This window comes from Diadema antillarum, unplaced genomic scaffold (genome assembly GCF_040938485.1).
Source record: "Diadema antillarum isolate AM-2024a unplaced genomic scaffold, OU_Dant_1.0 scf00000141, whole genome shotgun sequence".
NCBI classification, from domain to species: domain Eukaryota; kingdom Metazoa; phylum Echinodermata; class Echinoidea; order Diadematoida; family Diadematidae; genus Diadema; species Diadema antillarum.
The window spans coordinates 2,315,290-2,369,174 of NW_027271030.1; the positions used below are offsets into that span (position 1 = coordinate 2,315,290).

General features: G+C 38.5%; 2 protein-coding genes across 2 annotated transcripts; both read left to right on the forward strand.

Annotated features, from left to right (window-relative positions):
- The first annotated feature begins 2,172 nt into the window (after positions 1-2,172).
- Positions 2,173-34,541, forward strand: LOC139721285 (complement factor H-like). Its single transcript, XM_071632607.1, has 21 exons — positions 2,173-2,237; positions 4,204-4,386; positions 5,515-5,694; positions 7,375-7,554; positions 12,603-12,800; positions 13,523-13,729; positions 14,587-14,808; positions 16,302-16,493; positions 17,177-17,293; positions 19,472-19,564; positions 20,904-21,149; positions 21,606-21,881; positions 22,666-22,845; positions 23,636-23,821; positions 25,217-25,408; positions 26,100-26,318; positions 26,871-27,092; positions 28,871-29,022; positions 31,002-31,149; positions 31,784-31,981; positions 34,354-34,541. The coding sequence occupies exons 2-21, from the start codon at positions 4,239-4,241 to the stop codon at positions 34,539-34,541; spliced, it is 3,744 nt and encodes a 1,247-aa protein (XP_071488708.1). The 5' UTR covers positions 2,173-2,237; positions 4,204-4,238.
- A 3,782-nt stretch (positions 34,542-38,323) lies between these two features.
- On the forward strand, positions 38,324-41,002 carry LOC139721286 (putative serine protease 29). The gene is made up of 3 exons (XM_071632608.1): positions 38,324-38,345; positions 38,821-39,004; positions 40,750-41,002. The coding sequence occupies exons 1-3, from the start codon at positions 38,324-38,326 to the stop codon at positions 41,000-41,002; spliced, it is 459 nt and encodes a 152-aa protein (XP_071488709.1).
- The last annotated feature ends 12,883 nt before the right edge of the window (positions 41,003-53,885 follow it).

Here is a 53,885-nt window from a genome sequence, read left to right on the forward strand (position 1 = left end):
TTCGCAGACATCACATACGACCCACCGGCTGTAGCTGGGCACCCGGACACTTATCAGGAGGGAACTGTAGCGACGACACAGTGCGACGACATGTACGCCGTCTTCCCGAGCGCCTCGGCCGAGAGAACGTGTATGAATGGATCATGGAGCGGTCGATTGGGCTCTTGCCGACACATAGGTATAGCAAACAATACATAGTTATGTAGTTGTGTTTACGGATTGTTCCTCTGTTTGCAAGTCACGTATCATCGGGAAAATTGAACGTGAATATTTAACTTATCCCTGCAGTGAAAAGAAATATTCAAGACCAATGATATGTCACTATTGCAGCGTGTATGTGCCACATAATTAAAGTAACACCTAACATTGTTTACATTGTGTTCTTTTTACGAGCCGTCTTTTTTTAACGATCGACCTCTCTAGGCCATGAAACATTTCCAGTCAAACGCGTCACACCATACTGATGGCGCAGACGTTTTAAGCGGCGACTTTATGTGATTTGTGTTTTTCTCCTAAATTTGCTTTTGGGGTTCCTTCATATTTCACTTTTTATTGAAAATATGCGTTGATGTAGATACGCTTACACATTTTATAGTCTTGATCGACTTTATATTATATTTTCTACCTTGTTGTTAGCATTTTTTATTTCTTTATTCATTTTTTTTTTGCGAAATAGGCCTAAAATTTATAACACCAATGTCGAATGAGGTTATAGTTAGTGTGAAGAAAAACGCAATGGAAATGTTCACCTTGTCTCGAGTTTAAGAACGGTGCATTTTCAGTAATTCAATTTAAACAGTAGAGGACACTGAAACGAATTCTTCACTATAAAGCCATCTACTTAGCAGCCAATGTGAAAATCATCGAATTACAAACAACCAGATAGCGATCCTCCACTCTTATGTTTCTGTTACTACCGAAGAAGAGCCAAGATAACAGCAGAATTCCAACTGAAGAATCGGACGAGGAATAGGAAAGTTATGAAATCTTAACTTTCAGAGATTACTTGTATGTTTTCACTAATGGGTGACATTAGTCACGATCAAGTTGGACATCTATTGAGGTGAACCCTGCAGTATAGCCCCAGCCGTTTGCGACTGTCGTTCTCTTTTAAATCTGTACTTTGAATTGTAGTCAACTTTTAGACGAATCTGCTCACTTGATGTTGTTCTATTCTGATGATATAAGATCGCGATTACACCTCTTCAATAATGTACCGTCCGTTTTCTCCTCACTCCTACCCCTTTTCTTATATTTTCTCTTTTTTTACGTCTCCCGTATAGGCAGAAGGTGTCGAAGAGACGATTTTTTCGTTGGATACTTGGGACAGACCTGCACCACGGCGTGTACGAATAGACCTCGAGGGGCGTGTCCGCGGGGCAAAAGTTGCATATGCGATGGTGTTTGTGGATGGAGCTGCGTAGACATTGGTAAGAAGTAAGATGTAAGCCCCGTAGTGTGTAATCGAAAAACACTCAGAGAGGTGGAGAAGATTTGAAAGTCAATTTTTTCATCGAAAAGTTCATTCAAGCATGTAAGAAGACAAGACTTGTGTATCCATGGAAGTCACTTTTTTATTTTAGATATCATTCTTGAAAAGAAAATCCTTACCTTCATTTTTATTCTTGTCCTCTAGATGGTAATTGACATTTATTGTTACCACGGTTAAGTCACATCTTAGTGGATCAACAGCGAGAGCAGATTTTCTTTTCCAACAACGAATTGGAAATAATTCTCTTAAAAAACAAATGTCACCTTTAATCACAAATGAAGAGCTTGCTTCCAAAAGGCTCTAAATGCATTAAAAATAATGGATTTAGCGCCTTTTGGAAGCAAGCTCTTCAAATAAAGGCGAATTCTTAAAAGAAAGTTGATTATCTATAATTGAAAAAAGTAGTCCTCGGCCAAATGTAACTCATCATGGGGTGTTAGGAATTCTGCCTGAAAAGCATTACCGGCACATAGCCAAACACAATGTCGTGGTGGCTTTGCCAATATCATGAAACAGAGAGGTATAATCCGATTTTCCCCACATGCAGATGCCGACAACTTTTGCCCCGAGCTTGATGAGGCCAGTCTGAACATCGTGGTGACCTATAACCCACCCGGAAGACCATACAATGCCGTGGCAACGGTCTCGTGCGCAGAAGAGTACCGGCATCTCGATGGCAGTCTCACCCGCCGCTGTTTAGCTGGCCATACTTGGTCAGGTAGAGAGACCGTCTGCGCACCTCAGAGTAGGTTTCCTCTTTATCATCAATTTCGCATTCTTCTTCTTTCTCATACTTTTCCTTTTTATTTCTCATCATAACCGTTACTAATTTTGCATATATCATTGCTTGTCACCATTGTTATCATTCATACTTTCTTGTTTTGCTTTCTTTTTGTCTCTCATCCTACTCCTCTTCTCTTCTAACCATTACCACCACTAATCTTGTGCCTGTTATCATTCATTATGTACGTTCTTCTTTCTTTGCTTTCTCATTTCCAACTTCTTTTCTTCAACATAATCTTTACTACTCTGATGTTAACAGTTACTGTATGATGTCATTGTTATCATTCATATAATTTTTATCATTTTCCTCATTTAGACTGCTTTCAGCGTTTTGATTATCATCCTAATGACCGTAGTATTATTTATTTTTGTATCATCGATGTTATTTTTTATTATATTCTAGGCTAATGTTGACTGAGATACCGGCTTAATACTGCATTTATATGAATGGATGTTGTTGGGTTTTTTTCCTCAGGACATAGCAAAGTGCAAGTTTTACGTATCAGTGCATTAACTGTTGCTATGTCTGGATAGTTGCTTACGAGCTCTCTAGTTGTGGGAAACAACCTTTATCTTTTAAAGGCATAACCTACCATTTGCAGATGAAATAAAAACCCTATAGTGCTTTAAAATAGTTCTTAAATGTGAGTTTGGAATAGAAACAACCACTGCAAAAACATGAATCCGTATAATCAATGTAAAAGTATTGTTGATTAACAAAATATGAACAATGATTATAATAAAAATGTTTCCAGACTAAATCGTCTACAGTTATGGTTTAATGAGGAAAATACTGATACTATCTCCTTATATTTTAGGATTTATTGTAAAAATGTTACATCGAAGGGTGTTTTGTGATACTACAGACCTACTAGTATGCATCAAATGTGATATCTTGAACATTTTTTAATCACTGTTTCAAAAGGTAAACAGGACCTTGAAATGTATGTATGCATTTACGTTACCGAATTAGTCTTATATTGGTTCAATCAAACGACTGTTTCTTCTGTTCAAATTCACTCGTTGTTGTTTGAAGTTCCTTGTTTCTGTGTGCACGCTAATGATAAAGATTATAAATAAGTGTGTGGCGCGTGTGCGTGTGTGTTTCTATGTAAAGCTCACATCATGTGGAGCCATGTATTATAATATTGTATGTTTTGTTTCTTGTTTTTCGTTTATTTTCTCATTCCCGGAAGGAATATGTGATGAAAAAGCAGCAACATAACAGGCATCATTTCAGCGGCAAAATCAATATACATGTACAACTGTACGCATAAAACACATGCGTGCATCTACAATTACACTTTCAGACAAAATTAAAGATTCTCAATTCATGAATCCATAAAGCTAGCAAAAGCAAAGTGTATCAGACAACACTCACATGCCACAGTAGTAAGAAGGAAAGACTGTACGGAAACCATCAAATTAAAAATAAAGTTGTTATTGACTGATGATGGCTTCCCAGTATGATAGAAAAATTAGATAATATACTCTCTAAAAAAATCGAGTGAAAATATTCACTCTTAAGGGAAAGTCTACAAAAAAAAAGAGTGAATTAAGAGTGAAACTGGAGTGAATTTTGAGTGCTAATGTTCATTTTCACTCGTTTTAGAGTGACTCAGGGATCACTCCAAATCTTTGAGTGATCCTTGAGACCACTCCAAAATGAGTGAAAATGAACATTTTCACTACAAATTCACTCCAATTTCACTCTAAATTCACTCCTTTTGTATTCATTCCTTTAAGAGTGAATATTTTCACTCGATCTTTTTTAGAGAGTACAGTGAAACGATCATTTTCATTATCTGAATATTTCTGCAGTTCTGTGTGTTTAAAAAAGGTGAACTTCACATGACTTTTAAGTGAACTAGACTTCAACTTTCCTTTTGTCTGTCTGTCTGTCTGTCTGTCTGTATGTTTGTCTGCAGAAGTCTGCGGTGAGTTACCGCAGATTCCGCAAGGAATGCCTGCACGAACGAACCGGCTTTACTTTCTGCCAAATGACACGCGCACGTACACATGCAGGCCTGGCTACGTGATCCGGGGAAGTGTGTTCTCGGTGCAGTGCACTGAAAACTACACATGGACAGAACCGGAGTTCACGTGTTCACGTAAGTCATGAAATCATCACGTACATACTACATTTGTATGTCGTTTCTTTCCATCTCTCGGCTGTTGCATTTCATATTGTGCCAAGATTGTATGTTCAGTCTGTGTTAAAGTAGTTTAATTGAGAAACCAGGATGGGTTGGGATTCATTTACATAACTCGAAGTTACCTGTCGCCCATAGATCTATCCGACACCACGGGCCAGATGGAATTCTATACCCGAACGAATTAATTCATGTTTATCATTTTTCTTTCAAAGCAAACAAGAAAAAGCACATTATATGAAATTATGGAGATCAGCCGATATCTGATTCTTGTAACTTCAAATTGCTTAAATAGGGACAATATGTTTTGCCTGTTGCTATAAGAGGGGACGGCATGATTAAGCACAGTGGAACTCGACCTAAAATCTATATTTTTTTTTACAAAAGCCACCTCATCGCCCTTGCAAGTATAAAGGAGGTATATACTAACTCGCTTAGTAGGACCATACCTCCTTGCGCGTCGTACTACCATTATGCAGTCATACAACTTTAAAGAGAAGAACGAGGATAAGAAACCTATTCGTAATTACACACTCTCTCCAAAGACAAGAAAACAAACGACCCCTACCAACTTTACAGAAGAATAAAGCCCCTGCTCGTGAAAGTCACATCTTGAAGAGTAAAGGGAATGATTTTAGCCGATGTGGGACTATATAAGCGGGCATTTCATTTTTTTTTTCAAAACGTGTACTAAACTAAAGTCCAATGATGTCATGATGTGTTTCCATATCAGTGGTAGTGACGCGTCGTCTTCAACAGATGTGAAATGATATAACGGAAGTGAACAAATCATAGTCTAGAGATCAGAACTGATTCCGTCCACTTTCATCGATGATTTTTTTTAGAAAGCATGTAGAATTGGACGCTAATACCAAATAAGCGATTCGAAGAGAGGAAAATTAATGTCCATCCTCTTCTTTTTTTATCCAATTTATCCCTCATAAGGTGATTTCTTTATTAACTTCAATAAAAATGTTAAATTTAATTCATATTACCTACTGAACAGCGGAGATAGTTCATTTGTTTCTTTTTCTTTTCTTTTCTTATACCCAACGTTTTTATTCCTCCTGTGAATCTCATGGGCAGCCAGATCCTGTGGCTACCCGGGGCGTATTGCCGACATGCGCATGGTTGGCAGTGTGTTCTTGTACGGCTATAGAGTGACGTACGAATGTAACCCTGGTTACGAGAATCCACCCGACACCATCCCATATAGAGAATGTCAGACGAATGGCGAGTGGACCTCCAACACACCTACATGTCGACGTGAGTAAACATTTTAGTCATCAATAGTCACCATTGCCTCGAGAACCTGGATGTCAGTTTCAAAAGCTCGCCATAAAAAGGGGTTTGATTTTGTTGATTTTGTTTTTTCGCGTAACTAGCCTGACTTGAAAGGCATAGGATTTATTTTACTCTTTGAATCAATGTTCAAAGGGTATGCAAACCAAATCGTTTCAAGTGGAATGAAATCCAAACAAACATGTTGATTGAGTGAATGTAGCAATATTAGTAGAACGCATCAGTGAAAGTTTGAGAAAAATCTGACAATCCGTTCAAAAGTTATGAATTTTTGGCAGTTTGGTAACGAGACCGAAGACTACTACAAATCATGACATCGCATATGTACTGCGATATAAGGAAAACATAAAGACAAATTCCACAAAATTTCATTCATGTGAAAAGTTTATAATCATTTCCTGGACTTGTCACTGATATATTTCAAAGGTAGTATTATTCCCCCTGCTCTCTGAAAGGAGTAAATCTATTGCTCTTTCATGTTCAATTTGCTATACATTTTATATAGAAGACTGAAAATATGTTGAATTTTCTTTGTGTTGTTCTACATATCAGAGCACATTGGTATGTGATGTCTTGATCTGTAGTAGTCTTTTGCACCAGCGGTATCGTTACCAAAGCTTCAAAATTTCGTAACTTTTGAACGACTTGTTCGATTTTCCTCAAAATTTCACTTTCTACTAATATTGCTGCATTCACGAGCTCAATCAACATGTATTTCGGGGTTTTATTCCCCTTTAAATTTTATGGAGTATGACCTGACTTGGGTAAATTTACCGGCGAAAATTTTTCTCACACATTAGATTTGTAGCAAAATGACAAAAACAAGATAAACAACCAAAGCCTTAAGCAATTCCCCACAGTCAAACATCAGTAAAACCAATACTGTCGTTAACATCGTTTACTCGAAACAGAATTGCTGGAACACGAATTCCCGCGCAGTCATCAGTTTTTTTTAAATGGATATTTAATGACGTCATTGTCCAATGACAGTTATCATCACAGGTGATGACGTCATTACGACTCTACTTTGGGATAGTAACTTAGCAGCGAATTTCTCCATGAGGAATGTAATATCTACTAACTACTTGCTATTTCTACCCCTGTTGCTATTATCATCAAGTATAATTCAAGTGAGAAGTGTCACAGTTTTAAGAATAAAGTCATTCGACAGAATAATATAGATTTTGTTGTTACTCTAGGCAATTTTTTAGCTTAGAATGTTACTTTAAAAACAATTCAGACGTTTTGACAATAATTATTGTCATAGGTATATAGCGATATGATGTCTCGCCTCGGTGAACTTACAAATTCTTACTAAATTTTCGTCACGTTTGTGTTTTGTTTGTGTTTTTTGGGGGGGTTTTTTGAAAAAAAAAACATAAATAAATCTCCTATCTCTTCACACCGTAATATTGTGAAATTGCAACCACACAGTGGCAGTGACTTTCAGGGAGAAGGGAGCTGTATAATTGCTCAGTTTTTGACTAATAAAAAAGGGATGATTCATTAATAGTTTGCCAACCTTAAAAGTAACATCAACACACTTTTTATTGAAGGGGTTTGAAAATTCACTATTCAAGCTGCTGTATTTGCACTTGGCATGGAACTTCCCTGTATGAAACTGTCCATACGTATCCCAAAAAGGCATTTCGTGTCCGCCGATCAACAGTCTCGCCCACGGGACGGTAGTGACCTATAACTTCAACTACGAGTACGAGAGCAGGTTGCGATTCTCGTGCGACGCTGGCTACCGACTGCAGGGGAGCGCTATCCGAGAGTGCGAAGCGAACGGAGCGTGGAGTGGCGAGGAGGCAGTCTGTGTGGGTAAGACGTTCTCCGCTGTGTGACTCGAACCGTGGGCCCGTTTCATAAAACTTGTTATCAGTGACAAGTTGTCATAGATGTGACAAGCTACTGAAATCCTTGCATCTGATTGGTTGAGAGCAAATTTGTAATAGAAATGTGGCAGTTGTCAATGATGACAAGTTTTATGAAAAGGGCCCTGTGTTGTGATCGCTACTAATAATATACTCTCTAAGATTGACTTGTTAAGAACAAGAGTGCGTACAAAAATGTGCATTTGGGCGAGACAAATTTTGCTAGTTGCTCGACATTTTGATAATAGAGATCAGTCGGAGATCACGCATTATTTGGGGCAATCACGATTGCCCAAATAACGATAATAGAGATCATGGTCATGAAAAAAAAAATGGTAACAATAAAATTTATAACGATGTATTTTGAATATGTAACAGTATTCCAGTGAGATGATGAAATTGATGATGATGGTCAAGGGCGTACCGAGGGGGGGGGGGGGGGTGTTTTGGGTGTTCAAACACCCCCCTTTGCCAAAAGGGGGGTGTTTAAGGTGTTCAAACACCCCTCTTGGGCAAGAGGGAGGTGTTTGAGCTATTCAACACCCCTCTTCAGCAATGCTTAGATGTTGACAAATGAAACAAAAGCTGTCTTTACCGCTTTTATTTCCGTTTTGAATTCCGCATTTCCTTTCTTTTGCGTTCATTTTTTTTCTCTCTCTCTTCCTTGTTTTAATGTTTGTGTGGATGATGATACATTATGGAGTTACATAATATCATACGCACTAAAGAACTCGTGTACAGTACGTGTTAATACTACGTTACTGCACCGCGCGCGAAGCTGACGCGCAAACAGAAAACCAAATCAAACAAGATAAAAACAAAACATGAATTCCATGTTTTGTAACGCTGAAATATACAAATTTTCGGCTCGCTCGCTGCGCCCGCTCGCCAAAATTTATCCAAAAAAAAAAAGAAGAACAAAACGTAATGATGACGTGGAAATATAAAAATTTCGGGTCACTCACTCGTAGTAATTTAGAGTATTTTTCCAAGTCCTTAGTTTGTTGGCATAAATCGTTATCTATGAAGCCGTCACTATCCCATCTTGATTAGAATTGTAAGATTTAATAACCAAAAAATGACAAGAATTCCATGTTTTGTAAGGTGAAATACAAAAATTGTCGGCTCGCTCGCTGCGCTCGCTCGCCAAAATTTATCAAAATTTATCAGATTTTATATCACCCTAAAAAAAAAAACCTTTTAAGTGCTCGAAAAAGCACATCAAGTGGAAAAAAGTCCCTACCGGGATGGGATTGGGGTTGAACACTGTTGGTATAAATCGTTATCTATAAGACCGTCACTATATCTTGATTAGAATTGTCATTCGAAGATTTAATAACCAAAAATGACAAGAATTCCATGTTTTGTAAGCTGAAATACAAAAATTTTCGGCTCGCTCGCTGCACTCGCTCGCCAAAATTCTTCAATATCTATTACATTTAAAACACCCTCAAAAAGACCCCTTCTATAAGTACTTGAAAACGCACATCATGTGGACTTTTTTTAAGTCCCTACCGGGATGGGGTTGGACACTGTTGGAACAAATCGTTATCTATAAGGCCGTCACTATGATTAGAATTGTAATTTGAAGATTTAATAACCAAAAATGACAAGAATTCCATGTTATGTATAAAGCTGAAATATAAAAATTTTCGGCTCGCTTGCTGCGCTCGCTCGCCAAAATATATCAAAATTTAGGGTTGCCTATTTATACATTTAAATCACCCTCAAAAGACCCCTCTTAAATTTATCAGATTTTATATCACCCTCAAAAAAAAAAACCTTTTAAGTGCTCGAAAAAGCATATCAAGTGGACTTTCGCTCGCATTTAATCGTTATGCCATTCTCCTGATGTTACTGCCAGCAACTGCCAGCAGTTGCACCCGGTGCGCCCCCTCCCCTTAATTTCTAAAGCGAAAAAATATAGCTGCCAACAGCAGTTTGGGGACTTAAAATGTCAAAATTTTCAAGCTCGCTCGCTTCGCTCGCTCGCATTTAATCGTTATGCCATTCTCCTGATGTTACTGCAAGCAACTGCCAGCAGTTGCACCCGGTGCAACCCCCTTAATTTCCAAAGCAAATATGTATATATATATATATATATATATATATATATATATACATATATTATTATACATAGCTACAAACGGCAGTTTGGGGACTGTAAAATGTCAAAATTTTCAAGCTCGCTGGTCATACCTCCCCCAATCATGAACATAAACCGACACCCTTGACGACCAGTGGCGGATCCAGGGGGCGCACCGGGCGCCCCCTCCCTCCAATGCGAAAAAAAATATATATACATGTAGCCACAAACGACAGTTTTTGGACGGTAAAATGTCAAAATTTTAAAGCTCGCTCGCTTCCCTCGCTCGCATTTAACCGCTATATTCCATTCTCCTGATGTTACTGCCAGTAATTGCCAGCAGTTGCGCCCGGTGCGCCCCCGCCCCCCCCCCCCGAATTTCCAAAGCGAAAAAATATAGCTACAAACGGCAGTTTGGGGACTGTAAAAATGTCAAAATTTTCAAGCTCGCTCGCTTCGCTCGCTCGCATTTAATCGTTATGCAATTCTCCTGATGTTGTTATCAGTAATTGCCAGCAGTTGCGCCCGGTGCGCCCCCTCCCCTTAATTTCCAAAGCGAAAAAATATAGCTACAAACGGCAGTTTTGGGAATGTAAAATGTCAAAATTTTCAAGCTCGCTCGCTTTGCTCGCTCGCATTTTATCGTTATGCAATTCTCCTAATGTTGCTGTCAAATTGCCAGCAATTGCGCCCGGTGCTTCCCCTCCCCTTAATTTCTAAGGCGACAAAATATAGCTACAAACGGCAGTTTTGGGACTGTAAAATGTCAAAATTTTCAAGCTCGCTCGCTTCGCTCGCTCGCATTTAATCGTTATGCAATTCTCCTGATGTTGCTGTCAGTAATTACCAGCAGTTGCGCCCGGTGCGCCCCCTCCCCTTAATTTCTAAAGCGAAAAAATATAGCTGCCAACGGCAGTTTGGGGACTTAAAATGTCAAAATTTTCAAGCTCGCTCGCTTCGCTCGCTCGCATTTAATCGTTATGCCATTCTCCTGATGTTACTGCCAGCAACTGCCAGCAGTTGCACCCGGTGCAACCCATTTAATGTCCAAAGCAAATATATATATATATATATATATATATATATACATATATTATTATACATAGCTACAAACGGCAGTTTGGGGACTGTAAAATATCAAAATTTTCAAGCTCGCTTGCTTCGCTCGGTCGCATTTAATCGTTATGCAATTCTCCTGATGTTGCTGTCAGTAATTGCCAGCAGTTGCGCCCGGTGCGCCCCTCCCATTAATTTCTAAAGCGAAAAAATATAGCTACAAACGGCAGTTTGAGGACTGTAAAATGTCAAAATTTTCAAGCTCGCTCGCTTCGTTCGCTCGCATTTAATCGTTATGCAATTCTCCTGATGTTGCTGTCAGCAATTGCCAGCAGTTGCGCCCGGTGCGCCCCCTCCCCTTAATTTCCAAAGCGAAAAAATATAGCTACAAAGGGCAGTTTTTGGACTGTAAAATGTCAAAATTTTTAAGCTCGCTCGCTTCGCTCGTTCGCATTTTATCGTTATGCAATTCTCCTGATGTTGCTGTCAGTAATTGCCAGCAGTTGCGCCCGGTGCTTCCCCTCCCCTTAATTTCTAAGGCGAAAAGATATAGCTACAAACGGCAGTTTTGGGACTGTAAAATGTCAAAATTTTCAAGCTCGCTCGCTTCGCTCGCTCGCATATGCAATTCTCCTGATGTTGCTGTCAGTAATTACCAGCAGTTGCGCCCAGTGCGCCCCCTCCCCTTAATTTCTAAAGCAAAAAAATATAGCTGCCAACGGCAGTTTGGGGACTTAAAATGTCAAAATTTTCAAGCTCGCTCGCTTCGCTCGCTCGCATTTAATCGTTATGCCATTCTCCTGATGTTACTGCCAGCAACTGCCAGCAGTTGCACCCGGTGCAACCCCCTTAATTTCCAAAGCAAATATATATATATATATATATATATATATATATATACATATATTATTATACATAGCTACAAACGGCAGTTTGGGGACTGTAAAATATCAAAATTTTGATGTTGCTTCCGGCCATGAGGTGCGCCCCCCCCCCCCACCCAATGTCTTGACCCACGGTACGCCACTGAACACCCCCCTCTAAAAAATCCTGGGTACGCCTATGATGATGGTATTGATGATGATGGTAAGAAGAGTATCATTACTACTATTACCAAAGATCGTACACTCAATACGATCTTTGACGGACTTTGCTGTTACTATTACTATTGCCACTGATAGTGATAAGTGGTAGAGATAGTAGTAGTAGTAGTAGTAGTAGTAGTAAAAATAGTAATGCTACTGGTAATAAAGTTGATGATAATAATAACAACAACAATAATAATAACAAGAAGTCGTTTATCGGTTTGCATAAAATATTTGTCACTATATTCCCCTCTTGATAGATTTTGAAGAGAGGAAATTAGCCAAAGAAAAGAAAAGCTACGATATATGACAACTCATACACAAAGTGCCTGGTGGGAGATTTTTGAGGCACTGGTATCGCCGTAATGTCTTTCACGAGACTTCGACAGTGAACACCTTTTCATAAGTCATGTGGAATCTTCGATTTGTGAAGTGTTACATTAGTTAAATTTTCACTATCAACCTCAAATTAATCTTTGTATCTTTGTAATAATATCTGTATGTTATCATCTTCGAAACAGAAATTCGGGTTTATACATCAGGGAGGTGGCACCTCCTTCTTTTCATTTAAGCCGAGTTGTTGCCTGCCAGTGCCAAGTGCTGCTGATGGAGCTTGGTGGTTTCCTTTGACAACCATTTTCACTTTCCTCGTGTATTTTTCTTTGCGTTGCTGTAACGCCCCCCCCCCCCCCTTATCATCCTGAACACTACTGGAAATAAGTCAGCATTATTTCTCATTTCTCCGCAATTGTTTTTCTACCAAAAAAGAGGTTATATGCGATGATCTTGGTCCACCTGCGAACGGTAACATAAACGAGGCAAACAGAAGAGCAGTGTACAGAAGCGGGGATGTGGTTTATTATCTGTGCAACGTGGGCTTTACAATCAGGGGCAGTCGCCAATCCAACCAATGCACAGATAACGGACGCTGGGCCTACCTGCGACCCCGCTGCATCAGCATATACAGTAAGTAAGGCCATGATCAGCTGGTGATTGCCTTCATTGCTTTGAAAGTGCGATTCCACAGCCCGTTCAAGTCTGATTTTGAGGATTGTAGTTCCATTCGGTCCAGTTCAATTTGCTTCTGCATTCCATTTTTGGTACAATTATAACAGAACTTAACAAAATGTGCGTAAAATGTATGAGTTGTACCTACACGTCATCAATATATACATTATGGAGTACTTTCACATAAAGGGAACATATTATTTGTCATACAGAGGAAGAAATATTGAGCGATGTTAAATCAAAGGTACACTATTCGTTCTATCTATGACAGGGAATGCTCCGAATTAGGTTTTGAGAGAGAAAATGTATAATACGTATAAAAAGGAAAAGCAGGGGACCATCTTCATAAGCAGAGCTTTACTTCGAAGATGGTAAATGGTAACTGTCAATTTATGTGGGAAACATATAACTCATCGTTAAAAGTAATGAAAATGAATAATAAAAAAAAGAAAAATAGTGAAAGCACTCGAACATAATGAGAGATCTTTCATTCAAAGTCAGTCGTGAATTTTGATGCTCATTTTCCCGGGGGTTCAGCGACGCCACTACACTAACAGTTGCCAATGGTGTCCGGCGTCAAACACTGTCGACTTCATGAAGTCCGCTATACATGTATATAATTCATTTACATATATATTATAAACTATAATGGTAATGTTTGATATCTTTCCTATGCCTAGATGATTGCCCATGGCCAAATGTTAATGACATTCACCTCAATCTGGCCAGTTTCGACCCGCCAAACCCCAGCTCGACAGAAATCGCCCACGGTACCCGCGTGGAGTTTACGTGCCAACGCGGATACGAGTTTATTAATGGGGCGTCCGAGACTGTATGCCACGATGGACGGTACAACCCTCAGCTGGATTCCATAACATGTACACTAAGTACGTAGGTACAGAATTCACATGCCAATTGTATCTCTTATTCTCCATCCACACTTCTTCCTCATCCTCCATCCCCTCTTTCCATCTTCATTTCGCTATCCCTTTATTATATCTGTCTATCTTTGTTTGATGTATCTCTCTTCTTTCATCTGTCCTTGTTCATTTTCTTGTACAAGTAGATTTGTAAAAATCTAACTCAGAGATTAAAGTATCCTTTGCAAAAGTCTTCCCGCTGTAATGATAGCAATATTGCAAGCAAAGTGTCTTTACGCGAGACAAGTCAAGTTGCAAGAGAGAAAGAGAGCCAAGTCTCAGCGAGATGAGGCCTTGGTCAGAACAGGGAGGTGACCTGGTCAGAATGACCAACTAAATTAAATGGGTCGCGAAAGTACATGAGTGGAAAGTCCCCTGCTGCCTTGGAAAGGGGTGGAGGTTGGAGTGGGGTGGGGGACGATACGAGGTATGATGTTCACAAAGGACAAAGTAGAGGAAAGTTGCGTAAAGTTGAGAAGTGTTACGTACCTACTACGCCGAATCGGCCGCGTACTCACGGAAGTCTTATTGACGGAAGTAAGTGACAGCAAGTATGAGAAAAAGAGGTATTTTGGTAAATCCTTGGATCGAACCTCAAATGATTTTTCGTCGGACTGGCATAGAGTAGGTGCGTACCATTTGCGTAGGCGTTGGCGTGAAGTAGCATAGTATTGCGTACTATTGCGTACTTTCTACCAATCAAACTAAGTGGTTTGACGTAGGACCACAGACGTCTCGAGAAATCTAATGTTCTTCCTGTTATGCCATCTTGAAATGTCTCACATTACGATATCGTCTCCTTGAATACACCATTGTTATTACAGAAACATGTGTTCAAGACACACTCGCGAATGGGAGAAACCTGTACAGAAGTAGTGCAACTGGAATATTCCGACCCAATATCACCCCCACACATGGGTCTTTCAGACTTATCCAATGTGAAGAAGGCTACACTACCACTGACCCCGACCTAAGCCAATGCGACGACGGGATTTGGATACAGGAACTAACTGGCGCTAATTCCTCGGCGCCAAGATGCGATCCTGGTAGGATGTTATTGCCTTCCTCTTACTGCTCGGAATGCCGTGACTCTAGGTATATGATATCACACATTCCATGTGACTGGAAGCTGCTACATGATGCAGTTTGATGCCATCAACAGCATCATTTTCTCGAATTCTTTCCTTCATTCTCCTCATCTCTGGAAGAAAGTCACGTGTTATTGTTGTTCTTGTTATTTAATGAGGGGAAAAAAAGAACTCTGTTGGTGATGACTTGTCCCATCCAATGTTGATATCAAACAAAATATACCGAGCAACATCATCAATTAGCTAGGTCCATACCATATGCCATCAACGATTGATTGTCCCCGTATAGGAGCTAAGTGTCCTCCCCTATAGATCTAATAAGAATACATGTCTACGTAGACAATAGGGGATCTCATGGAACGGAATTCTGTCTGAAGCGCTTCGATATTCAAAGCACTTCATGCAGTGATTGACTTATTGCTGCATGTGAATAAAGTGCGTGGGAATTTTCGAAGATCGTATACAAGGAATGGGTTAGTAAGCTGTAGGTTGTTCTTCTGATTGTTTCATGAAGCACTGCGCCAGTACATAATGAGTTGTTATTGTACACACATGCACACACCTTCACACACACACACACACACACACACACACACACACACACACACACACTCACACACACAAACACACACACACACACACACACAACCAACCAACCAACTAACCCACCAAATTAATGCTGTATTCCTCACGATCACACATCACACGGAAAGTCCGTATTGCAAACTATTTGTTAATAATAAGGAAGCCACTGTGGCAAATCAAATGACATTTATCATTTTCCTTTTTCTACCATACACAGATTTCCAAAAACCTCTCTTTTTTTGGGGGGGGGGGGCAGCATTCCATTCTATTTTAATTTCGAAACTCAAAATCACTGTTAGAGCTAAAAGTGCAATTCTGCACAAAATGAACCGATGAGCAGCTATGGTAGAGGTTCATCAAAATCTGCCTTCATTAGAAGGCTGTGAAAATCTGAAAATTCCCCATGTTTTCACAAAGTAGGGATAATAATCACAAACTTCTCTTGCAAAAAGGGTGAAGTGACTTCCCCAGACTCTCTTAGACCCGTTATAGTTACAGATCCTCACAAGATTTCCTTTTCGACTTGACTTCAATTAGGATTCGTTGTATCCTTCACATCAAATTATTGCAGTCTTGGATTGCGGCAATTGTGAATCTTGGGGAGAGGGGGGGGGGGAACTGGGCATAGTTGGTTTATAGATGAAAGCAAAAATAGAGTGCATTAATATTCATAACACTGATGTTGGGTAGTCATTTTCGGTTACCCCAGAATCGCATGAGTCATTTTACGCTCGTCTCTGACTAGGGCAATATACTTCTGGTTTGGGAAATGCGTTAAAGTGACCAGTTCATTGCTATACTGCTTACGTTTATGTCTTTTTTTTTTTGCTGCTTTTCAATTTGATTCATTGTTCCCATCTTCCCAGATCCGTGCACGGCCATTCCAAACGAGAACATGACGGTCAGTTACGGACGAGATCCCCGCCAGGACGGGCTGTATAAGAACGGAACCACGGCCACAGCCCAATGCGACGATGGTTATCTTATGGCGATTACCAGTGAAACCTTCGTCTGTCGGGCATCACGGTGGATCCCCGCCACGCCCAAGTGCTTGTTGGGTAAGAGCAATAATGATAACACTTCCACTTGTACTGCTATGACAGTGACAACCATCAACACGTCATGGCCTAATAATATCGTTATCGCCATTTATCAAAATAGCCTATTATCATCATTTTGTCATAGTTTTCATCCATTACTGCCATTTACGTGTCATTTCACCGGAGTCTTGTCAGGGTATGCATAGTTCCCAACAGAAAGAATAATAGGAAACAATATTTCTTTATGATCAAGACATGGTACAGGTGAAAATATTACCTATAACAGACAAACATGAAAAAAAAAAACATTTTCATTATAAAATTAGGGAAAAGTGTTTAGTCATATAAGCCCCTAGAAAACCAAAACAACAAAATTATTTATAATCATAGTGTACTTCATAATGACAACTCTAACTTTCTTATAAATATCTTTTCAAACTCTTCTTAGAAGTATTTGTAGTTAAAGAATTTGTAACTGTATCTGGTAAAAAATAAGATGAATTATTATTGCGTTGCAATATTGTTACATTGGTGACTGATGCCTAGACATGCTGACGTCATATGAAATGAATACATGATTATGAACAAAGTGAGATCTGGGAAAATCATGTCATTTTGGTGGTCCCACGCAGAATGATGCAACTTAATGTCCATTTGTTTCTCGTTTGTCTGTTGTTTGTTTGTTTGTTTGTTTGGGTCAGATACCAACCTTGCGATCGGATCAACGCCTTCTCAGTCGGAACTGCAACCAACTGCCCATCTGGCCATTGACGGCCGTATCAATGGTCACTACAGTGGACACTCCTGTACTAGAATAGGTAATCGCGCACCGGAAATCGCTTTATCCTCTCAGACCAACCAAATCAATACACTCGCCACGTATATTGATACGCGCGCATGGCAGATTGTCGTTAGGGTGTGGGAGTGCGCTCTGCCAACATTCGCAGGGAAGGCGCGTTAATGACGATCTGCCACGCGCATGATGATATACGAGGGCTATCAGAGTATTCAAGGGAAAAGTAAGCCTATGTTCCCCCCCCCCCCTTACTTCCACCAAACACTATAGGCAAAATTTTGTAAATTTCATAAAAGGATAACACATACAAGTGAATACACATCTAAATTTAATCTCTGTAATCTATTGTCTACTTTTCGTATTAAGTGAAAGGAATCTGATTTGTTTTTGTTTTTTCGGGGGGGGGGGGGGGGTCATAATGGCTTGTCAATCTTTTCCTGGTCAACTTGGACCAAACAAGTTCGGATTCTTTTTCAGAGTTAATCTCACTTCTTCTATATACAACTCTCTTTAAAGTTTTTACTTTAAGTAGTCATTTTTATTGATGAATAATATCCTTTCATTTTCCCCTTTTTGTTAGGGGGTTGGATAGCTCACTTTTTTCTTTCACTTCTGGATATTTGGGCTATATCATCTATAATGTGTATTTTGATCCGTAATTTAAAAAAAAATATCATAAACGGAAATTCACTAAATAATTATTCAACCAATAATTAATTAGGACAAACTAGGATCGCACACACACACACACAAAAAAACCAAAAATCTTTTTCCAACGTTATATCGAGCCTATCTGGATGAATTCAACAAGTTTATTTCATACCTTATTTCAAACTTTAGAAAACTTACTTAAGGGTCACACTCCTTTTTGCTCTAATTTCATTACTGAGTGATTTTTAGTTATTTTCTTCTTTTATGCGACTCTTTCTTCCTAAATTCAAATTGTGTATTTGATTTCTGTGAAAAATGCAATGCATGATGTGATGTTTCAAAGACCGCCTTTCAAATAAAGCAAGCACGCGAAATGGCGTTTCGTCCATCTTTTAGGTAAAAGTTGTTCTAAGAATGATGTCATATTATATGCTCCAATTCTGCAATTATTTCATGTATATCATGGATTGCACTTGTGCAAAACCGTGTTTAAAAGAAAAACCACATGATGTTATTCTGTGTAAAACACAGAAATCAAATCACATCATACTATGTATAGTGGTTGAGGTAGACGGTTATAGTGCATTCTTTACTAGTCACGAGTGTTTCTCTGTCCCCATTGTCTGCTTATATCGTCACACACATAGTTCACCAATATGTATATGGGGCACTAAGTGTCACATGGTCTATTTCGTTACGAAATCAGTCATTTTGTCGACGAAATGTTCATTACGTTACATAATGACAGCATTTCTTTAGGAAATGTTCATTACGTTACGAAATAATAATTTTGTAGACGAAATATCCATTTCGTTACGTAATGACAGCATTTCTTTAGGAGATGTTCATTACGTTACGAAATATTAATTTTGTCGACGAAATATTCATTTCGTTACGGAATGACTATATTTCGTAACGAAATGTTTATATCGTTATTAGATAACACCATTTTCGCGACGAAATGATCGACGAAATGATAAGAACATTTCGTCGACGAAATGACTAATTTCCTAACGAAATAGACCTTGCAACACTTGGCGTCCCATTTATGAACACCCGTGTGTGCACAAAATGATATTTCGAAAGTAATGATCCGAAATGAGCGAGCTCATTTGATAGAAAGTCATTTCCAGATATTTATGCAGGTTTATTGACGGTTACATTCTTTCATCTCTGTGATCGGAATGATTTCCTACCATGACAGAGTCAAAGCTCGTTTTGAGGCATCCATATGTAATCGACAGAGATATACTTTGTTCCAAAGATTTACGAAACAGACTTTGGGTTAAGGGCGACGAAGATTATGGTAACGTTCAAACAGGCTCCTGTGGTAATCTTGAATGGCTGATTTGATTTTGTGATTCCTTTTTAATTGTGCGTTTGTATGTTTGTTTGTTTGTTTTGATGGGATGGGAGCAGGGGAGTAATATATGGAAGTTTCAGTAATGTCGTCATCATGGTTATTTGATGATGTGCCCCCCTCTGTGGCTTTAGTGAATGTATCTGTATTATTTCATCAGGAAGTATTTTGATGTTGTGGACTTTACAGGTCCGTCAAAAAATGCCTGGTGGAAAACAGACTTGGAAGCAACGCATATTGTTCAGGCAATACGGATTTTCAATGCGTTCGATACTGGTCAAGGTGAGAATAAACACGAATCTCATTCTTAAGAAATCTATGGTTCCAATAAAGAATACAAAATTATTGATTTGTACTGTTCAAATTTTGGACAATTAATGTACAAACTAATAAATCATTCCCTTCCTGTTCTGTTTTTGATTATTTTTCTGTTTATGTTTGTGTATGCTTTATCTCATTCTAAACGAATGACGTGCATTTAAATCTCATTTGAATAATATGTTTAAGTGACATCGACCTTTACTTTTTTATTTGTTAATGTCATACTTTCGTCGGAAATGAAATAGAAAGAAATGAAATGAAGTTTATGATATATATATATATATATATATATATATATATAATATATACATACATATATATATATATATATATATATAAGAAACAATCTTCTTAGTTTGCTATTTATTAATTTTTTTTTTTGCTTTGGCTTTACAAGCAGTTGATAAGAGAATAAAGTTGTCAAGAGTATCGATATTCGCTTTCATCCAAATTTGACGATGCAGTCATCGACTTTCATGTATCCAAGATTTTTTCGCCCTCTATATCATTTTTTTTTCTTCGTTGACTGCGTCCAATTTTTTTAAATCCTTTTTTTGAGTGGGGGTTATATCATTATCATTATTTTCCTTCCTTCTTCACCTTGTCACAAATTGCCTTGTAGACCATTTGACTCTTCGGAACTGTGAGTTTGTAAAGTTCTCTTTCCATTTACAAATTCAGGATGACGGCGGACCCCATTTTCTAATCCCATTCATCGATATCATAGCGTGTACACTATCACCTCTTTTTTTTTATTTATCCGCTTCTGCAGTGGACAAACTTTCGACATCTGTTGTTTAGGTCATCAAAAGATTTTAGACAACTTTGTTCCAAATTTGATACCCCTCTTGGTAATGTAAGAATCCGGTCAAACAGTAAGGGGATTCCAATTTCAGAAAGATTACTTGAGCAAATGTCATATGATAAGCAGTCAACCAATCAGGTGGCAAGAACATTTAAAAGTGTTTTATGAATAAAAGTGTCCGACTGTCACACTTGTTAATGTGTTCTTGCAAATCCCTGTCTGAGTTGCTTGTAGTGTCACAATGTAGTGTCAAAAAATGCTTGCGATTCCTGCAAGCTGCGGTTATTTTTACCGAAGCAACAAATTTCTAGCTTCTACCGTATGCAGTTGTTGCAAATTATTCTGTAAAATGACTGAAACCTGCTTACGAACAGACCCAGATCAAATGCGAGCTGTGTGATTGCATTTTGATTGTTTTTGATATATCGATGATGATTGATGATGATGTGGATAATGATAATGATTTCTTTTGTTTTGCCACTGCTTTTTTTTTAGAAGACCAACTTGCAGGTGCAGCTGTAAGGGTCGGCTCGCTGCAGAATTTTCGGGAAAATCCTCAGTGCGGGGGCAACATTACTCAGCAACAGATTTTACAAAGCACTCCAGACAACCATGGTATAAATATTATATGTGAGGACGAAATGACTGGGAAATACGTCAGTATCGACTTACCTCCTAGCAGCGCAGGGAGGAGTTTTCTTCTATGTGAAGTGAAAGTCTTTGGAACAGGACCTATAAAGGGTGAGTGATGTGTGTCATATTATTCTCCACTTATTTGGACATAATGTGAGGAGGAAGAGAATTCTGACTAATCGTAGCAAGAGTTTAGATGCAATAAACGATACAGCTATGTTCATCATATTGAAACGTGTGAGATGAAATCTGCTGAAAAGCAAAGAAAAATACTTAAAATACATGTGATAATTCAAATGACATCTGCGAATGTATTTCTTGTTATGTAACAAATGAAGTACTCTTGAAAAGATGCTTTTTTCTCTATTTGATAATGACCTCACTTTAAAGAATTAGAGAAATGACATTTCTTTGATTGGGCGTTCAAAGTCTTCAATTATAATTGTAAGACCCGTAAGTAGGTTGCGTTGGTTCCTTCTTACAATCTTTTTGTTAACTAAATTGTTCACAATGTCATGGGCTTTTACCATTAGTACACTTGTACGTCAATCATGTCCTGCTCAGTCCAAGGAGAACAGAGCCGGAGTCCCAGTGAACTCGAGGGGTGCACCATTCCGCAGGTAACCAACGCCAGGTTGGTGACTGATCACGCGCCCGGTCAAGTGATCCCAGCGAAACCAACAGGCGGAACTGAAGAGGAAAGAGGAAACGATCTGCGGGGAGTCGTCAAGTATCGATGCGACGATGGTCACGCCATTGCCGGTTCGACTGTGAAAAGCCACAAAATGACATGTCTTAACGTAACGGGCTGGGATTCGGACCCACCGATATGTGTTCCAGGTAAGCTTGAGTGCATTTTTGAGCTATGTGGAGAAAATATATAAACATAATAGGAACATAATAAATGAAGCCCAGATCAACTGACGTTTTAAATTAACTTGACGAAAAATGATAAGGTCATTACATGTATTCTGTACAGTTTCTTATCAGTGATGTTTCGTTCAGGAAACTTCACAAGACGTTTCTCGGTCTAGGAACCGTAATTTCAAATGGATTTGATTCATTTCTATCTTAACATTTTTAAGGACATACAGTGAGATATCAAAAGATATAATTCGTGATGTCGGTATCGATGACACCGAAAATATTAATCTAACCTAATTGCGTTCATTCTTATGATTCTAATGATTAAAATTATCAAAATAGAAATTTCATCCTACATTTCTTTTTTATGTGAATACATGTGGGATAAGGGGTAAAGTGCAGATATAGAAGACCACCGTTGTTAGAGGAGGTTGATTTTGATGGCAGTCTCAGGGAAGACAAGACAAGGAAGTGCTGACATACTATTGGAACCTTATTTTTTTAAAGGTTATTTCTGTCTTTGTTTTTCATCCCATGTTTTCCCGCTTATCACAACTTCATGTTTAACAATATAATATGTCCCTCATGAACAATTATTATGACACAGTTGAAGCAGACAAAGTGAGACGACCGCTCTATCGGAGGCTGGCTCTTTTCAAACCATGAACTTTCTACCGTCTGTTTTTTCTATCTCATTATAAGCATTAATAATCAGGAATTTAAGGTATATATGTATTATACGTATTTCCCTCATATTCAGTGAACTGCACGGCCCAGTCTATTGAAAATGGACGCCTGTTGCAATACGAAATTGGTGACATCATTCCTCATGACAGCGTTGTGCTGTATGCTTGCAATGACGGTTACGAGGGGGCTCCGTCAGACAGCGTAGAGTGTAGGCATGGCAACCTGTTTCCGGCAGTCCCCACTTGTTCGCCAGGTGAGACCGAATCCCCATCTCATCGAAAGCAGGCAAAGTAGATGGCCTCTTAATCAATTCGTTTGATTTTCTTTACATTCGGTGCTCAGTCATCAGTACATGAAAAGTGAGCTTATAACGGCTGCACAACAGTGTTATTGTTTGAGAATTTTATCTTTTTTTTCCCCTTCATCAAAGCATTTAGTGTGTATTTGATGTTGGCCACACGCAGCATACGATGTGATAATTTGTTATGCCTTGTGTAAAAAACAGAAAAAAAAGTGTCCCAATCTCACGCGGTTACAACTCACCGGATAACGTTATCTCTCTTATTAGCAACTTATTTTCTCCATATTCTCATATCTAAGTCTACCTCTATTTCTTTTTTCTCCCCCGAAGGACCCATTTTATACACGATTATCAGCTTTTCAGTAAGTTTCTCCCACTAAAATAAGTAAGACTTAAACAATTGTATTTAACCCAGGCTTTTTAGCTATGTTTCATTCCCCCAAGTTATTATGTCGTGTATTCAATCTATAAACATTTTATCTAACATAGGTTGTATTTACTTACTTCAAAACTAGTAATCTCATCATGTAACTATCTTTGTAATAAATGCTTAAATTATTGCCAGTTGTGCTGAACTTCAATGTGCTCATGTTGTATTATTTTTACTTTATAAGTGAAAGTTGAAATAAATATTATCTCCGACGAAATTCTTCCCTTCGACCATTTTCTGTTTTACCCGCTCTTTTTACGCACGGCACTTTTTGGTCCGTCCCGGTGGTGCCCCGTCCCTTTGTGGAAGCAGCATCCTGCGGGGTGGAAGGATTAAACACTTCAAATATGGTCGTCAAAGTGCGTTATAACCACGGCGAGCGCATGGAGCTCCAATGCAGACCTGGATATGAATTGTCGGAGCAGGTACCGAATCTACAGCAACCTCTTTGTGTGAACGGAGAGTGGAACCACACCCAACTTCCGGCCTGTCGAAGAGGTGATTTGCCTTAATTTGGAAGTAAAATGTCATTGTACGTGACGTTCTCCTTTGATAATACGTAATAAAACCATTCAAACAGACAGGTAGAAATTTTATTCAAAGCGCACTTTTGACAAACGTTCGACGAGAAACCAGTTGGTTTTTAAAAATCTATACGTGTTTTCATGAAACGGTGATATTGTTCACAATAACTCATGCAAATCAGATGGGGTACAGGCGTCCTGGTCTCTCATCCTTTCAGTCAATGTATCTGAAAACTTACCTGTAAATTTGATTGCTTGCTTTAAGCAATTTGGAACTGCACTCTCTCTCCTTCAAGTGTATGTAGGTCCACGTGATGTCGAGGTAAGTTTCAACAGGGCCTAAATATTTCCTGTTAGTAATACTGTTTCATGGAAACATGACGTATTCAAACATTAAAATTCCATTTTTGTTTCTGCGTTTCAGGTCCGGTCCGAATTATGCATCTGTCGTTCTTTGTTTCCGTAGTTTTGTTTTTGCTGAGGTTAATTTCAAAGTAGAATGACATTCTGGGTTGAAAAGGGCGTACTCTGGGTTATTACACTGAATTTTCAATATTTTGACGCAAAAAAAAACCCCACCTAGATTTTCAACATTTTCTAACTTTCTTCGTTTACCTCCGATTTTATTGAGACATTTATGTTTCTAGCCTACTATTGCACTTCCATTTCCAGATCAAATGTTATTTTATCATCAAAATTTGTCAGTAATTTCCTAAATAAACACTTGACCGAGTGTTTTTTTTTTCTAACACTGGGAAAACCATGAGTAAGTAAATTGGAAGTCAATTCGTTCTCAGATGTTCATTTTTTGTGTTTACATTTAACTACCACGACGTTGCATATCTCCAGAAAATCACAGACTTAACCTTAAGGACAACACAGCTCAGATTTAATCCTCTCCATCCAACTCCGTCGTTATTCTCCTGCACGTAATTCTACTCCTTCCCTCAAACCTTACCCTCAACGCCCTTCATCGCCAACCCCCCCCCCCTCCATCATAGTTCCGTCAGTTCGATGGAACAATATGATTTAGTGGATGAGTCTCTTGATCCTAAAACAGAAAGCTCAGGGGTTCGAATCTTTTCTGGTGATTATTACGTTCACCTATAGGGCAAGGTGTTTTACCATCCACGATGTCTCTCTTTGTCAGGTATATGGATGCAAGGTACTGTCTCTGAGAGAGCAAATAAAAAAATAGAGGAAATTAACGTATAAGAAATCAAGATCAGCTGTAATATCTCTTTGTTATCAGAACCAACTATTATCATCCATATCACTTTATTCTTACAAAGAATAACCATCAGTGGCAGTAGTAGTACAGCTGTATTATATTATCATTATCGTCATTATCATTATCACTCGAAACCAGTGTCATGTGGGGAGCCTGGACGATCAAATGACATCACTATTGAAAACATACCTCAGGAGGGCGTCGAAGGCTATGTACATGGGGCTAGGATCCGCTACGTTTGCCCAGACGGTTACACCATGACCGGCAACGCAGTCCGCGACTGTTTGTACGGCCAGTGGAGTGGCTCGGTACCGGAATGTCTGGCGCAAGGTGGGCAGCCTGTAGCGATCATCGGTCGTCGAGTTTTTGATATAAACATGTTGTACACTGTTTGTTTGTTTATTTGTTTCATTTGAATATGAGCTGATAACTGTATAGCCCATATTGAGCTGCACTAGCTGGTCTTCCATGGGGGTCCAGTTGGAAGTGAGGAGGGACCACTTCAGCGGGTTATGCACCCATGGACCTACAACGATGCACCCCACTTTTTACGATGAATGAATGACCGAGATCTTTTACGTGCGTGTGTTAGATGTGACTCTCTCACACACGGGTCCTTCATTTTATGTTATCCGAGAAACATTGTGTTTTGCCTCTCACTAATAGAGGGGGCGGTATGGTTACATACAACATTGCTCGTTTAGATTTGGGAATCGAATCCAGGTCCTTTGAAGACTTGCTACTGACCGAGCAAGAGTAAAGTGGATGACCTATCGAAGGTTACAACGGACGGAGTTGGGCCTATAAGGAATAGACTTTGCCACTTGTGGGTATGATGGACAATGATGAACTAATACTGAAAATTTACTTCATTCACAAGATAGTATTATGTGATTACTCGTATTGTAGACTACTATTGCCTTAGTAAATCTGCTCATCACATAGTATGGCATACTGTTCTTGTAATAATTCTCATGTATACTCTGAAATATACATGTTGTTACTTTCCCTTTGGCTGAAGCATATCCCCAACACTGTCGTCTGCCGACGGCAACAAACGGCGAAATGTACTCCCTTACGGGGGTAGATCCTGGAGATGACGTCTTTGGCCGAGGAGTACAAAACCAGAGGACAGTCCAAGTGTCAGTCTCCTGTTCAAGGAGAGGTTACGTGCCAGAAGGTGGATCGGTCTCTACGACCTGTATTAACGGCACATGGACAGTGCCTTTGCCGCAGTGTGGTAAGATGTAATAAGGGTGAAAGGGGTGAGGATCGAGGTGGAGGGTGTTTGAGGAGTCCCCAGGAGGAAGGTTGAGCATTTTCAGAATTTAATTTGAACGATCTGATGCACACCTTTTGAGGAATATCAAGAGTTTCAATTATGTGAATGAGAAAATTGCACAAAGGAAGGAGGACTGAGGAGGGGTTAAGCTGGGGGTTATCGTTCAAGGTCACCTTGGTAGGTAGAATAATGATTTAATCCAAAATGTTTTTTATACAAAACAATTATTTTTATTGAATTAGAAATTTTTGTATTAGTCGGAGTCAGATACGCGAAGTGGTTGATTACGGTCATCACCTCACAATTTCCTACTGACTTGCAATTAAAGTTGAAGGACAAGTTAATCCAAATGTAATTATGTGTAAATCTAGTGAATGCAACAATATTAGTAGAACACATCAGTTCACTTAAGATTTCACTTTAACAAGCAGTATGCGGAGTTTCATTTAAAAAAAAAAAATCTCTCGTCATTGTTCATCCATGTCAAATTGGTCTGCCTGTTGTACACAGTCGCACGGCCCGATGACTGCCGCATACCTGATCAGGGTGATGACGTTCTCCAATTTGTAAACGGAGATGAGACTCAAGAGATCAGTAGTTATCACGACGGCAATCTCCCCAATGGTACGGTGCTAGTTTCCCGCTGCACCCATCCAGAGCGCTACTTCCTCCAGGGTGACACGACAAGGACTTGTTTGAGGAGTCGTTGGACCGGAAGTGTTCCCAATTGTAGTAAGTAGATCGCTACTACCCACAACTTTGGTTTCTGTAGTGAGTCCGGTTAACCCTGTCACAACTGTATTTGTTGTACTGAATAGTATGTCAAACACTTTTTTATTGGAGCAGTCATAAAAAGGTTAAACTGACTTATTTCAAAAAGCCAGTTCGGGGTTCCACTTTGCGCATAATCAGAAAAAGGTAATTCGTACCAACAGGATATGTTGGTTTTTAAATTCACTGAGATAAGCATCTGATAGTTAATGATTATTCAACTAATCCTTATAAAGATATTAATGGTAGGCCTACTTGCCAGCAAAACCATCTGACGGCAAAAATGGTCCTTGCAGTGTCAATAGAAAGATATTTTGAAGACATTCCATGCAAAAATAACGAAACCCAGGTGTTACCTGACGGACCAGTCTGGATCATCCATTGTTTGAACATGATTGATGAATTCCATAGATTGTTACGTAGCGCAAGCTTATGTATAATGTCGCTTTGAAAACGATTGAAAAGCCTAACGAACTGAGAAAAAAGAAGGTCATTTGTACCCGTGGGTACCTGAGCTAATTCCGAACTGGCTTATTACGATATTGTTAAGTCAACCTCACCTAGGTCAACATCACATATGTCGAAAATTGGTTTAAATCAAAGAAAAATGCCACCGCCTCAAGTAGTTATAAACAATAAACAACATTCACGTAAGACTGATTGGATTTTTTTTTTCAATGCTGTTGTCGGAGAAGGATAAAACAGTGTAAAGTGCATGATGTTTTGTCTTCGGACACACAAGGAAGAAGCGGTCTCACCAGTAGCAGCTTTAAGAGTACAGCTTAGCTCCATATCGAAGTTTACTGCGATTGAAAAATATTGAATTTAAGCAAACAGAACGTTCGTGGACATGGTCTCATTAGGATGCATCGTGAATCAATAGTTGGTTTGTTTGATTGTTTGATTCTATTTTCTTCAAGGTATTTTCAGACATAATAATATCAATGTCTTTTGAGTATTATCACAGAAGACATCAATATACGATTTAGAATGTACATGATTCGAAGAAAGAAAATAAATGTGTACTTCAACTTCATGAACAAAATTTATATTCTTTTGCTAAAATTTGAAAATTATGTGCAAATAATTACCCAAGAGTTATGGAAGTTTCGCGTCTTTGCAGTCACCATGTCATCTTTGCAAAGCAAGATGGGATGTCATCGTCTACAACAACGCTTCAATTGCCCCACTGTCATTACTTATTTTCTTTTCTTTTTGAAATGAACTTTTTTAAAATACATTTTGTGCCACAAATCAATTTACATTTGTTATGAATTAGATTCTTTGAAAGACGGGGGTTTATATCAGTAAAATCCTTAACAAGGAAAAACAAGTAAATGCTCGTATTTCTCGTCAACACCCGATGTGAAGAACTCACAACTACTGCATAATAATTGGTAAAATGAACTATGGAATGTTTTTTAATTACTTCCTGTCAAAATCTCAGGATTTAATTTGCATTTTTTTTAAATTTTTCAACAAGTAGGACAATGATGTCTTCCAATTGTTCACACTTTTTTAACACTCAACCTTTTGTATACGTTCTATAGTGCATTTAAATGTCGAAGTTTTATCGTTGTATGAAAGGGGATATGATGCATGACCCATACAGCACTGACTTTGTTTGGGTTCCGCATACATGGTTTATAGGCGTATGTATAGGCAGTAGATAGGTTCTATTCAAGACCGTGGAATGACAATTCTTTAATTTCCTTTTTTTTTTTGCTTTTTTTTTGCAGCTGAAAGCACCATGAAATTCAGTTTCAGTCATACCCAGATTCAGACGAGGAGTGACGGAACATTAGTCATCGTCCCAAACCGGACTGTCCACATAGATTGTGACACATCAGCCCTTGGCGTACCGGCTGATATATACGCACCTCATCTACAGGTATACCCCTCTTCGGTGTCCTTTTGATAATGAGATTTGCCCCTCAATTTTCTTTTTTTGAAAGTGGGACTGAGTTAAATTGACACAGTTCTCACTTGGACATTCTTGAAGAAACTCAAAGCCCACTGTGCGACCTGAGCCAGTGATCTGGGCGCAAGCTAATCAGCGACCTTGATCTCTCACCAGCTCGTACCAGCACGTATATATTCATATATGCATAAACCACAACGCACCCGATGAAAACACATTACAAGCCTTCATTCTATATACTCTCTCTCTCTCTCTCTCTCTCTATATATATATATATATATATATGCATATATATGTATATGTATTATTGTATATAATCATATATATATATATATATATATATATATATATATACTTGTAGAAGGAATGGTGACCGATAGAACGCAGCAAGGTGGTTCACTTTCTGTGCCTTACGATTGTCAAGTTTTCGACTGTTTGACCGGTCTTGTCAGAGCTTTGAAATTCAAATTTGCGAAAAGCAACCGCTTCTTGGTTTATTGCTGATGCCGCCATGTTGTTGGAGTGCAAGTTAATTCAATTCATATTGCTGTTTTCGGTTTGCTGAAATTTGCTCAAGTTTGGTCGTTTTTTTCTTCTGCTGTATTTCAAAAGCCCTGAAGAAGATCGGTCAAACAGTCGAAAGCTTGGCAAAAGAAGCACTGAAAGAGAACTATCACGATGCGTTTGTTTGCTCAGTACTTCCTGTCACAATATCAAGATGCAGCGCCCATCACGTATGAAATGACCTGCAAGGCAACTTCACAATATGTATGTGTACATATGCATGCATGCATATAAATACGTATATATACAAGTATATATATATATATATATATATATATATATATATGTGTGTGTGTGTGTGTGTGTGTGTGTGTGTGTGTGTATGTGTGTGTGTGTGTTTAAATACAATACTTACATTAAAATATAACGTAATATTACCATATGTATAATGACATAATTTCTACATTATAGGAATATTTACATTTAAAAGGAATGGCTAGTAGCTGATCAGTGGGAATCAGTGGGAATGCTGGGGATGATTGTTCAATTCCTGGGGGATTCATTTAAGAGTACATTATATATCTATTGTTGTGTGAAAATTATTTGCTTCAGAATGGTCTCATATTCAAGTAATGTGCAGTTTAATGTTTCCAGGTTAGCATGCCTATATAGTGACGGGGCGATTGCAAACGGCCCGTTGAACGATCACCCCGTCACTGTACAGGCATGCTAACCTGGAAACATTAAACTGCACATTACTTTAATATGAGACCATTCTGAAGCAAATAATTTTCACACAAGAATAGACATGTATGTACTCTTAAATGAATCCTACAAGGATTAGAACAATCATCCTCTAGCATTCCCACTGATTCCCACTGATCAGTTACTATAGCCATCCCCTTTAAGAAGTGTTTACATTTTGAACTCGTTATGACCTTGATTCTAGATACATGATGTGCTCGTATACTTGTGTATCTATATGCTATTTTTCACTCAGTTCTTATTCTTTGGGTTCTTGTTTTCCTCTTTCTTTTTCTTCTCTTCTATTTTTTCTTCCCTTTATACCATATAGTTTCGACATTATTACTTCGTGTCATTACCTATCTCCATTGATTGCATAGCAAATTTACATTGCATTTTCCTGGAACCTGCGTTTACAAGCTTTGCTTTCGCGGTTCCATCATATTTCACAAGTTATAGAGAATTGTCTTATGTACATTATGTATGCTGACACACTTTCTATTCATATTTTGTATCTTGCTTGGTTTGTATCTTTTTAATGTATCTCGATGTCAAGTTAGTGAAATGTGAAAATTCACCTGCTGGAACTGTTCACTGTGTCTCGAGTGTAAGACCAGTGCAGTTTCAGTTATTCAATTCAATTCAATTCAATTCAATTCAATTCAATTCAATATATTTCCCTATAACTAAAATCTGTCCAGGTTGACCCGTTGTTCTTAGACTGGAAGCCTCTCACCTCTATGAGGCTAACAATTCCATCACCGACACCCCAAGATTCTGGGGCCTTCACGTGTAGAAGTCTACGCAGTCCATCACGCCATTTTCACACCATCCATGTTGAATTTGCAGGTAAGATGCATGAACAGCAGTGATAATGTCTGAATAGCATAATGGCATATCATAATCAATTTAATTCTTCCCCTTCCATTTGTTGTTATTCCTTAACTATAAAGTTTACGACTATTTCAGTGTCGGCTTGGTCCACCTGAGCTCACACCCGCATTACATATCCAATTTGAAATGATTGATCAAATTATTGTTTGATACAAAGAAAGCTAAAGGAAGCTGTAACGAAAAAAAAGTTTCCCCCTTTACACACACACACACACACACACACACACACACACACACACACACACACACACACACACACACACATGTACAGGTGGCCAACCATCATGCTTGTTCCGGATTCTTACAGATGCCCCCTTTAGGGAAGGAAATGCGTTAAGGATATTGTTATTCCCTATATCACGGGCTTTTGGAAGAGAAGCCATCAGAATTAAGCCCTTTCACAGGTGTTTGGAAGGGAAGATAGCAAAGCTTCACACTTCTATGGCATGGGTATGGTACGACACTGTCAGCTTTAGGATGGCGCTCGAGAGCATCCTAACCTGCAGTGTAATAATGATGGTTCAGTCGTTCTGTAAAGGTTAATTTATCATCTGTTGCTGTTTTCTATTTATGTCCTCCTGTTGTATAGAGTACCGATGCCCAGCTCCCTCTTGGCCAGCCTATGGAAGAGTAGTAGACCCCGAAGGGGGAACGGGTTCGGATTCGGACGGTTATCCGATGACGAAAACGATGCTCTTTGAATGTCAAGACGGATACCAACTGAACGGTGCCAGCTACACGACGTGTGTTCTCGGCGAATGGTCTCATCCGACGCCGCGGTGTGAACGTGAGGATGTCTGACATGTTTCTTTTTAGTTTTTCGTTTGATAGCATTTTCAGTCAATACTCCATAAGAGTACTGTACCGTGTTTCAGAGAGGTCCTTAACTTCCTTTCGTTCATTTCATACTTTTCCTGATGCCGTTGGATGTCGACCAAAGTTGGGAATTTCTTTTGGTTTAAGATACTATAAAAAAAAGGAGAAACTTAGCAAAGAATGGTCTTGTTTTGTCCATGCTTTTGTGTGCTTTTATGACACTCTTTTTACAAGCCACTGTCACACTTTGCCGGATAGGCCTACCGTATTTTGCACATCCGTTGTTCAAATCGTCCATCCAGTAGAAAGTTTCCGTTTTAGAGGATTCGTACATGCACGGTCTAGGGGCCGAACAAAACGAACATACAACACACATGGGGCGATTGCGTACAGAACAGTGAAATATGCGCAAACTCATGAGAAACGAATATAAACTGCACGCCCATGAGACAAAACGCTCGAGGAACAAATGGGTGACGCACGAGACGAGCATCGAACGTCAGAGAACCGTGTATTGGCTTGATTTGCGGTGCACAGCCGTTCTATCCGTTCCACCTCTTGCAGCAACGGACTCTGCAAAAGGCCTAGTGGATGGGAAACGCGTGGAAAATTATGAATTACTGTACAGTATCGGACAAGGGTCATATCGCGCCGTCCGTTTTTGGCAAAAAAAAAATGTGCATGCACAAAGATTTCTGGCCGCACTGATGGAAATCACTGGACGATAAACGTCCATCCAAAAGATCAAAAGGTCATGAAACGCATTCTAACGGATATCAACGGATGCCAAAATTCGACATCGTTTCTCATGTGTTTGCCTTAAAATGTGACAGGGGCTTGATTGAATATCATTCATGGAGAAGACAATGTTTCACCAGACTATTCGGAAAGTGAACATGTATATTTGAGGAATTTTATCGAGTGGTGGCTATCATGGATCGGAGGTCTTTTGAGGCTACCCTCGAAGAATTTTATTCTACCGCATTTATTGTGTTTATTTCACAAAACTTTAGAACTTCGGGAAGTGAACACATCAAATAACTAATTGAAGTGAAGAGAACTTGATTTTTCTCTGTATATTCTCCATTTGAATTTCGTTCCGTAAATACAAAAGCAAGTGGCAATATTTACAATTTACTTTTTGTAATTCATTCCATGTTGCCACGTCATTTGGGACCATCTTCCTAGTCAAGCTCCCCTTTCCTTATAAGGATGGTCCCCTGTATTTCAGTTATTCTCTTAGTACGTCATTCTGAGCGTGTGCTGAGTGTTCCTCTTCTTGTGTCCATTCAGTGTGAAATTACTTTGTCTTGTGTATGAAATGTATGAAATATTACGATTATCCATTTTACATATTATTAAGCCGACACAAGCAGAAAAGAGAAAAGGACCGACCTGAACTTAATTGAACTTAAATCATAATCACAAACAAACAATACACATTAGAAATAAAGGCAGCTCTTATTCATCTGGCTATTTGAGCTTGATCAAATAAGTAATTGAATGCAAAGAATTTTGCACATTCATGCAACACATGCAGGAATTACACAAAAACATGCGACCATGTTTCATACATAGGCCCTACCTCTTACATCATGATTTCACTTGATAAAACGTGTTAATGCTGCTTGAGCACACGAAATGCATGCATGTTAAAGGATGAATTACACAATGGATGCAATAGAATATGCGAATAAGTCTTAACCATGATTAAATATGTCAAACAATGTTTTGTTTCATATCACCGTACCCCTTCCCTTTCTCTCTTCGATATGTTCCCCAGTTATTCGTATCACACACAAGTTTTCCACGCTTGCACCTGTAAGTAGTGATGTGTAAAAAAAAAGCACAGTTGATCCATATCCGTTTCAGTTACAATTTTACGTTCAATTATTTTTGTTCAAATAAATGCTCAATCAAAGAATTTTTTGAGCGGCTTTGTAACATTTTAAGGCTTCAGTCCTTTAGTCTCTCGTCATGTGGCGTCGAAGTAGGGCCTACATTGATTTTCCATAATATATACGTTGTATTGTATACATATGTTTTTTGTTTGTTTTTTGTATGTTTGTATGTTTTTAGTGATCCACATCGTACAAGTTCCGCTTTTCAGCGGATCACTCTTTTCCACCGCAACAGTTACATTTTTTTTTTAAATCACAGAGTGTGGATTGTTTTCTCGTTACATAATCATCCGTGTATATATTTTGTATTGCACTTTTTGACCTGTCCTTCTTTCAGATTGTTAAACCCTTATTTGAACCCATTAGTACATTTCCACATTTTGTGGCTTTCCATTTTGATCTACATACTTCTTTTCATTTTATTTTGCCTCCTCATTGTCAGGGGTCAAGTGCAGAGAGCTGTCGCCGCCAACAAATGGCAACATGCTCTCTCGAGGCGTGAACGCAGGTGACGAGGCGCATTTCGACTGCGACTATGGTTACGAGAGAAGAGGATCTGATCTGCTCACCTGTGGATCGAACGGACAGTGGTCACATGAGCCGCCCACTTGCCACGGTGAGGACCCATAAAAAGTGACCCCTTTCAAACGTTTACAATTCGTCACGCCTCCTTTCGGACTGGAGAGTTTTCGTACTGATAAATAAATATACGACATTCTACTTTGGTTCATCCGCGGACTTGTTCTTGTTTTGACGCATCGTGTGTCATCATTTAGCCATGACAAGGCATAAATATGTCAAAAATATCAGATATTACGAAAATGTAATTTGTGTAAGAAGGAAACTGAAAGTTTTACTAATGTAGTTGATATATCTTATTCATATTTCTAAACAACTGGTGAAAATTTTGTGAAAAACATTCCGCAACTTGATAAACATTTTTCAGAGTTTTTATGTCATCCAACCGTTCAGTCTGTTTTTTTTTTTCATCTCTATTTCTAGATATAGTTAACATATATTGTAACTATCATGAATAATGAATAAAGTGCAGGTTTGGATGATATAAGTAATAAATTTTAGACCAATTTCCTTACTTTTATCCTTCAAAAGTCCTTGAAAATTGATATAAATATGAACAATTACGTTTTTAATTCCGATAATATTTTCACTGATTTCCCATTTGGATTTCCACAGAAACACATTTACGCTCTCTTCGAATTTGTTGATAAAGTCGCGCGCACATTATAGATTATCACTATCGTCGGTATTTTCCTAGACGTCTCTAACAGTCTAAATGCTTTTAAACTATCAATCATGAAATCTTACTTCTCAAGCTAGCTCATTGTACCATACGGCGTTGGGCCTTGGAGTGGTTCAGGAATTACCGTCAAACTAGAAAACAATACGTTTACTTGAATGGATATGATTACAGCCCGAAAGACATTACTTGCGGTTTTCCACAGAGTAAATTTGTTAGGCCCAATATTGTATATTCTCTACATAAATGACTTTTGCACATTTTCGAATATCCTTTCATCCATACCGTGTGCAGATGATTCAAATACTTTCTTTTCACACCAAAATCCAATCACTCTTCCACGTACCGTAAATATGAATTGCGAAAAAAAAAAACACGCATAGTATAGGAGCAAATAAATTGTTTTTAAATCTTCAGAAAACCAAGAGAATGCTTTTTAGCAAGTTTTGCCAACAGATATCATATTCAAATCAAATGTCTGGGTGTTACTATCGATAGGAAATTGTCTTGGAGGCTAGATAATTATTCTTGACATCTGCAAAACAATGTCACCTAATATTAGTCTTATTGACAATCTCAACTTAGGGTACATGATGACATTGATGTGTACATGTGCAAGACATGCTTTTGTGTTTGTCGGAGAAAGGGTTGCCATGGTAACCAAGTTTTCCCAAAACCTTGTGGAGTAAACTACTTCCACACTTCTTCCACATTTAAGCCATTTAGTTCAAATTTGATATGTGTCATGATATATAAGTGTAGTTATGCAAAACACTCTTTGTTTTCGTATCCGACGAGGCGTTGCCATGGTAGCTTCATGTTTTCTTGAAAATCTTGTGGAGTGGACTACTTCGATATATATATATATATATATATATATATATACACATACATATATATGTATATTACTCGTTTATTTATTGAATTAATATGAAATCTTCCATAATGATAAAGCATATAAAATGAAAGTATGTCCCATAAGAGATATGCAAATATTTATATTTCACCTGTATATTGTGAAAGTATTTGAAATGTTACCAGCACTGGAAAGCCGATTTTATTATTTTGCAAACACTTTCGACAAATGTAAATGTCAATATGCGGACACGTAATACATTATTATGGTAAGACTAAGAGCCAGGAGAAGAAATTGCCGGGCATATGTATATATAAATATATGGATGGAATCCCATTTTCCTTGCTCATTTCGCAGATTTGTTGCCGTGTGGAGTAGCCGGAACTGTGTTAGAAGGCGAGTCCTTAGTCAATAACTCATTTGAAGCGTCAGAAAAAGCATGGCCTTGGCTAGCGTACATCTTCGCCGAGGACGACATTGGGAGCAGGCAGTTATGTAGCGGTGCATTGATTTGCAACCATTGGGTGCTTACAGCAGCTTCTTGTTTCGACAACCTGTTCTTCTTCAATGACCTTTTCTTTCCTATTGGACCAGACGAGGCTAACCCGCAGCCCTTCAAGGTATGGCAGTGCGATGCCTCTCGTTTGTGTAGAGTCCATGAAACTCTTGGACACACTCTATTCCAAATTCTTTCTTCTGTTAGGTGATATACAATATATTAAGCATGAAAGGTTGGTTGTTAAACATTTGACCGAAAATGTCGTTTCACAACGTCTACTTGAGCCGGAGGAGTCCAAGGTCATTTGATTTGGCGAACAGGATAGAAATGAATTTGAAGTTATAGCCATCGTGCATGAGGTTAACAGACGAATCCTCAAGGTCAAATGTCGAGTTCACTTATAATTGTAGTGTTTGTAAGAGAATCGAAAAGCTTTGAATCTGGCATTAAGGTCAACTGTGTGCTGCACTTAATATCTCTAGTTTCTTTTTTTTTTCTTTGATGTTCAAACAAAATTCAAGATAGAAAAAGTAGTGTAAGTAATATTACAATAATGGATTTGTGAAGTGGCCCACACCGTAAATTCCCGACAACTGTATAGTCGTAGTAGCTATGGATAGTCATATTTGGCTAACATCATTTTAATGTTTCTACCTTCCATGGCTCGACACTCGAAACGAAGATCAAAGTGGTTCTCGGCGAGCACAACACTTCTCTTTCGGATGGTTGCGAGCAGACAGCGTCCACTGAAAACTTTGTCCTTCATCATGACTATGATGTATATGCAGAGAAACCTGGACCGTACAACTTCGCTTTGGTCAACCTGACCCAACCTGTCGAGCTAAGCTCCTGTGTCCGAACCGTCTGTCTTCCGCCGAGGACTGACTTGGAAAAAGGTTTTGTATCCTTCGTTGCTTACCAATCCAAATCTTCCCCCATCCCTCCCTATAGCGGCTATTTGCAAATAAACTATCAGACATGCTTGAAATACAATCTTTGTGCTTTCAACCAACATATCTCTACTCAACTACAATCACTTTAGATAATCACAACGTGTCTAAAAGGGACAGGTCATCCCAACCTCACACGCCCACCCCCGAAAATAAAAATAAAAATGCTCTCGAGCACATTTCTTTTACCTGGGAAGGATAATACAAGTATCTCTATATAAAGTGGAAAATGCTGAAATACAATTGTCTAATTCCAGTCTTCCCAGCAAGCCGCCAGTATTCCCAAGGGATAGCGTGCTCCTGTAACCTGTGGCGAAAATTTAAACGCATGTAGGCCTATACACTGCCTCTTACATTATGGTACGTCTACATCATGATTGTTCCCGACAGCCACTGGTAATCACGTTCAGACCAACGTGAACAAAAGCTGTAGTACAGTGCCGTCACTTCGTTGTATTTAGTTAATTCTTCTTATTGATGCATTCATAATAATCCATCTGTGAAGTCTCAAGATTAAATATGTGCTAAAATTGCGGGGGAGAACTTCGTTTCATATAAAATACTGTAGGCATTTACGTTCCCCCTTTTTAGGTCGTTGATTTAATAACCCTAAAGACCCGGTAGGGTGGGGTGCATGGGTAGCCCGATTCATTCGCTTCCCACTGGGGAGAATTCGTAAATCACCGGGCTAGCAATACGGAGGTCTCGGGTTCGAATTCCGTGGGAATCCCGTTTTCTCTCCTCATTTTTCCACGTATGAATTTTCGATCAAACTTTTTACACAATTCGTTTTAACGGGATTATAATCAGAGTCGGACCTATAGCCTTTTGTCAAGGCCCTCTCGCTGTATGGTGAAGAAAGCTCAGCCAAGTGGGGCTGCGCTCGCCCATTATAGCCATCATACAGCGCGAGGGCCTTGACAAAAGGCTAAGTTGGACCAGCCTTCTAAATTAACTCCATGGTATCCTGGAAATCACGTTTAGTTTCTCTTGGTACACCAGAGTTGTATTGAGTTCGTTCTTTATTTAGTGCAATGGCTATATTTTTTCTTGTATTTTCATAAAGGGTACTTTAAGAGGAGTGTTCTATAGGGAGTTGTTTCTGTTCAGGTGGTTTGAATGTCATTTACGCACTCCTGAACATGGAATGTCATTTCCATGAAACCTTTTGTGTATTTGCTTATTTGTTGTTTCCTAGGCAACGCTCTCGCAGGTCATTGAATCAAATATGAAATCAAACAACCCAGAGGTTTTCTTATGCGCCTTTGCTTGTTTGTGTGCATTTTGTCCTGTTTTGGTTAGTTGAGTTTGGTTCTAATTTTTGATCCTCACCATTCCCACACCAGATCTGCATGCACTTCATTCGGACGCACAATGCTACGTCACAGGCTGGGGCTCGTCGGGCCTACCAAGCCCCGATCAATCTAGTACGGTGCCCCTTCAGTCTCCAGTACAATCACACCAGTGCCGCACACGAGCTAATCACACAGGGCCTCCTGACCCTGATACCGCTGCCAAACTCACGTGCCCGTAAGAACTTGTGACGAAAAAAAAAGTAGAGTACTTAGTAGTGTAGTAGTATAGAATAGTAGTAGTAGTAGTTGTAGTTGTAGTAGTAGTAGTAGTAGTACTAGTAGTAGTAGTAGTAGTAGTAGTAGAAGTAGTAAATGAAGCAGTAGTAAATGAATACTGGTGGTAAAGTAAAAGGAGAAAGCGGAGAGCGTACGAGCAGCATACTTATAGGTAAAGGTGTTATTTCACAAGTAGCAATAAATGTGGAAGTAGTAGTGAGTAGCTGATTGGAATTAGTAATAGTGGGAGTTAAGTAGTATTTTAAGCAGTAATGATAAGTAGCGGTAGAAGAAGAGTTGATAACAGTAGTCTAATACTAGTAGTTGAAATACTATGAGCGACAGTCATGGCAATTGGACATATTAATGTGATAGGATCTAATTTTGTGAGACTGCTACCACTCCTGGTACGACTGCTACTTTTGCTCATGCTCGAGTCACACACGTCCGGGTCACTAAACGGATTTGATCCGGGTGGAAATGAACAGGATTAGTTCCGAAATGGAGGGCAATTCATGGAATTAAACCGTATTGGCCCGTATCGAACCATGTAAAAATCCACTTTAAAATCCTTAACTGAATCCTTTTCGAGCCCTATCGACCCGTGTCAACCTGCTTCGACCCGTATCGATCCGGATGTAAACCTTGCCATCATCCGTTGTATAAAGGCAATGCGGTATACGACAAGGGTCCATAGTACGGTTTTACGCTGTGGGTTGCAGCGGGTCGATGCAAGTCAATGCGGTTCGGATATCATACGGAATTGAAATCCGTGAGAAAATTTTGAACATGAGCAAAAAAAAAATTTCACCGCCGTATTGTAGCCCCCGGAATCAATCAGGAATTGACACGAGTTACGATGCGGGTCGATGCGGGTCGATACGGCTCGTACCTGGTCGATACGGTTTTAATTCCGTGTGGACCCGGTATGAAATCCAGCCGTGTGTGACTCTAGCATCGTAAAAGTACAAGTTGTGCGAGTAATATATCCTGAAAATGCCGGTTTTGCTATCATGCAGTAATTATTGAAAGAGAATTAAAGCAAAGCCAACATGAAAAAAAGTGAAAAACGGCTTCATTGTAATTGCTTTATCACGTGACTTTGACGTCCGCCACAACTGATAAAAAAATTGTAATCTACAGACGGAGTAAGGTGGGCAGACAGATTCTAGACATTCCTTTTTTAAGTCCCATTCGTACACATCCAAATTGATCGATTTTCAAAAATCATTTTCCTTTGCGACGCTATCAAAAACCCTTGATTTAATGATTGGGCACACGAACAAAAAATTTTCCACAGCCGTTCACACAGACTGGGCGAAGCAAATCATGCTTCCCAGTCGGAAATTGCAGATTAGTTCAACTTGGTTTACTCTATGAAATCCTCCCTTTTTTAAATCAATCGTTTTCTAACCAGGCAGGCTTACCCAAGTTTCTGGTGGACATTGTCTTTTATACTGGAGAAAAGAAAATGTGGTGCTCATCGTTACCGTCGATGCCCCCTTCCCCTTTCCCCTCCCCTACCCCCTCCCCGTCCCAATCCCGTGCCCCCTTTCCTTTCCGCCCTCCCCCAGTGATTGGGGAAAAATTAGGGTATTCTTGTATTTGCTCCTACTGCATTTGAATATGAATATAATAATTAAACATTGTATACCCGTGGAAGAGAGACAATTACTTGACTTCATCTTTCCTTCTCAAAACTAGAGAAAGCGAGAACTTGTACTGCCGAGGCGATCGCGGTTCTCCGCTTTTCTGTCCCAGGTACGACGGGGAGTCGTCATGGTCGCTTGAAGGCGTCGGCGACGGAGGCAAGTGGTGTCCTACGGACTCCTTCGCAACCTCCGATCGTGGATACTTTGCCAGGATCGACGTGGACGTCGTCGCCTGGATCAATGATATTACTGCCGACTGCACGGCCAATCACATGATAGCAGAAGAGATCGACGGACAATCGTGATAAGTTTACCTTCGCGCAGAAAAATAATGACAATAAAAGCTGATTGTGGTAATTTTGTCCTGTAAATTCTTGTCGAAGTTTGTTTTTGGCTGTTTTGGTATCTGCTGTAATCAATATCGTTTCAATATCGCCGTTCCAACAGATCATAACGTTTTATCAATTATATTAACTTGTAAATTAGCTGCTAAATCTGTTATTCAAAATTTTTGTAAAATGTGACATTCATGAACAAAATTATTCTAGTGGAATGGAAATTGAAATGCAAGATGTGCGTAATGCAAACATTTTTTTTTTTGTATCTTATACTTATGCTTACGGAAAACATTTGTGAGAAAAGAAAAAAAAGAAATACTTAAAGGGATCGTACAGTTTTGGTTGAGACCTAATTTCAGGTTTCTAACATCTTTGGGTGAGATGATGAGAAACCTCTTATGAAATATGAAAGAGCATGTAATTCCATCAGGAATTCAACGTTTATTTGATGAAAATTGGTTTTGAAATGGCTGAGATATCCAAAACAGAGCGATTCTAATAAAGTGTATGACCCAACTTTTATTACGATTGCTATGTTTTACTTTGTTTTTGGATGTTCCAGTCATTCCAAACCAGATTTTCATCATAAATAAACCTTGAATTCCTCTTAAAATGGTATGCTCTGTTCTATTTCATAAGTGTTTTCTCGGTATCTCGCAAAAAGTTAAAGGCCCAATTCTCATCTCCACCAATACTGTGCCATCCCTTTAACCCTAACTTACCTGGGCTATTTAGCGAGCTTGAATTCCTGGGGGGGGGGGGGGGCATTATGCCCCCCCCTTCAGATCTCGGCCGTTGATCGCGCGATCGCCGCAAAATTTTGCATGAAGATAAATCCGGATGTAATCTGCAAGACCTTTAAGTTAAATTTTCCAAAAAATTTGCATTTTCTATTTTGAATTAATTAATTATGCAAATATATGCAAAAAACCTCATTTTCGTCTGTAATTGGCTTATAAAAGCTTATGGAATGCTGATTTTTGGTGTAAATATTCCTAGTGACATTCCTAACATTTGTGCATAATCAAAAATTCAGTAAAAAATTAATTTCTTATGTTTTTTATTGTTTTATCAATTTTGTATGTATTTCCTTGTTTTTTCGAACTTTTGTTTTTGTTGTTTTTTCAGCAGAATTTGTCATACACATTTTTTGAAGCGTAATTATGCTAAAATAAATTGATTTCAGCCATTACAATTAAAAATATGAATCTTTAAATGAATTAATTGAAAAAACACAACTTGTATTGACTTTGTACACAAAATCACGTTTCTGAGCAATTTTGGGGTTGACGAAAATTTTTTGAAGGGGCGTGGCTTCCGAAAGGTATGCCCGGGCGTGACAAATTTGGTCTCAAAAGTTGCGTGAGACTTGAAAGTAAAAAGTCAGCGAGCAGCGCGGTCAAAAAATTTTGCCCGCCGGAATGGTCGCGGAATTTGTCGAGGGGGGGGGGGGCATTATGCCCCCCCCCCAGGTAAGTTAGGGCTAAGGAATCAATTGCAAAACAGGAATTGTAAATTCCTGTTTACAGTGATTACTTTCATTTTGGCTGCCTAGTTATGAACATCTTTTCTTTGCTATGGGGATTTTTGCTAGCTATGCGATTTCGATTCTTGTTCAGTTCTTTATGTCAGAGTTATCCTTTTACACACTTGCAAACTGTAGATCACATTTAGCTCATAGCATAAATCTAATGTGTAATAATTATAGACACTGACACCAGACACCGTGGAAATCGTGGAAGAGGGACGCTCTGTGTTACACCAACACTGAGTTACTAACCATGGTATATAAGTTTACCGATACACGATGCGGCATCAAGCTATACGATTTAGAAGTCTCACATTCAATTTTTCGACTCTTTTATGGTCAAATAGACACGGTAAACAAGTATGAACAAGACATTTGTAACATGGGTCTAACGCTTGACAGTCCCTTGGAATTCATGTTTTCTCCTCGAGACAATGTTTTCCCATGCGTCTCGGGAAATCTAATTCCCGCGGGAACGTCAAGTGTTAAAGTACACCTCTAAAAAGGAAATACTTGTATGATAGTACTAGCAACCAAAATAATTAAAAAACACTGCAGTTTAGAGCAAGATCATGTGCCCCTTCACCATGTTAACTCCGGGAGTCAGTTTTTTTCTTCTCTCTCTCCCTCTCCTTCTCTTTCTGGCTCTGCCCCTCCTCTCGTTGCTTGTATGAAATATGGTGGCGTGATTGTTTCGTACTCATATGATTTGTGTCCTTCTCCCGCTCCATCAGAAGACGCGTGAAGTTTGTATTTTAACACGATGTTTAAACATTAGAAGGGAGCTCTATACTGCGCTAAGATTGGGCTGTTATTAGGTGATCCGAGTATCCTCTCGGATCACCTATTGTATCTGTACGGATTCTTTCTTCTTCTTCTTCTTCTTTATTTCTTTCTCCTCAAATCTTGTGCAGCGGTTAACTCAAAAAGTCCCCCACCTATCACTTTCAAACTTATACCATGTATGTATCATGTCCTAAGGACGACAGATCTAGTGTATCAATGTGATCAGTTGACCGTGACGTCATTATGACGTCATTATCTGAAATCACGTTTACATCAATATCTCATTAATGGAACGGAATTTTTGAATGAAATTAAGATATCATATAGTTCAAGTCAAGGTCTATTGATATATTTCATAAAATTTGGTCACGTTTATACTAAACGAGCGCGTACGCGCGCGTTGAAATTTAAACATGCTCTAATCAACCTCAAAATTGTTTTGCACACGTTTCAGGTCATTTACAGCATTTCAAAAAAAAATCGACGGACGCGTACGCGCGCGCGCATATACGCACGCACAGCTCATATGCAATAGAAATTTCCCGTTTTATCGCACGGATCGAATGTCTGAAATGTCAAGGAATATTTCTACCAAGTTTCAAGTCGATCCGACTCAATATGACGTAATACGGGCCAATCAAAGTTTAAATTCCGCGCGCGCGTCAATGGCGATATACAGTGCAACTATGCCAAAAAACCGCCAATTTTAAATCCGATTTTACTCGTCAGGATGGACGGTGACCCCCCATTTTCTTTACATATTTTGAAAGCTGATGAGTTGTACATGTCATTTCATGGGGTGGTAATGCTGACAAAATGATCAAAAGATATCAAATTTCTTAATAAAGTAAAAAAAGTGAATTTTCAAAATGACGTCATCAAATTTCAAGTTTATTCGAGCATATCTCACTAGTCCTTTGTCAATTTTCACCCAGATTTCAGTATATTGTAGCTTATTTAATGTTCTTACAAACACAAAATTACAAAGTTTTGATTGGATAACGGTATCACCTCGTAAAAATGGATTGAAAGTAATCTTGTCAAATTTGACCAGTTTACGTGTTATCTCTACGGGAGTGCAGTTTTTCTGGAAATGAAAATTGACATGACTATCTTTATCGAGCACTAGCTCACTTACCCTTCGGTAAATTTCTCCCAAATTTTAATATGTTGTAGCTGAGACTTTACGCTACCGTAAGTGTGCCCTTCATTTTTTCATACGCTGTCGGGATCACGTCAAAGATTTTGGTTGAAATTCAAGCTTATCTTCGATGTATTGAGATATTTCTTTCTTTCTGCAACTTTCTTTGCAATAACTCAAGAAAAACGGCCTCTATCACTTCCATATTTTGAACATGTTAAGTTCATGTCACGTAAATTATTTCATAAAATAACAACTACTTGATCAGACACCATCTTGGGTATGTAAATTAGGGTCAAAGGTCATAGGTGTTTCATCCTGTATCTTAGTGAATACCTGTACTATCTTTCCCATATTTTGCACACGCAAAGACCATGTTACAAGGATCATTTCACAAAATAACTACTTTTTACTCAGATTCCATCTTGTCTGTGCAAATTGAGGTCAAAGGTCATATGTACTTCTTTTGTATCTTCGTTATGACGTGTTATCTCTATGGGAGGGAATTTTTTTAAATGTGAAAATTGACATGATTGTCTTTATCGAGCACTAGCTCACTTACCCTTCGGTGAATTTCTCCCAGATTTTAATATGTTGTAGCTGAGACTTTACGCTACCATAACTGTGCCCTTCGTTTTTTCATACGTTGTCGGCATCACGATAAAAAAAAACTCGGTCGAAATTAAAACTTATCTTCTATGTATTGAGATATTTCTTTCTTTCTGCAACTTCCTTTGCAATAACTCAAGAAAAACACGCCCTATCACCCCACATGTTTAGTTCATGTCACGTACATTATTTAATGAGATAACAACTACTAGATCGGACATCTTGGATATGTAAATTAGGGTCAAAGGTCATAAATGTTTCATCTTGTATCTTGGTGAATACCTGTCCTTATATCTTTCCCATATTTTTCACACGTATAGACGATGTCGCGAGAATCATTTCACAAAATAACCACTATTTCATCAGATGCAATCTTGGGAGTGCAAAGGTGGGTCAAAAGTCATATGTACTTGTTGCTGTTTCTTTGTTATAGTGTATGCAGAATTTGGTACCAAACATGGCAGATATGACTCCCTTTGCTAAATGAGAATGCAAACACCACACGGCCAATGTCTCTAAACACAGATGGAACTTGTATGGTCATGCCTATTGCAATCAGGACTCGAATCATTGATTAAACAAAAATCGGATCACCTTAATTTGTCAGTGATGACAAATTACAATCTCTAGTTAGGTGATCCGAGTATCCTTCGGATCACCTATTGTATCTGTACTGATTCTTTATTTCTGGACAAAAGTTGTGCAGAGATTAACTCAGAAAGTCCTCTGCCTATCAATTTCAAAATTATACCATATATGTATCATGTCACAAAGACGACAGATTTTGTAAAATCATTGTGATCAATGGACCGTGACGTCACTATGACGTCATTATATGAAAACACATTTTCATTAATATCTCATTAATGGAAAGGAATTTTTCCATGAAATTTACGTCACATATAGTTCAAATCAAGCGTATTCTACACATTTTCTCACATTTCAGTTTACACTCAAACCGTGCGCGTACGCGCGCGTTAAAATGTTGACATGCTCCAATCGAGCTCAAATTTTTTTTGCACACGTTTCAGATCATTTGGAGCATTTTTTGAAAAATTGAAAAAATTGGACGGACGCGTACGCGCGCGCACATATACGCACGCACAGCTCATATGCAATAGAAATTTCCCGTTTTTTTCACACTTATCGGCTGTCTGAAATGTCAAGGAATATTTCTACTAAGTTTCAAGTCAATCCGACTCAATATGACGTCATACGGGCCCGTCAAAGTTGAAATTCCGCGCGCGCGTCAATGGCGATATACAGTGCAACTATGCCAAAAAACCGCCAATTTTAAATCCGATTTTACTCGTCAGGATGGACGGTGACCCCCCATTTTCTGTACATATTTTGAAAGCTGATGAGTTGTACATGTCATTTCATGGGGTGGCAATGCTGACAAAATGATTAAAAGATATCAAATTTCTTAATAAAGTAAAAAAAGTAAATTTTCAAAATGACGTCATCAAATTTCAAGTTCATTCGAGCGTATCTCACTAGTCCTTTGTCAATTTTCAACTAGATTTCAGTATGATGTAGCTTATTTAATGTTCTTTCAAACATAAAATAACAAAATTTTGATTGGATAACGGTATCACCTCGTAAATATGGATTGAAAGTAATCTTGTCAAATTTGACCAGTTTACGTGTTATCTCTATGGGAGTGCAGTTTTTCTGGAAATGAAAATTGACATTACTATCTTTATCGAGCATTAGCTCACTTAAGCTTCGGTAAATTTCTCCCAGATTTTAATATGTTGTAGCTGAGACTTTACGCTACCGTAAGTGTGCCCTTTGTTTTTTCATACGATGTCAGAATCACGTCAAAAAATTGGGTTGAAATTCAGGCTTATCTTCGATGTATTGAGATATTTCTTTCTTTCTGCAACTTTCTTCGCAATAACTCAAGAAAAACGGCGTCTATCACTTCCATATTTTGCACATATTTAGTTCATGTCACGTGAATTATTTCATAAAATAACAACTACTTGATCGGACACCATCTTGGGTATGTAAATTAGGGTCAAAGGTCATAAATGTTTCACCCTGTATCTTAGTGAATACATGTCCTATCTTTCCCATATTTTGCACACGCAAAGACCATGTTACAAGAATCATTTCACAAAATAACCACTTTTTGCTCAGATGCCATCTTGTCTTTGCAAAGTGAGGTCAAAGGTCATATGTACTTTTTTCTCTATCTTCGTTATGACGTGTTATCTCTATGGGAGGGATTTTTTTTTTTAATGTGAAAATTGACATGATTGCCTTTATCGAGCACTAGCTCACTTACCCTTCGGTGAATTTCTCCCAGATTTTAGTATGTTGTAGCTGAGACTTTGCGCTATCGTTTTGTTACCTTTGTTTTTTCATACAATGTCGGGATTACGATAAAAAACTTGGTTGAAATTAAGGCTTATCTTCTATGTATTGAGATATATCTTTCTTTCTGCAACTTCTTTGCAATAACTCAAGAAAAACACGCCCTATCATACCCATATTTTGCACATGTTTAGTTCATGTCACGTACATTATTTCATAAAATAACAACTACTAGACCGGACAACATCTTGGGTATGTAAATTAGGGTCAAAGGTCATAAATGTTTCAACTTGTATCTTAGTGAATACCTGTCCTATCTTTCCCATATTTTTCACACGTATAGACGATGTCGCGAGAATCATTTCACAAAATAACCACTATTTCATCAGATGCAATCTTAGGAGTGCAAAGGTGGGTCAAAGGTCATATGTACTTGTTGCTGTTTCTTCGTTATAGTGTATACAGAATTTGGTACCTAACATGGCAGATATGACTCCCTTTGCTAAATGAGAATGCAAACATCACACGGCCAATGTCTCTAAACACAGATGAAACTTGTATGGTCATGCCTATTGCGATCAGGACTCGAATAATTGATGAAAAAAAAAATCGGATCACCTTAATTTGTCAGTGATGACAAATTACAATCTCTAGTTAGGTGATCCGAGTATCCTTCGGATCACCTATTGTATCTGTACTGATTCTTTATTTCTGGACAAAAGTTGTGCAGAGATTAACTCAGAAAGTCCTCTGCCTATCAACTTCAAAATTATACCATATATGTATCATGTCACAAAGACGACAGATTTTGTAAAATCATTGTGATCAATGGACCGTGACGTCACTATGACGTCATTATATGAAAACACATTTTCATTAATATCTCATTAATGGAAAGGAATTTTTCCATGAAATTTACGTCACATATAGTTCAAATCAAGCGCATTCTACACATTTTCTCACATTTCAGTTTACACTCAAACCGTGCGCGTACGCGCGCGTTAAAATGTTGACATGCTCCAATCGAGCTCAAATTTTTTTTGCACACGTTTCAGGTCATTTGGAGCATTTTATGAAAAATTGAAAAAATTGGACGGACGCGTACGCGCGCGCACATATACGCACGCACAGCTCATATGCAATAGAAATTTCCCGTTTTTTCACACTTATCAGCTGTCTGAAATGTCAAGGAATATTTCTACCAAGTTTCAAGTCAATCCGACTCAATATGACGTCATACGGGCCCGTCAAAGTTGAAATTCCGCGCGCGCGTCAATGGCGATATACAGTGCAACTATGCCAAAAAACCGCCAATTTTAAATCCGATTTTCCTCGTCAGGATGGACGGTGACCCCCCATTTTCTGTACATATTTTGAAAGCTGATGAGTTGTACATGTCATTTCATGGGGTGGCAATGCTGACAAAATGATTAAAAGATATCAAATTTCTTAATAAAGTAAAAAAAGTAAATTTTCAAAATGACGTCATCAAATTTCAAGTTTATTCGAGCGTATCTCACTAGTCCTTTGTCAATTTTCACCCAGATTTCAGTATGATGTAGCTTATTTAATGTTCTTTCAAACATAAAATAACAAAATTTTGATTGGATAACGGTATCACCTCGTAAAAATGGATTGAAAGTAATCTTATCAAATTTGACCAGTTTACGTGTTATCTCTATGGGAGTGCAGTTTTTCTGGAAATGAAAATTGACATTACTATCTTTATCGAGCATTAGCTCACTTAAGCTTCGGTAAATTTCTCCCAGATTTTAATATGATGTAGCTGAGACTTTACGCTACCGTGAGTGTGCCTTTTGTTTTTTCATACGATGTCAGAATCACGTCAAAAAATTGGGTTGAAATTCAGGCTTATCTTCGATGTATTGAGATATTTCTTTCTTTCTGCAACTTTCTTTGCAATAACTCAAGAAAAACGGCCTCTATCACTTCCATATTTTGCACATGTTTAGTTCATGTCACGTGAATTATTTCATAAAATAACAACTACTTGATCGGACACCATCTTGGGTATGTAAATTAGGGTCAAAGGTCATAAGTGTTTCACCCTGTATCTTAGTGAATACATGTCCTATCTTCCCCATATTTTGCACACGCAAAGACCATGTTACAAGGATCATTACACAAAATAACCACTTTTTACTCAGATGCCATCTTGTCTGTGCAAATTGAGGTCAAAGGTCATATGTACTTCTTTTTGTATCTTCGTTATGACGTGTTATCTCTATGGGAGGGAATTTTTTTAAATGTGAAAATTGACATGATTGTCTTTATCGAGCACTAGCTCACTTACCCTTCGGTGAAGTTCTCCCAGATTTTAATATGTTGTAGCTGAGACTTTGCGCTATCGTTATGTGCCATTCGTTTTTTTCATACGATGTCGGAATTACGATAAAAAAATTTGGTTGAAATTAAAGCTTATCTTCTATGTATTGAGATATTTCTTTCTTTCTGCAACTTTCTTTGCAATAACTCAAGAAAAACACGCCCTATCACCCCCATATTTTGCACATGTTTAGTTCATGTCTCGTACATTATTTCGTAAAATAACAACTACTAGATCGGACAACATCTTGGGTATGTAAATTAGGGTCAAAGGTCATAAATGTTTCATCTTGTATCTTAGTGAATACCTGTCCTATCTTTCCCATATTTTTCACACGTATAGACGATGTCGCGAGAATCATTTCACAAAATAACCACTATTTCATCAGATGCAATCTTAGGAGTGCAAAGGTGGGTCAAAGGTCATATGTACTTGTTGCTGTTTCTTCGTTATAGTGTATACAGAATTTGGTACCTAACATGGCAGATATGACTCCCTTTGCTAAATGAGAATGCAAACATCACACGGCCAATGTCTCTAAACACAGATGAAACTTGTATGGTCATGCCTATTGCGATCAGGACTCGAATCATTGATAAAAAAAAAATCGGATCACCTTAATTTGTCAGTGATGACAAATTACAATCTCTAGTTCTTCTTCTTCTTCTTCTTCTTTCTTTATTTCTCCCCAAAAGTTGTGCAGAGGTTAGCTCAGAAAGTACTATGCCTATCAAGTTCAAACTTATACCATGTATGTATCGTGTCCCAAAGACGGCAATCGAACTAAAATCAAAGTGATCAGTCGACCGTGACGTCACTATGACGTCATTATATGAAAACACATTCTCAATCATATCTCATTAATGGAATGAAGTTTTTCAATGAAATTCACGTCACATTTATTTCAAGTTATGCGCATTCTACTCATATTCTCAAAATTCACATTTTCTCTTGGTACGTGCGCGTACGCGCGCGTTGAAATATTTGTATGCTCAAATCGAGCTCAAATTTTTTTTGCACACGTTTCAGACCATTTAGAGCATTTTTTGAAAAATTGAAAAAATCGGACGGACGCGTACGCGCGCGCGCATATACGCACGCACAGCTCATATGCAATAGAAATTTTCAGTTTTTTCACACGGATCGGATGTCCACAATGTCAAGGAATATTTCTATCAAGTTTCAAGTCGATCCGACTCAATATGACATCATACGGGCCCGTCAAATTCAAAATTCCGCGCGTGCGTCAATGGGGATACACTGTGCAACTATGCCAAAAAACCGCCAATTTTAAATCGGATTTTACTCGTCAGGATGGACGATGACCCCCCATTTTCTTGACATATTCTAAAAGCTGATGAGTTGTACATGTCATTTCATGGGTTGGCGATACTGAAAAAAGATTAAAAGATATCAAATTTCTTAATAAAGTAAACAAAGTAAATTTTCCAAATGACGTCATCAAATTTCAAATTCACTCGAGCGTATCTCACTTAAATTTCGCCAATTTTCACCCAGATTTCAGTATGTTGTAGCTTATGAAATGTTCTTTCATCAATGTGATAACAACATTTTGATTGGATAACGTCATCACCTCGTAAAAATGGATTGAAAGTATCCTTGTAAAATTTCACCAGTTTACGTGTTATCTCTATGGGAGTGCAGTTTTTCTGGCAGTGAAAATTGACATGACTCTCTTTTTCGAGCACTAGCTCACTTATGCTTCGGTGAATTTCTCCCAGATTTTAGTATGTTGTAGCTGAGACTTTGGGCTATCGTAAGTGTGCCCTCCATTTTTTCATACAACGTTGGTATCACATCGAAAAACTTGGTTGAAAAATTGCATGTGGCTTCGATGCAGCGTCATTTTGCTTAATACACAGGGCCTATGGAGCATGAAATAGGTCATTGCATAGCGCATCCGACTCGTAATCCTAAGGTCCCTGGTTCGATGCTCACCCCTGCCAGTTTTTTTTTTTTTTGAACACTTTTTAGGTGATCCGAGTATCCTTCGGATCACCTTCTGTATCTGTACGGATTCTTTCTTCTTCTTTCTTTCTTTATTTCTCCGCAAAAGTTGTGCAGAGGTTAGCTCAGAAAGTCCGCTGCCTATCAATTTCAAAATTATACCATGTATGCATCATGTCCCAAAGACGACAAATCTAATGTATCATTGTGATCAGTGGACCGTGACGTCACTATGACGTCATTATATGAAAACACATTCTCAATCATATCTCATTAATGGAATGAAATTTTTCAATGAAATTTACGTCACATATATTTCAAATTATGCGCATTCTACTCATGTTCTCAAAATTCATATATTCTCTTAAAACGTGCGCGTACGCGCGCGTTGAAATATTTGTATGCTCCAATCGAGCTCAAAATTTTTTTGCACACGTTTCAGACCATTTGGAGCATTTTTTGAAAAATTGAAAAAATCGGACGGACGCGTACGCGCGCGCGCATATACGCACGCACAGCTCATGTGCAATTGAAATTTCCAGTTTTTTCACTTTGATCGGATGTCTGAAATGTTAAGGAATATTTATACCAAGTTTCAAATCAATCCGACTCAATATGACGTCATACGGGCCCGTCAAAGTTGAAATTCCGCGCGCGCGTCAATGGCGATATACAGTGCAACTATGCCAAAAAACTGCCAATTTTAAATCCGATTTTACTCGTCAGGATGGACGGTGACCCCCCATTTTCTGTACATATTTTGAAAGCTGATGAGTTGTACATGTCATTTCATGGGGTGGCAATGCTGACAAAATGATTAAAAGATATCAAATTTCTTAATAAAGTAAAAAAAGTAAATTTTCAAAATGACGTCATCAAATTTCAAGTTCATTCGAGCATATCTCACTAGTCCTTTGTCAATTTTCACCCAGATTTCAGTATGATGTAGCTTATTTAATGTTCTTTCAAACATAAAATTACAATATTTTGATTGGATAACGGTATCACCTCGTAAAAATGGATTGAAAGTAATCTTGTCAAATTTGACCAGTTTACGTGTTATCTCTATGGGAGTGCAGTTTTTCTGGAAATGAAAATTGACATGACTATCTTTATCGAGCACTAGCTCACTTAAGCTTCGGTAAATTTCTCCCAGATTTTAATATGTTGTAGCTGAGACTTTACGCTACCGTAAGTGTGCCCTTTGTTTTTTCATACGATGTCAGAATCACGTCAAAAAATTGGGTTGAAATTCAGGCTTATCTTCGATGTATTGAGATATTTCTTTCTTTCTGCAACTTTCTTTGCAATAACTCAAGAAAAACGGCCTCTATCACTTCTATATTTTGCACATGTTTAGTTCATGTCACGTGAATTATTTCATAAAATAACAACTACTTGATCGGACACCATCTTGGGTATGTAAATTAGGGTCAAAGGTCATAAGTGTTTCACCCTGTATCTTAGTGAATACATGTCCTATCTTTCCCATATTTTGCATACGCAAAGACCATGTTACAAGGATCATTTCACAAAATAACCACTTTTTACTCAGATGCCATCTTGTCTGTACAATTTGAGGTCAAAGGTCATATGTACTTCTTTTTGTATCTTCGTTATGACGTGTTATCTCTATGGGAGGGAATTTTCTTTAATGTGAAAATTGACATGATTGTCTTTATCGAGCACTAGCTCACTTACCCTTCGGTGAATTTCTCCCAGATTTTAATATGTTGTAGCTGAGACTTTGCGCTATCGTTTTATTTCCTTTGTTTTTTCATACGATGTCGGGATGACGATAAAAAATTGGTTGAAATTAAAGCTTATCTTCTATGTATTGAGATATTTCTTTCTTTCTGCAACTTTCTTTGCAATAACTCAAGAAAAACACGCCCTATCACCCCCATATTTTGCACATGTTTAGTTCATGTCTCGTACATTATTTCATAAAATAACAACTACTAGATCGGACAACATCTTGGGTATGTAAATTAGGGTCAAAGGTCATAAATGTTTCATCTTGTATCTTAGTGAATACCTGTCCTATCTTTCCCATATTTTTCACACGTATCGACGATGTCGCGAGAATCATTTCACAAAATAACCACTATTTCATCAGATGCAATCTTGGGAGTGCAAAGGTGGGTCA

What these genes read in the sequence shown, in the direction of transcription:
- LOC139721285 (XM_071632607.1), top strand. Translation starts at nt 4,239, where the DNA reads ATGCCTGCACGAACGAACCGGCTTTACTTTCTGCCAAATGACACGCGC. An exon ending in CGAGGAGGCAGTCTGTGTGG is followed by an intron (nt 7,555 to 12,602) that starts GTAAGACGTTCT and finishes CTACCAAAAAAG; the next exon opens with AGGTTATATGCGATGATCTT. An exon ending in CCGCTGCATCAGCATATACA is followed by an intron (nt 12,801 to 13,522) that starts GTAAGTAAGGCC and finishes TCCTATGCCTAG; the next exon opens with ATGATTGCCCATGGCCAAAT.
- LOC139721286 (XM_071632608.1), top strand. Translation starts at nt 38,324, where the DNA reads ATGGTGAAGAAAGCTCAGCCAA. An exon ending in GGTGAAGAAAGCTCAGCCAA is followed by an intron (nt 38,346 to 38,820) that starts GTGGGGCTGCGC and finishes TTCCCACACCAG; the next exon opens with ATCTGCATGCACTTCATTCG. An exon ending in GCTGCCAAACTCACGTGCCC is followed by an intron (nt 39,005 to 40,749) that starts GTAAGAACTTGT and finishes TCTCAAAACTAG; the next exon opens with AGAAAGCGAGAACTTGTACT.